Source organism: Ostrea edulis, chromosome 5 (assembly GCF_947568905.1).
Source record: "Ostrea edulis chromosome 5, xbOstEdul1.1, whole genome shotgun sequence".
Classification (NCBI taxonomy): Eukaryota; Metazoa; Mollusca; class Bivalvia; order Ostreida; family Ostreidae; genus Ostrea; species Ostrea edulis.
This window is the reverse complement of record NC_079168.1, coordinates 9,492,370-9,564,458: the sequence shown is the minus strand read 5'-3', so window position 1 is coordinate 9,564,458 and position 72,089 is coordinate 9,492,370. Positions and strand designations below refer to the sequence as shown.

Sequence of the window (72,089 nt, the reverse complement as noted above, 5' to 3'; positions counted from 1 at the left end):
TCGTCATCACCTGGAAACAACATTTCATTAAGATACGAAATTAATCAATATCTTTGTTTGTTGATTCCTTATTCAATGACAGCTATCGTTTATGGAGATATATTTGCAGCTTTCCAATTACTTTAAGATTACGTATCTATACTAGATTCCTAAATTACATAAAAACCCTTACAAACAAAGATACATTGCTGGATGCAGTAAGTGCTCTACCAAGCCCCTATCTTTGCTCCTCACGAAAATATTAACTGCTGTGAAGGAGAAACTTCAAACTTACTGTGCAACTACATATGCCAGAAGTGGTGTTAATCAAATGTGGATTCTAAAAAAAAAAAAAATAAAGAACTTTTAGTAAACTTGAAATCGCAGAATTGTTTCCAAATGAATAGCATTAAAACCTATGACTTTTCAACACTACACACGACCATTCCTTACGATAAACTAAAGATTGGACATTTTGATATCACAGACAGTTGCTTCTTTAACAAAAATGGAAAACGGAAATATTCATAGCTAGTGATCAGTCATTCAAAAACTAATTTGTTAAACACCACTCTGATTCCACGCACAAGTACTCTGAAGTTGAAATAAAATATATGCTAGAGTTCCTCATTGACAATATCTTCGTGGTCTTTGGTGATCAGGTCTTCCAACAGTCTGTTGGAATTCCCATGGGCACGAATTTGTTAGCTGACCTGTTTCTATATTCATATGAAGCAGAATTTATTCAGAAACTTCTACGTGAGAAGAAAACAATCTCTCGCTGTGGCCTTCAATTCGACATTTCGATAACGTTTTGTCTATTAACAATAACAACTTTCATTCATATGTCGAGTTGATATATCCCTGTGAGCTCGAAATAAAGGACACCACAGAGTCGTCCACTTCTGCTTCATACTTAGATATTTTATTGAAATGATTTTGAATATGGATTACTGCGTTTACCTGACCAAATAGAGTGCTCACGGCGGATCTGACCAGTTAACTATTAATACTTATTCCTGGTCACATTATCCTACCTCTGATGTGTCAAAGAGTCCGTGTTTGTCCAACTATTAATCATCGGCCGCCAGGGGGTGGTCGATTACACGATGTGTAAGTTTTGAGAGGTTTCGTGTTGTACTGATATTTTGTTACATGTATATTAAAAATGTTAGAAACATGTGTATTCTTAGTTTAACATTCCGGGAATTTATCCATCGACCATCCAGGTTGTACATTGTAAACATCCGTATTCTAGCCACATGACCTAGTACTATAAATACAGCCGATACAGTTGTTGTCCGTCAATTATTGTTGAAGCCCAGAATGATAAGACGTGATGGACAAAGAGTAACAGTAAGTTGCAAGCAATAAAGTGATTTACCGAGTAACCCGACATTTAATTCCGTATGTTGTAACCATGTTAGAGTGGAGGCAATGGGACTGTCTTTTTAATAGGCCGATCTTAGAAGTAAGAGGCCTGCCACTGTCACGGTCGACCAGATAAAGGCAACTGACATAATTCGTCTGTTCTGTGTACTGGACTACCAGACTGTTGCTCACAGTGCGTGCCTGAATAAGGCTCTGCAGTGTGTGCATGGTTGAAGGGATGTCATTTGTACTCTGTGTCCTGAATAAGACTGCAGTACAAGCGTTTATCCAAGGTCAGCCAGGCCTCATTGTCAAATTATTTTGATATTAAAAAACAGGGGATGCTTACTCCTACTAGGCACCTGATCCCACCTCTGGTGTGTCCAGGTGTCCGTGTTTGCCCAACTATCTATTTTGTATTGCTTGTAGGAGTTATGAGATTGATCACTGTTCGTTATCTTCACCTTGGTAACCTCTGATCTTTGTATGTTAATTGAAATTCCTTGATATCAAAGTAATTATTAACTTGGGTATGGTTAGGCCATATTTGTATATACTTGTATGCCCAATTTCTAATAACATTCCCAATTTTATTTATCAATGAAAGTAGCTATTCGTATTACACCTCAAACCCTTGAATTGACAAAGCACGCACCTTCTAGCGTATAAGGAAATACGTTACAATATTACGTATATTTTAATAATATAATATGTTTCTTAACAAAATTGTATTTTGCTTATTTTTGACAATGGGTTCGTTCGTTCGTTCGGCTAGCGTTCGGTATCATCTAAAACAAGGACAGTCTCAAATGAAACCTTACTTCACAGATATTCATTTTTCATTTTCATGAAATTATGTATTTTTACCCTTTCTTGGGTTTTGTTTTTAAAGGGTTTAATAGAATTTTCATGAAAAACATCATATTACGAAATATAAGCAAACATGTACAAGTCTTGTTTTACATTACGCCAAGATATCTAAGCATTTATGGCTTCCTCGGGTAGTGTAGATTCAAGTTGTTCAAATGATGGCCTCAATGGGGTTAGAGGGGTCATGATTAGGGAGGAAAGATTTTAAGTGAATATATAAGGTATTCTTTAGAAATAATGCCATGATTAATCATATTTATATGCAATCATCCAACATGTAGTGTAGGTTAGTCCTAACCCCGGAGTGTTGGATGGGGCCTCAAAAAGAGATTAAGGTTTTACATTGTAATATATGGAGAAAATCGTCTTCTCAAGACTAGCAGAGCTATGATTAGTCCTATTATTTAGTAAACATCATCACGTAGTGTACATTCATATTTATCCAAATCATGACACTGGAGGGTATGGGGAGGCCACAATATGGGATATAATTTTTGCAAGGCAAAATAAGAAGAAATCAATCTGTATTATTGACAAAGTTTAATTGTATTCAAGCAAAATTAACATTTTTACGGTTGGGGCAGTGAAAAGAAATATATTACATTGCGTCCGATATTTTATAAATCTTCATCACATTTCTGAAATTGATCACTGTTCTTTTTCATCTCTCTCTCTCTCTCTCTCTCTCTCTCTCTCTCTCTCTCTCTCTCTCTCTCTCTCTCTGTCTCTCTCTCTCTGTCTCTCTCTCTCTCTCTGTATGAATACGGGTGAACCCTTTACCATATTATGAGTTATACCTCTACTCTTTTGATCATGTTCCCAACACTACAGCCAAACTTTCCATTTCATTGCAAGCTTAGCTCTCTGTTTACTAGTTTCACATGCTATACTACAGTAGAATGGTTTAAAACACTGTGTACTGGTCTAGTTTTCAAACGTTTTCCATGCATCTTCCGTGTGTAACCGGAACCAGAATAACAGGGGCAGTAATACCGTTACATGTGCCAGAATAATATACTTTTTGACCATCATCTGACATTACCAATCGGTAATGTGAATTTTTTCCCCAGTTTTCTATTATTCTATAATAGTTTAGTTTACCCTTCTACCTTAGACATGATTATTACAGGAATACCTGAAAATTATCTGACTTTCTAGACAGCTAATTATTTGTCTCATGAGTTGGTCAACGTTGTCTAATTGTTATTTGATAATTTTATTTATTTATGAAGTCTTTAAGAAATATTTGTATTTATTTTTATCGTTTTATTTTTCGTTGTGCACGAGAGAATCTCACCGTATGCACTGATTACCATGATTATAGTTAACTCGTACTACATGTACCTGAAATTAATTAATTATACCATTACTACTTTGCGCATTGTGGACCAGCCCATTGATCGAATTAAACATGTCGTACATGTAATTCGACTCCTGTAAAGCATTGATCAGCAAGCCAAACAAAATATTTGCTGTGTAAATACGTTAAATTTAGTGTAGTTTTAGTGTTAGTGGTTTTTCCTTCGATATCTTATAACCATCTTATGTATATGTGCTTTATTCAAGGAAAGGCTTTAATTCGGGGCATATTGTACATCATGGTTTTGGGTCAATTTACGCTTTGTAAATCACAACGCGGATAATAAAAATGAGTAAACTGACCCAAACCAGATTATACTCGTATGATATGCCCCAGAAATAAAGTAATTCCCTATAATTTAATCCAAAAGACAAAGGTACTAACCTTCGATTATCAAAATGTACACAAATTCTGAAAAATGCAAGTCAAATGAACCGCGCAATGATTCACTTAGCCACCACCACGAAACGCCTATAGATATGAAGACAGCAATCTTGGTTGTACGGAGCCCATTTTTTAACATATAGTAAACGTAGTTCTTAAAGGTGAAGTAAGTGTAGTTTATGCATCCAATGCGTATTTCACTGCCCTTTAACGATCGACTTTGAAGTAGCTTAAATCCGGCAGATTCATCGTGTACAAGCCGATGACTGTAGTATATATTACGGTTATCAAAAATGGCAGCTGACCTCATCGGCAAGAATTTTATAATCACTAGTTCGAACGATTGATTATTTATTTGCATCATTTGAGGATAATAATCAAGTATCCAGTAGAGTATTCTTAATGTTAGTCACTGTAATTTCCTTCAAAAGACAGCTTATTTATTGGTAAGCTATATATAATGTGGCCAATATCAACGGAGAATAATAGATAAACAACAAAAACTACATAGTAATACACCTACAAATACACTAAATCTACAAACGTATTTACACCGCGGACTACATGTTGTTCTTTGGGGGGGGGGGGGGGGGGGGTCGGCTTGCTAATCAATGCTAATAAGAGTGTAGTCAATTAGGGAATTTCCTATTGGTGCAAAGAGCTGATCCAAAATGCCATATATGCCGATTGTTAAGTCGTTCTTGGCACACTGATTTTGATTACGGATAACTCCGTTTACCTGATCAAGATAAAGGGCTCACGACGGGTGTGACCAGTTGACAGGGGATTGTTTACTCCTCCTAGGCGCCTGATCCTACCTCTGGTCTATCTAGGAGTCCGTGTTTGCCCAGCTCTCTATTTTGTATTTTGTATGTGTGCGTGTGTGTTTGTTTGTGATCCATACTTCCTTAATACTGCTGATGGCTGTAAATTGAAAGTGAGAGTTAATTCGCTCGTCTTCCTGAATTTAATTGAAATATCTGGTGTATTCAGGGGCCATGCTTGTCCTAGTCTTTATTTTATATGTGTTATGGGGTTCATGAGATTGAGCTTTTATTGATCACAATTCGACAACTTACTTTTCATCACTGGTAATTAGATTTATCAAACTTCAGAAACAACTATTTACATCAAACTTCATTTAATGAATTTGTGCGTTTAAGGCTTAACTTCTTTGGGGAGCCTTACAACATCAAAGGAAAAGGCATCTTCATTTCTCAAGAAAAGAGGAAGTCGGACAAAGAGGAGGTCCACGGAATCTGATGACTTTCATATTGAAGAGGAATGTCATGAAGCAGCTTCTTGTAGTTATGAGGAAGTGAGAGAATGGACTAGTCGCATACATGATCGCAGAAGTGTGGTACATCCGGTTTTGAAATAATAATGTTATATTTTTAGCAGTCCTTATTTTTATAATCAAATAATTTGCAGATCAGTTATGAAACAATTAATGAATATATGTTCTTAACCTAATGTCGAATGGTGTTATTCATATTGAGAACGAGTTAAAAGTTTTACATGGACATTTTAGAACAGTATAAGGAATCTAATTTGACAGTATGAAATACTGCACAAGAATTAGAACGACTTAATGAGAAGGATTGTATGTGTACATTATTGGTTTAGATAATTCAGAACTCATTGAAATTAACAGTGCCAGTGGATGAAAGACAGGCGATGCGGGGAAAAAAGATGTGGATCAGAATACCGCTGTGTGACCAACGGTGATTGTTCTAAGTACAGTCGTTACCAGGCGTGGTGTACAGGTAAGAACACACAGGTCAATGATGGAAAGGTGAAAATAACGAACAGTGATCAATGTTGTAACTCCTATAAAGAATACACAATTAAAAGGTGAGCAAACACGGACGTTTGGTATACATGTACCAGAGGTTGGATCAGATGCCTAGGAGGAGTAAGCACTCCTTGTCGACAGGTCACAATGCTTTTAAAATGTAGTGATTTTTCGTCCAAAGGAAAATATCCTTTTTAATATTATACAATCAGCTTTTTACAAATTTAGATAATCATGATATTGTACAATATTTACAATATTATAATGCAATTTTTGACAGAAATATCTGAATTCTACAACTCCTTATATGAAAGGTGAAGATAACGAACAGTGATCAATCTCTGATATTACAGGAAATGATATGTATTTTTGTACGAACATTTATTTACATATTTTATGTCCGAAAGGGTACCCCGTGTCAAGGATCACAACCCCCTTGGCAGGCATATGATCGTTTCAATGATTTTCGAAAAAGAGTAGGCTCACTGAGAGCCATCAATCCCAAAACTCATTACCGAATGTATTGTAACCACTTAACGGCCGTACAAATTGTCAAAATGGTGTAAAACCATCAACAATCAATCAATAAACCACAAATGCACATGACATGGATCTTCAAAAGGGATTTAAAGAATTACACAAGGATACGTACAAGCAATTCTTGATAAATCTTATCAATAATTGCAAGGGTACACCATGTCAAAATGTCAAATTGATATACAAGTGGCCACATTTAGTGAAGAATAATCTTTCTCATATCATAATCAACGGAGTTAAATCGGAATTGCAAGAGAAATTTAAAGATTTACATGGAAATATGTTTTCTTAAAAATCTTCCAAAGAATGACAAAAAGGGCAGTTTTTCAAGATAATAAACAAGTACCCTTACCTTGTAAAGTTGCCGTAGCTCAGTGTTTTAAGATAATGCTTCGTGACCGGGAGGTCCTAGATTCAAATTCTGTTCCTACCATGACCATGACATTGAGGGATCGTATTTGTCCTGCTCTTAATTTTGTATTCTTTGTGGGATTTAAGGTTTTTGTCGCGGTTCGGTTTTTTTCCGTTTCTGAAATAAAAAAAAAAAACCAAACAAACAACGCAGTTGTCGAAATTGATTTTGGGCTTGTCCTAAAAAAATAACCAGAATAATAAACGTTTTCGACGTTTTATTCAAGATGCCTACACATCGTTCTTACTCTACGTCATCAGTCTTTATTTTAGCGAGAGACAAAATTGGCGATTTCCCTCATCAAAAATGGGAGAAAACATGCACATCCATGTATTTCAACTGCATGGAACGCTCTTTAATTTTGCCATGCAAATGTTGCAGTAGATAAAGGAAAGACAATCGTCATTTTATTGTGTTAACTCTGAAATAATGTGTGTATTGCTTCAATTCATTACAAATCGGCAAAACCGCAGTTAGTTCTTTAGATCAGTAGGACACGGGGTGATTTGTAACTAGTCTTAATCCATTGTGGTCAACAGAAAAGGTGAGGATAACGAACAGCGATCAATCCCAAAACTCTTATAAAAGTTGAGCAAACACGAACTCTTGGATAAATCAGAGGTGGGATCAGGTGCCTTGGAAGAGTTAACACCCCCTATCGACTGGTCACACCCGCCGTGAGCCGTATATCTTGGTGAGGTAAATGGAGTAGTCCGTAGCAAGAATCAGTGTGCCAAAAATGGTCTAACAATTTTTATGAAACACGATAGACAGCATTTGAAAAGTTGTATTGACAAGCTAAATCGCGACTTCATACGAGACTTTTGAAACCCCTGTAACATCAGCTTGATTGATTGGTTCGATTCAAAATCTGATCATGCGCACAACAAGCTATTGCGTATCGAATCAGTCGTGAGATGATAGCGCAGATTAAAAGGATCTAACCTTATCGCCGCGCACGAGGGGAGGGGGGATTTTTCGGCGCGGACTCCCTCGAAAACATTGAATTGAAATTCCAATTTCTAAGTTGATCTTATATTCAACGTTATCTGTAAAAGTTAAACAGTAAGGAATTCAATCTCATCAAAACGATTAGCAATTTGTTAGCAAACCAATTGTTAAGCTTAGAAACGGGTGATAACGGAATGTTGCTACAGAATATTCGACGTTGTCGATGGAGAAGTTGAAATCATCACGTTTGTCAAACGTGATTATTATGCCGTAAATATTTGTTTTCAATAAAATATATAATCGACATATGAATGAAAATGATTATTAATAGATAAAACATCGTCGATATATCTAAATGTCGCGTTGAAGGTCATAGCAAGAAATATTTTGTCATATAAACGGTCTGGGTTAGAATAGGTCCTCAGTGCCCTTTGCTTGTCGTTAAAGGCGAGGCCCCGTGTTACAGCAGGTGTGGCATGATAAAGATCCCTCCCTGGCCATAAGAGCCAAGCATAGGCCTACATTTTGCAGTCCTTCATATTGGTGACGTTTCCATATGAGTGAAAGATTCTCGAGTGAGATGTTAAACAACATACAATCAATCAATATTAACGCTTTTCAATAAATTCTACCTAACGAAGAATATAAAAATAAGCCAGCAAACAAAAAGCACAAATCGTGCCAATGGGAATTACAATAGGCTTTTGGAAAACCTGATCACCAAAGACTGGGGAGATATTGTCAATGAGAAACTCCTGCATATTATCTATAAAATATCCAAATCTTAAGCAGATTTAAATACTTTGTGGAATCGTTTAATTTCACTGGAATATATCGAATTAAATATGAATGACAGTTAGTATATTTATATCACAGCATATTATATTTGTGATCGATAAAACGTCGTAGATATATATCAAATTCTCGACTGGAAGGCTGCATTGAAAGATGTTTCCTTTTTCTTTTAAAAATGTTCTTTCCTGTTTGAATTTTTTCCAGAAGTATCATATTTATTGGATAACCCATTTTAAAGCTGTATGACCCGATGTTCATGTATTATTTTTGTACATGATTACTTTAAAGCAGATTAATTACTTTATAAAGTTATTAACATTCCCTTAATTACATGCTTGAAACCATGTGCATGTAAAAGAAAGCAGTGCGAATATTATTTAGAAAGTAAATATAGTAAGTAGATATATAAATCATCCCATATAGACGTCTATAAATAGACCCACGCGCGTCAGGGGAATCCCAACATGATGTATTAACTCATACGCAACTGTCTTGTTTTAAGGATGGAAGAGCGTAAAATAACAAATTACCAAGAGGTATTTGATATTTTTATTTCTATTAAACTTATGGTACGGTACTGTTATAACAGAATACACAGCTTTACACAGATAAGACCACCGATGATCTGAACGTTTGAACTGGTCACGTGACTGTCACTTGAAATGGCAGAGTGACACGGTTATTTGTAAACATCGATTTAAAATCAAATAATTTGGGTTAAAACAGCTGAAATAATTTATGATGTGTCGTACAGCCTCATAACTACATACGTGCGATGATTTAATAGCGTTTTTACGAGATGGAAAAAAATATTATAATTCGGACCATACAGCTTTAACTGATACATACAATTCAATCATAAGAAGGAGTATGTCAGTGTATACTTTAAAAATTACGAGTCACTCAAAGTTACCACTTTGCGGAAACTAATTTGCTTCTTTGTAGATCACCAATTTCCACAGGAAACATACTAAAACAAATACTAATGATAGAAAAATGTTCATTGTCTTTTATTTTATGAAAAGCAATCATGATTGATAATTTTGATTACATTTATATGAAATATATCATACAAATAAGTAAAGATTATTTAACATAATTGGGCAAAATATGACACAATTGTTCAGTCCTACAGGAGCTGTAAGCTTGCAAACGAGATGACGCGAGATTTAAGTATTTCCCGTGACAAACAAACCTTTACGGTTTGCATGAAATCATACAAGTTGGAAATATCCTGCAATTTTCATCGTTTTTGGTCGATGCAAAGAAGTGGACGTTATGGGGAAATTTGTGCAGGTCAGTATAAATGCATTTTAATACCAGTAGTAAACTTGATTTTCATTAGATTATAAATATCTTGGTTTTGTTTGTTACCAAATCTAGGGCCTTCATACCGATCATCAGTCTTTAGTTACATATACGCTCAAGTAGATCTAAATAGATTTACATTTATTTATTTACAATCCACAAATCAAGATGTACACAGTTATACGTCACATGCAGTTACGCTTGAAATTGTATAAAACAGATGTTTATAGAGGGAGGAGCATGATGTTACGATCTATAGAGATTTTTACAAAAAACATTCCTAGTCACAGCAGTTGTAGCACTACTAAATAGTATAGTACTCTTTACATGACCATATACAACAAAACTTCATCACTGATTTCTTATCGGCGTCGTGCGTGCATGTCCTTGATTAGCTGCAATAATGTATCCCTCTCCTTTAAAAAAAAAGGGAGGGGGTCAAATTAATAAACTCGGATAGGGCTACATTAATGCAGCTAGACCTTGATGAATGTAATATTTACAGAATTTTCAAAAAAGAAGTGATAGTATTTAATATTATACAACAATACATTATTGTTTTTAGAAAGAGGATTCATTGAAATTCGGTTGGTACTTGGTGGGTGGGTGGGTTATAATTTGATAACATACGTGTAATACGTTATGTTTTAAGGTTCGTACAACAGTAATGATTGCTTACTGGGAGTATTATTATTAAACAAACCTTCTCCATCCGCATTGAAATTTTCTATCCTCTCTCCCTAAACCAGTTTTAAATTGTATAAATAGAAAAATATTAGTTTAAGCTAAATTAAAAAATGTGGCAATAACTTCCTTGAGATAAAAAGAAACGTGTGGCATGAGAATGATTTCTATTCCAATTTTTTATTTAGGTTAGATGGATCGATGTCATTGAGACTAATCTCTTGAAATATTCCCGAACACATTGCTACCCCGGTCATGACATACAGTTCCTGTAAGTGCTGACATACCGTCAAAACAGTGACTTGTATAACACCTAATGGTGCAATCACTTATTTTCCAACTTTGAATACAGGATCAACATGTGGTCCACAGCAAAGTTCCCGCAAACCCACGTCTGGAATTAAGCACTCGGTGTTTTTTTTTTTATTTTAATATAATTTTCTTCATTTATTAGTTGTTGCAAAGCCTTAGTTTATGAATAAAATAAAACGTTTGTGTTAATTAGTTTAGTATAAATAAAAGATGTACTACTGATTGTTATTGTTTTACTAAGTATATTGTATCAATACATGTTGAATTGGAATGGAAATATTGAAAGTATAATTCTGTTAATGGTATGTGTCCATTCAGAGTCCTTTATGATCCCAGATAATTATGTAATCAGCTGTTCACCAAATAATCAAGTTGCAGCAATAAAATTCCATCACTTTGCAATGTTCTTTGTCCACTAAGAGTCCTTGATGATCCGGATTATTTTGCTTGCAGTCGGCTTTAGTCCAAACAATCGAAACACAATAATTTATATTGCACAAAAGCTGGCCTTATATCAGTTGATAGTAATGATGGCTGGACTTGAGGGAAAAAATACTCTTCCTGTATTCTAAATATAAGAAAAAGTTTATATATAATGTACAGTGAAGCCTATAGTTAAGACTATAAAAATCCACAGTAGACAGACGTTAATTGTCTACTACATTTTTGGAAGGAGGAACCACTGAAATTACTCTCTCCAGCGTTTGCATTCTACTCTGCCCCCCCCCCCCCCCCCCTGTAATTTCTTGCTAAATATACAACTTGATCAAGCCAGAGATAATCAGGTTATCTTAATATTACTAATTTCTCCAAATTGCTTAAATAATACTAATAAAAACCAGTGAAGTAATAGGTCATAATATAACCATACCACCCTCCCCCCTTCAATTTTAGCCACATCAAAAATTTATCGACTTGAGTTACATATACATTGTACATTTGTATGTCTAATTATTAACAATAGCAGACCTAGTTGTTTGAAGTAAGTTGAATTAAAAGTATAAATGAATTGCGTAATTATTGAATAATCATTCATGAAGTTGAAGATGAACGTATACTTGCAGTCACCTGGTTACATATGTACTTTATACAACTTGTTCTCCGTCGATATTTGAACCACTGCATTGACAATGTACTTCAAATTGTTAAACACAGACATAATAAACGGTTGTGGTACACAGCGTTCTCTGATGTACGCATAAGCGTTGGTTTTTCGGACGCGTAGTTGGCCCAATTCTATACTCGTAATACTGAATCGGATTTGATTGTCACCGGAAACGCTTCACTGGAAATGATAAGAAACGAGACTTACAGCCCCTATTTCGTCAAAAACTTTAATTTAGCACGAATATCTGTTTCAAACTTTTGATAAAATTGCTAATGTAGATTTGATTCATATTTTGAATGAAACAAAATGTATGGGAAAGTGTACATTGGAACAAAGAATTCAACATTTTGTGTCCCCATTCCCTTCTTACATTGACATATATTCAAAACAATAACAATATATGATTTGTTATCAATGCATATTTTTCCATTAATGTTTACAAATATTATATATTTATTTCATCATTTGATACATAGTCAGAAAATATATAAATTTTCTATGCATATTTGAAAATGGGAACCTCAGATAATTTATTCTAAAAGGTCTTAAGTACAGAGAACCTCGGTCTCTCAATTGGCGACAGAACTTCATCTCTATTATGAATTTTGTCGAAGATTATGTCAGACGATGAAATGAACATGAAAACGAGAACTTGATACCTTGTCAGAATTGATTAAAAATGTAAGAGGGATATCAAAATCCCGCATTAGACACATCAAGGCAAAAGTACGTACCATGAAAGGTGAACAAAACGAACAGTGATCAATCGCATAACTCTGATAAGCAATGCAAAAACACGGACCCCTGGATATACCAGAGGTGGAACCAGGTACCTAGGAGGAGTAAGCATCCGATATGTGTATGAAACCAGAATTGATAAAAGAACTAGATATATTACATGAGGAATATGGTTCAGCTGACAAAGTTTGTAATAACATTGTCTTTGTAAGGCTCATTAATTCAACTGTATTTAAAACGAACTTGGTATTGATTCCACGTTTGACAATCGTCCTTATATTCCAACTGGCCTTTCAAAAGAAAAGATGAAATTCTTCAAAACCATGTTTCAGTTTTAGACACACTTAATATTCCAGTCAATGGGGTGAATGAATGAGTTACCGTACCTATACTGAATTCCTAAACTTCATAAAAACCGTAACAAAGATACATTGCTGGATCCAGTGCATGAAAGGTGCAGATAACGAACAGTGATCAGTCTCATAACTCCTATAAGCAATACAATATAGCTAGTTGGACAAACACGGAACCCTGGACACACTAGACGTTGCATCATGTGCCTAAGAGGAGTAAGCATCCCCTGTAGACCGGTCACACCCGCAGTGAGCCCTATATCCTGATCATTCAAACGGAATTATCCGTAGTCAAAATCAGTGTGCCAAGAACGGCTTAACAATCGGTATGAAACACGTCAGACAGCATTTGACCCAATGATAGGTTGTATTGACGAACTAGATCATTATAACGAATATAAAATTTGAGAAATGCTTACTTCGATCGAGGCTGTTGAAACCCTTGTGCCATCAATTTGTTTGTCAGTAGCTTACCTCAATTTAAACACTGAACATACACAGAACAACTTCTTGTGTATCGAATCAGTTTAGAGATACAAACATCATATGCAGGTGATAATGGAATATTGCCGCATGAATATGGGAAGATGACGATGGAGAAGATGAAATCATCCCGTTTGTCATGCAGTTGAGTTATCAGTTTGTCATTAATGTTTACTTTTAACAAAATATCTTAAGTATGAAACAGAAGGGACGACTCTGCGGTGTCTTTTATTTCGAGCTCACAGGGATATATCGAGTCGACATATGAATGAAAATTACTATTGTTAATAGACAAAACGTCGTCGATATATCTAAATGTCGTATTGAATGCCACAGTAAGAATTGTTTTCTTCTCACGTAGAAGTTTTTGAATAAATTCTGCTTCATATGTTTTACAAAGCCCCTTATCTTTGCTTCTTGTGAAACTATTAACAGCTGTGAAGGAGAAAATTGAAACAAACTTTACGACTACATATTCTAGAAGTGGTGTTAATGAAATATGGATTTAAAAAAATCCAAAGAAAAATTAGTAAATTTGAAATTGCAAAGCTTTTCTCAAATAAACAACATTAAAAACCATGGATTTTCAGAACTTTACACGACCATTCCTCACTCTAAATCAAGGACTATACTTTTAGACACCATAGCTAGTTGCTTCATCAACAAAAATGGAAATTGGAAATATTCATATCTAGTGATCAGTCATTTAAAAACTTACTTTGTTAAATACCACTCTGATTCCACGCACAAGTACTCTGAAGTTGAAATAAAAATATGCTAGAGTTCCTTCTTGAAAATATCTTCGAGGTCTTTGGTGATCAAGTTTTCCAACAGTCTGTTAGTTGTGTTCGTTATCTTTACTTTTCATACATACAAAAGAATGTATTACTACAGGATGTGTAAAAGATAAACCCACACATCAGCAATTTCAAATTTTCACACACTGTGACCTTGACCTGACCTGCAGATTAATAGGAATTTTTACTTATTTGTACTGATCCATGAGAGGTGAAGATAACAAACAGTAATCAATCTCATAACTCCTACAAGCAATACCAAAAAGAGAGTTAGGCAAACAAGGAGCCTGGATACACCTGAGGAATGTCCGTAATTAGTTTGAATACAATTGAATTTTTCAGAACTGATCAGAAATAAATTATCAATCTAGTAGCGCAAGAGAAACATATCTACACATGTATATAATCAACACAATTATAATATCTTTTGTTTAAGTTAATTTGTACAAGAATGACGCATCCTAATTCTCTAACTAGGAAAACCCTTTTCCCTTTGGATTCTTTTTAATGAATTAAATTCACTGCTTACGTTGACGATTTTCAAAAACAGTGATATAGATTATACTTTTTATTAAAAATGATGCTTCGATAATAATACTTTGAACTTTAAGTTTAGGATTTGCTCAAGGTGACCAACTTGGCAGGAAGATCAGATTGGGTATAGATCTACTTAGTTTGTAGATTTTATTTTCATAGAAAATGTCTTTCATATTGAAAAACAATACTATATCAGCAACCTCTGGTTTGGGTAATACGTTGCTAACATTCTCCCATTACCCCTTTCGTTGGACTATTGTGTCACCATTGTTAACGGCACGCTAACAACTCCACTTGATGACAAACGGGATGATTTCAACTTCTCCATCGTCAACTTCCATATCTATATAGCAATATTCCATTATCACCTGCATATGGTGTTTATATCGCTCAACTGATTCGATAAGCAAGATACTGAAATTACTACTAGAATGACATGTGAAGAAAATTTTCAAAGAAAACTCATAAACATCAGTGCAAAGTGTAAAACACTGAGATGGTTTCATGTTTAGAGGTTTGATAATCATTTTGTACTGACAGAGGTACGATTCTAGCTGTACTTTGGGAGTTTTTCCGTTATAATAATTAGATCAATATATACACCCGGGAGTGGTGTTATGCTTATTTCGTTAATATCAAAGTGATATATATTCATAGGGTGCAGGACTTTTCGGCACCAAGACGTTTCGACACTTTATTATTAAGACGTTTCGGCACCAAGATGTTTCGGTACCACGACGTTTCGGCACTTACTTTAAGATGTTTCGGCACCAACAATTATTTTTTATTTGGCACTGATTTATAATTGATTTAATAATACATTATTTTATTTTAATCTGAATTTTATATTATACATTTATTTGCTATTATATACAAACTTTGAATAATTGAAAATCTTTTGGGGGTGTGTGTATAACAAAGCAATTTAAATGGGCCCTCCATTGAATGTGTAAATTGTAAAAACAACAACATCCATATCCTTCTCCCTATTCTGTGACTAGGTGCTAATTAGGAAGAGATAATGAAGAGCCCCTGGTACACAATGAGGGCTTCACATCTCCCCTGGTACACAATGAGGGCTTCACATCTCATTTCTGAAGAGATTCTTGAAGAGAAAACCAACGATGTCAGGTCAGTATGAATTGAATTATATATATATATATATATATATATATATATATATATATATATATATATATATATATATATATTAAATTAGATAAAAAGGATATAGTATATCTTATCTTTATGTCCCACTCAATGGTTGGATTGTTATAGATGATACCAGCTTTGTTTTAAGCATTTTAACTAACGAACATTGACAAAAAAATATGGGTAATTCGTCATTAATTTCAATTTCAGATCAATTTTGTTGTACAGTGTATATTTAGTTGTATGTCACATGTGAACATACATGCACCACATTGTTCCTTATTGCTAAAATATTCTAAAATATATTTTAAATCTTTAGATCTCTTAGTTTTTTTAATTGTGTTAATTTTTGGTAAAAAAAAAAACCCAAACATTTTCTCTGATCTATAGACATCATTCCATAACTTAATTGTTGATGGTAAAAAGATATGGCCTGCAACTGTTCTAGTGATTTATATATGAAACACACCCATTCTCTGTCATCCATAATAAGTGCATTCCATGTTTTTATTTTCTGAAAGAATATAGTAGTCTAATGTTACCCTTCTTTCATATAGATAAATAATCCTAAATAACAGAAAAATAGAGGTGACATAGTTACTATAGCAAAAGGCATTTCAAAACGAAAATTCATATGCCGCAATTTAAAGACCGAGGAAATAAGCACCGCCTTCAACTTTGAAAACATGAATGGAAACAGAGTCTTGGGGTATATATTCCATGTAGCTGGAAAACTACTCCTTGGACGGAGAAAAAATATTTCTGGCATGACATTCTATTGTTACGCTATTGTTACGCTTAAATGTCATATATCAAATATTAATATTGACTACGTTTTCTACATTTGTAATAATAATAGCAATTCTGATATATTTTTTTTCAATAAGTAATTGAAATATATCTCTATTTGCATTATAATATGCCCATTGTTTAACAAAAGGGGGCAGCTCCCACCCCCACTCCTCGATTCTACATGCTTGATATTTTATAGAGTCGCAAATAAAAAGTAACAAGTTCTCCCAGAATTGCATCTTACGTTAATTGCAGATGCTATGTACGTTACCAACATAAATATGTAATTCTTCTATTCAAATTATCTATTATAAATAAAAATGTTATTACATCTTATAGAACCACATGTACTGGTTCTGAGCAACGTCGTATCGAATTGGAAAACCGCTATAAAACATTTCATATTCCTTATGTTATGCGTTATTTTGATATCACTGATACTGAAATAAAAAAAATATATATACATGTTTTGGCGACAGTACTTTTCATTTTCGTGCATAATCAGAGTCCTAACCATATGCAGTTTACATGTAAATGGGTAAATATATTTTAATTTCTTTTTAAAAGGTACTTACAATGTAGCTTTATAGAAAAATAATAATATTGTATCAAATATTATAAATAGTTGATGTAGATGTCGGGATTTCACGTGCATACAATAAAATTATCGGCTAGTTAAAATGTAAGTTATTATTACAATTATTTGTGCATTTATTTTATTTTTTTATTCTCACAGACAAATGCATTGCATGCAATAAGATTGTTCGCCCCAGACAAGAGGCCATACAGTGTGATGGATGTGAACTATGGCAACACAGAACATGTAATACTGGTATGATTTTATTCTTTTACTTAATGAAAAATAAGAATGGAAAGCAGATGTATAATGATGATTAAAAAATTCCATCAAATGAACAATGTAAAAGAACACAAATTTTAATAATATGACAGGAATCAGCCGTGACCAGTATAGACGAATAGGGAAACAGCAAGAAGACCTCCAGTGGGTTTGCGCCCGGTGCTTGGAAACTCCTACTGATACAGAAGAGGTACTGGTATACGTTATATTTACGTGAATGCAAATTAACATTAAGAACATTTGTATTAAACATCTTGAAATAATTAAGAACATATAATTGGAAATTAGTAACGAAATATCCTTGGCATTTGCTTCCACATAGGACAATTAAGGTTTAAAAATGGATGAATTAATTCTTCATGTCAGGAACACTCAGTAGATGAATCCCTACTAGACACTTCTATAAAAATATATTATATTCTTTCAGTTTGTAGCTGCAGCTGATGCCACATTTCACGTGTCAATAGCCTCCCTTGGTTCATCAGTTGCTGAACCCGATGATGAAGATGAACAGGAGGATGAATCTACAGTAAGATTTTAAATATTATACAAAATGTAATATTATAATTAGCATACTTGATTCTGAAAAATCAGGCCGACTCGAACTTTACCTGGGTATACCCGGCGACGTGCTGACAATCAAATGACCCGGCTACAGTACAGTAATGAAAATGACGTTTCATACAACTTTCAAAAATATACCACCGAGTGGATACAGTTTCTGAAATTGTAAAAATAGCGCCATGGATGCTTAAGGGACCACGTACTTCATTGATGAACACATAGAACATCAAACCCGATAAAAGCCATTCGATTTTTAATCACTTCTCGCATTGATGAAACGAACATTTGAATAACGAAAATTGTTGCCACATTCTTTTTTGCTATGTGTTTCAAATGTTTTGTATTTTGATTTTTTGATTCATATTCAGTTTGAAGTTCATTCCTTAAACCGTTTTAAAATATATTCACAATCGAGAGATTAGAAGATACCAGCAATTATAGTAACGAACATTTCACTTTAATCTAATTAATGATAAGATGTAGTATTAACTTCGGAATTACTAGAATAAACTGTAATTCATGAATAAATGTTATACTTTATACACATGTAGGATAGTTTTACGTTTATTTGACACACAAGGAAGTTGTATAGACGTCGCGCACGGTACTGGTGTCACTTTACGTTACGCTTATAACGTCATAAATTGTGGCAAAATAATCACGAAAGCAACGTCACATTTTAAACGAATTCATTATCTCCAAGCTGTAACATCATAATTAAAGCACATGCATGATTTATCGTCAAAATAAATCTTTGTACGTGTATAGTGTACATTCATAAAAATTATGAATACTTAGAAATACTCCAAAGTATAGTACTGTATTTATTTCATCGTGCCCACAACAGCAGGCATGTCGTATGAAACAAGGGTCCCAGTTTCGATAGGTTTCGTTTCGCTAATCTTGACATCTATATGCGAAAATTTTGATTTATATGCGAGGAATCTTAATATTCATATGCGAAAAATTGTATTTTACTCTATTATATATAGAGAGAGGCTTCCTCTACTCTTCTGGAGTACCAACACATGTGGGACGCGGGACAAAATGAAATGTATATTCTATATAATAAATTTTATGTACTTTCTGTAAGTTACATTCATTAAAATATTCGCGTTGGAATAATGCTTAGAAATAAGACATAAAAATATGGTAGAAATGTTTTTAAAAGGCGCTTTTGTAGAATAAGGACATTTCACTGGACACCGATAAAATCAATCTACTTCATGAATATACTCAGAATTATATAATACTGGCATACACTGTGCTCCACGATATATGTACGTTATAAATGTAACAAGTATAGTCAACTTATATATATTCTTTCAGCCTGTAGCTGCAGCTGATGCCACATTTCACGTGTCTATAGCCTCCCTTGGTTCATCGGTTGCTGAACCCGATGATGAAGATGAACAGGAGGATGAATCTATGGTAAGATTTCAACATATGATATTATGAATATGAGATGAAACAACTGAAGAACAATTTGTTCGTGTTTTAACTCTGGTCTAATGACCAGTTACTGGTTCTATGGTAATGATAATGTAGTTAAACATAATATGTAAATTTTATCTCTCTCTCTCTCTCTCTCTCTCTCTCTCTCTCTCTCTCTCTCTCTCTCTCTCTCTCTCTCTCTATATATATATATATATATAATAACAATAATAATAATAGTTACTTTTCACAATGATCGGTAAAAGTATAGGTAAAAGATACACGAAGACGTTTAGTAAAGCTTTAGCGCTTTCATTTCAAATTTTCTGAAGATTTGAAATGAAAGCCCTAAAGCTTTACTAAACCTCTTCGTGTATCTTTTTTATTTTTTACCTATATATATATATATATATATATATATATATATATATATATATATATATAATTATGAATTATAATTATATACTCATATCATATATTTATTCCAGTCTGCACCTGATGATCAGTCATTTAATGCTGATGGCTCTTATGCAATACCAGACCCAGTTCAGGAAATGTCCATCCAAGAAGATGCCATTGAGGATATACCTCAGCAAACTGAAGATCCTCGGCCGGAGTACCAGATGATTGACTGTGGTACCAAACGAGGGAAGCAGAAACTTATAGACAAAAGGGGATTCCAGTACACATTGAGGGTAACAACTTATGTCTTTTTACTGTATAATTAATTGAAATCAAATGCTTAATAAATAATTATTTAGTTAATGATATCATTAATGGTGAAGAGATTTAAAAATATACAAGTTTATTAATTAATTTCAGAGGACAAAAGGAGATAACTATGCATACTGGAGGTGCAACAAGAGAGGGAAGACTCAACCCTGTCCAGCCACAGTAATTCAGCGGGGAGATGACTTCAATGAGGGAGGGAAGAAACACAACCATCCGGCAGAGCCAGGAATTCATCTAGCTGTGCAAATAACAAGCAAGGTAGGTACATTTTCAAATGCCTGTGTGTAGGATTTTAGAAATGTGCAGCAATAATGTCAACCAAATGATATTTTATAGGTAAAGCAGAGTGCATCTATGAATATCTTCACTCAGTCAGCCCCAAGGATTGTAGAGGAGGCGATGGCAGAGACAGGTGATATTGATGCTCCTCCTGCCAGCAGACCAAAACCATCCAACCTGATCAGGATTGTAAACAGAGCAAGACTCAACATGAGACCCAAGGATCCAAGAGATTTGAATTTTGAGGTATGTTTATCTATGAAAATAATTAATGCAATAGAATATTAGAAGATACCTTGAAAAAATCTCCAAAAATATTTAACACAAACAGAAGACCTACAACATCATAAGAAATTTAATTCTATATTTTCAATTCAATAAAACCAACATCTATTTTAATTGTGTCAAAATAACTTAATTTCAGCTTGATCGAGACTTTTTGGAAAGTCAGATGCAAGCCTTCCAAACCTTGGATGTCTATGCATCTGGATATCGCCACCTCCTGATGTATACCCAACATCAATTGGACCTCTTATCACAAGCCAGGACATGGTACATGGATGCAACGTTCCATGTGGTCAATAATCCTTGGACTCAACTGTTTACCATTCACAGCTTCATCAGGAGTGGGCAACACATGAAGCAAGTGCCTTTGGTATTTTGCTTCATGTCAAGAAAGAGGAAGGAGGATTATTATGAAGTATATATGTACATTTAGCTTTATTTTGTTCAATATTGATTATTGACAACAAGTGTGGAAACAATGAATTAATTGATTTCAAATATTTGTAGATTCTCCGGGCCATTGACCGACTCCTTCCTCGACAGATTTCCCTGCAGGGGTTTGTTGTGGATTTTGAATCAGCCATGTGGCGGGCCATCCAGGATCGATTTCCATGGGCTGTGATACAAGGATGTGTCTTCCATTGGACACAGGCCTTGTATCGCAAAGTCCAAGAGTTAGGACTACAGGTATATCTATTTACATAACTCGTTCCAGAAATGGCACAAATATTTTTACTGCTATTCATTTTGATAATTTTTATTAAAAAAAGCTTTTAAATAAGGGTTTCTAATTACAAAAATTTCATGTTTTAGAGAGCTTACAACGAAAAAGGAGATGTACATCGTTTTGTGAGGCAGGTCATGGCCCTACCATTCCTGCCTCCAGAACACATTGAGCCAGTCTTTCATCAGCTGGATCAACGAGTTAGAACTGACACCATGGATGAATTCATGGGATATGTTTGGAGGCAGTGGTTTAATAATTCAATATTTCATGTGAAGAACTGGAGTGTATTTATGGCCTCTGTGAGAACAAACAACGATCTAGAAGGTTGGCACAACCGAATCAACTCCAGAATGAACTCCAGAGGACGAGTCCCATTTTACCTCCTATTACAAGAACTGTGCAAGGAGGCCACTGCCATCCCCATGCAGGCCAGGCTGCTGACAGAAGGAAAGATGGAGAGACTACACAGGAAACATTCCTCCAGACTCAATGGCAAACTCTTCAAACTTTGGGAGGAATACAATTGCAGACAGATCAGCACCACCCAGCTGCTGAGAAAGTGCTCATACTTATATGGACCTGTTGACATTTGATGTGTTGTGTTAAGTGTTAATTCAGCGGTGTTGGGGAAAATGTTATTTATTTGATTGATTGAAACTGTATAATGGTAAACGTTTGTTTGACATAAGTAATGCTAAATAAACCACATTTAAAAATGCTTCATTTGATTTTTACTTTACTGATAATCAATTTGCATAGCAAGCAAAGCACTACATAGATAAGAAAAGTAAGCAATTAAAGCACTACACTTATTGATGCTCATCACAGGGGCATGGGCATGATTTGAGCTGAACATTTTCAAATTTTATTTTTTCATTTTTATTGTGAATTGTGAGCTTGACCACTGATATTCAAATTTTTGCCATCAATTAGAAATACCTAATCTAAGCATTCTAAACATTAAAAATGGAAAGATAAACTTTGAATTTTTTTGGCTCAAATTGTGTTCATGTCCCTATACTAAGGTCAATATGACAGATTAATAAATATTCCACTATAGTCTTATAATTGGAGAGAAACTGATAATGATTCTCGTTGACAATATCATAACATTGAAATATGTTCAAATGAAATCAGTGATTTTTCTCATATAATGTTATATGCAACAAAACATTATTTCCATTTTGCTCTTTTCGAATAAACAACAAATAAACGACTTTTCATACAACATTAATGGTAACATTTGTTGGGACAAATTTTGTAAAAAAAAAAAAAAATTATATACAACTTGAATGTGATTTATCTTTGTATTGATGATATGTATATATTTTCAATGAACATAAACAAATCGCATCCTGTCTAAATTTCCTGCAGTTTTATCCGCCCGACAATGAGTCAACAACCCTCAGATTACAAACGTATATTGTCAGGATTTTTTTCCCCCTCTATTATTTTTTCTTGAAGTTTTATTTAAAGTTGGCATCGTGTACAAGCATAAAACAAATATTATTAGCTCTACAGAGCTCTTAACCCGACTATCACAGACAAAATAGAATACAAATATCACAAAGGACAATTTGAGAAGTTAAGAATTAAATACAAAATAAACAAATGCCTTTCACTGTAAAATTTAAGCACTGAATCTAAACCACACCAGTGAATTGTTAAGAAGCACCATAACTGTTATAAATAAAAATTAGGAAAAAATATAATAATAAAATAAATAATATATAGCAGTCTACAAAAGCTAAAATAATGGGTAGTAATGCAAATGAAAGGATTTTGAAAATAATTTTAAAATATGAAGCATTTATATACAAATATATTTATAACAGACTATTATAAACAATCACAGGTCTTTCGTTTTAGGTACAGTACTGTGAACTTATTGTACACCCATACTGGTATCTGTTGTTTGTCTACTAAACTGCAAATTGTCCAATATTCCATTTTTAAACATAAAACAAAGTTTAACAAGTATCTAGTCATTGTCTAACAAAATTATTATGAAGTCCCGAAACGTGTTACCTGAAGTCCCGAAACAAGTTAATCGAAGTCCCGAAACGTGTTGTCTAGTCCCGAAACATCCGGGTCCCGAAACGTCGGGCTCCCGAAACGTCCGTAATTCTATTCATACATGACCGTTTGACAGGGGGATGCTTACTCTTCAAATGCTCCTGATCCGACATCTGGCATATCCATGGGTCCGTGTTTGCGTAACTCTATATTTTGTATTGCTTTTAGGAGTTATGAAATTGATCACTGTTCATTACCTCCACCTTTCATATGGTTAGGAAATTAAATATGGGGTCCTTATGCTTTGATCAATAATGAGAGAGAAATCACTGGCATACGTTTTTATACAATTCTCCAGCGTATCACTCAAGTCATTTGTCAAGGTGGCAGAATTTATTATCAAAAGGTGGTTCTTAGTTTTCTAACATTCTGATTGTAGAGGTTTGCATGAATTAGCTTGAAATTTTGTGTTTAAAATATGTTCTGGTTTGGTTGATGCAGGTTCATTACGGCAGGTTATATTCCATTAATTCAAGCAAATTGCACAATGTTGAAAATAAAAAAGTGAAGATAAAGAGCAGTGATCGATCTCATAACTCCTATAATGAATACAACATGAAGAACAGGGTAAAACACGAAGGATTGGACATACCAGAGAAGAGACAAGGTGCCTCGAAGTAGTAAACATCCCTGTCGAGTTGTCACATCCGCCGTAAGCCATATATCTGTCCTAAACAAAGGAAGGAGCTACTAACCTTTCAAACATTTTTGGTGCTTATATGAGGACATTTTGCATCACAACAACAGAACATATATGCGTTTCGACATGATTACACGTATTACATGTACGAATATATCACCTTACTATCAATGGAATAAGTATAACACCACTCCAGTGTTTCAATATTGATCTAACTAACTATTTTAACGGACAAACTCCCAAAGTACAACTAGAATCCTACCGCTTTCAGTACAAAATGATGATTAAACTTCAAACATGAAAGTGTTTTACACTTTATACTGATGTTTATGAGTTTTCTTTGAAAATTGTCTTCACAGCTGACCTTTCTAGTGGTAATGTATGTGTACTTTTTGTTCACAGCTGACCTTTCTAGTGGTAATGTATGTGTACTTTTTGTTCACAGCTGACCTTTCTAGTGGTAATGTATGTGTACTTTTTGTTCACAGCTGACCTTTCTAGTGGTAATGTATGTGTACTTTTTGTTCACAGCTGACCTTTCTAGTGGTAATGTATGTGTACTTTTTGTTCACAGCTGACCTTTCTAGTGGTAATGTATGTGTACTTTTTGTTCACAGCTGACCTTTCTAGTGGTAATGTATGTGTACTTTCTAGTGGTAATGTATGTGTACTTTCTAGTGGTAATGTATGTGTACTCTTTTGTTTACTCATGTATTAAAATGCTCTAGTGTAGGCTTCTGAATGATATATTGTATGAGAGATGAACTCGTAATTGAAAGGTACATTGCATGTTTCAGCATGTACCAAGCCACCTCATTGTCAACATAGTCACTGTACAAATGCAAATGATTATATTTGCACCAAGTGTGAAGACCAGGGAAACGACCCGCAACATTCCATATATTATGTGTCTCAAAACAGGAAATTGTGTGAAGGTATAGTTTATTAAGCTAATGAAATAGGACAAATGAGATTATGACTTTGTATCATAAGTGTTAAATATTACTGTTGAGGATGTATATATATATATATAGATATATATATATATATATATATATAGAAAATCAGAATGACACATTCCATAAAAAACAATCATTTACTGCTAGCACTGTCTATATGTCTACATGGTTCATCAGGCAGTTCTAATATATAAAAACTTTGTTCAGCAACATGTTTGTTATGACGTCATAATAACGTTGACTGGTAGCGTTTGGTAATTATCTATAATACCCATATATTTTGTAGAAATATTATGCTAAATTATAGAATATTTGAAGAGAAAATAAAACGAAATAGAAAAGCAAACTAACATTAAAACTAAATTACAAAAGCTGATAAGAAACAAGATGTCTAGATATTGAAACTATCGATATTGACATGAGGCAAGTCTGTTTTAATCGAGCGTCACGACCGGTCTTTGTGTGTGTATGTGTGTGGATATTACATGCATGTTCTGTTATATATTTACAATAGCTACTTGTTCTTGGAAACAAAACTGGTGTTGGCCGGGCACGTGTGATGGGCATCTCGCCAAGAACTGTGTTTGTAGTGATGGATTCTCTCTCTCATCCAGCGATTCCCACAAGATTTGTAATTGTATGTATTTTGTGTTCTTAATCGTTCTATTTGCAGAATAGAAAATACAATTGCATGTACCATGGTAGCATTTGTAATATTTAGGGCAATATGGATCTCATTAGCTCAGTGATTAGAGCACTTAGCAATGAAAGGGTTCTGGGTTCCATTCCGGGTCCTACTATCCATTTGCTCATTTCCAATATTACACGTTAGCTGATCATTAATGTTTCTATTTATCAATCCCGTTTAGTATATTTTACAGGATGTTTACGATTGATCTTTTCATGTTTCGTTTTAGTAAACATTGCACCAGATTTAGATACATGCAGACTTGGAGTACAAAACAGCGGTGGTGAAGTCCGAAATTCAACATCGCTGGGACCATGTCTACAAGAGAGAGCAAATTATATGAAGTTTCAGCCAGCTAATTTATCTTTCGAGTTTACGTTTTCAAGCACAGTACACGTATCGACTTCTAAACCAAACCATATAGCAGAATTTCAATTTGGACTTGTCAATTCATCAATACTTCTTTTTAAGAGAAATGTCACTGGTAATTATACTATTGCTAGGTTGTACAACTATTTGTTGTTTATTCAAAACGTAGATTACAACTGATCAGTACTGTACCACTATAACTTAAGTATGAGATGTATTCTGATGATTTAGTATGTCTGTCATTTTGTGAAGGATATGAAGAACATCTGGAATCCTTAGATCTCAAGCAGTCAAAGAGTTGTACATTAAACAATTATACAGACATAAACCCCCTTTCGACGATGATAACATGCAAAATGTCAATAGGGACAGAGTGGAGTTTACAAGATGGCGAACAGTAAGTGTAGAATTCAATTACACTTATCATACCACACGTTGTATTTGCGTACACTGGGAGATTGAACAATAATTCTGTTCCAATATGTAAAAATGTCTGATATTAAACTTACAATCAATAAATGATTTGTCTTTGATGTTGGGTTTCGGATTAACAAGTTTCGCATTCACAAATTAGCATACTATAACTGTATCTCATTTTGTCTATTATTTATTTGACAGACTTTGTGTGGAGTTCATAGCGTATACAGGAGGATACCTAAAAACGTTAGATTACAATAGACGCATATCAAACCCGCATATCTATCGTTCTACAAATTCGTCTCACGAGGTATGCATGAAACGAGACTCCTCTGCGCCCAAACATTGCCTAGAAGACAATTCATGCAGAAACAATGAACGTATTCTGTTTGAAAATCGATTAACTAAAACTGCCGATATTCGTGTAACACTAAGGGGCTGGTTTGACCCCTTTCTTTTCACCCCTGATCAGGCATCTAGAATAAAAAGTTATACAATAACCATTCATGATATGAAAGAAAAAGACGCATCGACACTAACGATGGATGAAAGCTCCTTGTTAACTCTGAACGTTACTAGTGACACCCAGTCAATCAAATTACCTGACGAGCAACCTGCGTTATATGGAGTTTCCCTAGAACTCCTTGACAATGCTGGTAATTTTAAACAAGCGAGAAGATTCGTTTTGTTCGATAATTCGTCAGAAATCATGATCGATCCCACGAATACCCTTAAAGTTAGTACAGGAAATCCAGCTACTAACTACACATGGCAGACAAATCATGGGGCCATTTGTGTTAATTGGAGAAAACGGTACTATAATTCTTTCAATGTTAATTACAATTTGTTGAGGAAAATCCAACCTGATTATCACAATCTTTACAACGGAGTTTATGAACAACACACTGGACAACTTCCTGTCAACGGAACTCTGAATGTAGATGGCATAGTTGACTTTCGATACGCAGTGACATTGAACGATGTTCAACTAGAAAATATGTCGGTTTCAAATCTTATGAATCAATCGATTTGCAGACATTACAATATAAGAGACGGAGAAACATATATGATTTCCATTATTCCTGTAGATATAATGAACAATACCATGAAAGAAATAATAGCAATACATATAGATGCAAGTGTTCCGGACATCAATGACATGTATCTGATTAAAGACGGGGTTCGTCAGCTGTTCGTTCATAACTCTACTGATCTTTCGAAAATGACGATTTCCTTTGAAGCTTTAGATGAACACAGCGGTCTCTATTCCATTGAATGGATGCTTGGTACAACCTTAGGTGGAAAAGAGTTAGGCATAGGTACCCTTGCGGTGAATCACCTTCAACTTGGAGTAAGTATGATATTTACGGAGTCGACATAGTTTTCAAATATATAACTGTAGTGTTATTGCATTCATATTTCAATCAATTGCATTGATTCTTCCTTAGGAATCCTGCAATAAAACAGAACAATGCTACTGTCCGAAAGTCGGAGTTTGTGAAAAATCTTTGTATGATGTGAAGTTTAATAGCTTGATTAAGAACAATACACAGAAAGGACACCACAACAGAGAATATTTCTTCACGGTGAAAGTAATGAACAATGCTATGCTGGTAAGTATTTCTAGGACGGAAATACTAGCAGATGAGTCTCCTCCTGAAACTGGGTTTGCTATGGAAGGAGAGATAGGGTCCCCTGAAGTTGACTATACATCCACAAACGAATCGTTTTTGAAATGGAGCGGTTTCATCGATCATGAGAGTGGCATTAAAAAATACCGCATTGGGTTCAGTAAAAAATGCTTGTTAAAAGAGGAGTTACTACACACCAGTCATGATGCGCTGCCAGGCTTTATACAAGAAACGGTTAACGATTATACCAAAGTACAGATTCCATCTCCAGGCCTCTATTTTACCAGTGTGATTGCTTACAATTATGCTCTCCAACCCTCAGACGTAGCGTGTTCTAATGGTATCGTATACGACGTTTCTCCGCCAAAATTGCACAACGTAGTATTAGAACAAGCCAAAACAAGAGAATTCGTTGGCTGCTACCATAATTCCGCATGGCTTATACTTCAAAATTTATCAACGATAAGCTTGCATTGGACCAAGGCTTGCGAGGATATATGCAACAGTATTGACAATGAATTTACACTTGTGGGTAATCTCTTTCATCTGAATGAAGAGAAATTTAACGATTCATCTTATGCAGATTCGATTTGTCAGAAGGTGGAGGCCTATCATACAGAGGAAGTTACGTATATTCCGTCCGACACAATTTCTCTCTCTTGGAATGTGACAGATCCAGAATCGCAAATTCATGATATGCAGATCGGATTAGCATCGACTAAATCTCAATTTATAGCTCCAGATATTTTGCCGTATAGACCAACAAAACGGATGCAGAGCGATAAACGATTCCATTCTACCCTTGGCTCAGGAATCCCTTTCTTCATAATGATAAAAGCAACAAGTAAAGCGGGCTTAGAAACATCTGTCATGATTGGACCCGTGGTAATTGATGACACACCTCCTCTGTATAAAGGCAGTGTGAAGGTTATTGTTGACCAAGAGTTCGTATTCGTTGTATGGAATAATGATACATTTGTTGATGACGAACAAAGTCAGCCTGTCTCCACGGTTTTATTCAAAATAGGTAAATTGTCAATTCGACGTTGATACCTTTAAGTACGCAGTTAGGTTTTGTAATGTTTCACTAATAGTTGATTAATTATTTTTTTTTTGTGACAGGTCATGGCTCTACCTTTACAACCCCAATACTACAAGGTTACCTATCGAACTACTGTCCCATGTTTGATAGAAAACACACTTGTCTTAAGTATCCCGTAGACAGAGTGCAGAAATTAAACGAAGACGAGACACCATTTTATTTCGAATTGTATTTCTACAATATTGTCGGTCATGCCACAACTGTTCGGACGGAGGAGTTCAGAGTACCTTCTAGATATCCCCCAACAACTGGAACGGTTCTTGACATTAGCAAGCAGTTCTCGCTGTCAGAGGATTTGGATTATATTGCAAGCGATGACACTGTCTATGTGGCTCTATCTGGATTTAAGCACCATGAAACTGTTACTTTTGAAGTTGCATTCGGTTCAAATAACACGGATGATTTGATGAACTTTCGTTCTCTTCCGAGCGATAAATGCCTTCATAACGTTAGTTTACCTGAGAATACCAGAATATACACTTTGATCAGAGCAACATCTTCAGGAGGAAGTAGTTTATCAACTTCTGATGGGTTCTTTGTCATTGATAAATTAAAAGCAGCGGACTCAGTTAATGTATACGATGGGATACCATGTGACTCTATTAGTCCCGAATTCCGGAGTACGGTCATGCTCACCAGTCAAAATGTAGAGATCATGGTAACAAATAAAAGCTTAACAACTGAGAAGGCCTTCACTCTTCAGATATCTGGAATTGGACCAGATTTGTACTCTATCACATCTGAAGATATTATTTGGACAGGGCGCCCATCAATATTGGGGAATGTTATGAGAAAATCCTTCCTACCTATAATAGAAAATCCAAAGTTTTACATCAATACTATGAAGTTGTTTAACACAAGTTTTAGTTTTGAAATTATCGCCTGCAATGAAAACTTGCATTGCCAAATTGATCCCAAATCCTACATGGCGTACTGGACAATTAGAAGTCCCTACAAATATTTGGTAACACATTATAGAGCTGGGTTACTTCTGCAAAGAGGAATGGCAGAAAACCAAATAGTTCCACTTAGAATCATGCATAACCGTGAAAACATAACTTTCATAGATATACATTTATTAGATGGTTTACACTATAAGGCTGTTGTACAACCATGCTTTGAAAAAATATGTACAAAATCATTGAAATCAATTGGATCTAGAGTAGAATTCAAAGTACCTTCACCGAACAAAGTCCAGTCTTTACTAAAGAAGTCCACATCCGACTGTTTTGATCTATGGTTAAACTTCAGGGGATTTCAATGCAGCGACTCATCCGACGCGGTTAGGTACACACTAGCAATGCAAAACAAAAATGCAGCTGAAATAACTGAGTGGATGACGGCCAATTTCATTACCGTGAACACCTCTATTGTTTCAGTAAGTATTTGAATGTTGAACACATTAGTGCTTATTTTATAATTTTTATGTAACAGTTTATGAAATGAAATTAGGTTTGTTTGTTTTTTACACATGTAGACTAAATGGTCTGGTATCAATTGCAAGGAATTCATATTTCTTCCTACAGATTCATCAACGAAATATATCCCTGCCTGAGTATTCTCAACACCAACTGTCGGTATGTGTAAGAGGATTTTGCTTGTCAGGAAAATCTACAATATCGTGTCAACTGATTAACGACAAGGAAAGTACGGGTAACTCTGAACTAAACATCGTCTATGAAGTTAACGCCAATACTCTAGATATTACAGAAATAAAAGCTTTTGTTCACAGTCGTTACCTGGGAGAGAAAATAAATGTGTTACATAATTATGAGGTCAATTTTATCAGACCGGATTGGAAAATAAATGGCGTCGTATTGGACACATTTGGTCGTAAGATCAATTGGTACATCATGAAAGAGAAACGTCTTCCACAAAAGACATGTGCTGATGATTCTGCCTGTATACAAGATACTTTCTCAGAAGGAGGGATTGGATATTTCAAACGAATACGGTTTACAAAAAACCAAAAATATTATGTTTGTGCTTTTGCAAATAAAACAATAATCAAGTATGAAAAAACTTTTGAAGAGAAAAGTCAGATTGCTTTATGTGGTAATGGATTTGTTGTTGACGATACACCACCTTTTCCCGGGAGAGTACAGATTACAGCTGACTTTGGATATTTTGTGAACAGCAACAGATCATTATCACTTGCATGGGAAGACTTTACGGATATAGAAAAGGAAATGGTGATAGAATACCCATCTGGAATAGAAGAATATTCCTACAGCATTGGTAATCACTTATTCTAATCGTTTAATCAATTCATATACCTCTTACGTATATACTGTACTGTGTGTACATGCATGTAACTGATTTAGTCTAAGTATTCACATTTCTTTCTACCAGGAACATACCCTGGAGGAGAGGACGTGGCGTCATTTACTGACGCAGGAAAATTAACATATGCAACTATCAGCAATGTATTGTTAAAACCCGACATAGTGTACTATGCAACAGTTAGAGGTATGTTGAAATTTCCGTTTCACCCAACTATAAAATGTAGTCACGTGTGTTTAAAATGTCTTTGTATTATTTAAGCTATTGACCGAGTTGGACTATTCACTGAAGTATCATCAGATGGAGTCATGTTCGACAATACTCCACCACTACCTGGCAGTATAGTATTTGGCGGAACAGGATTCGATAAATACGTATCAAGTTACAAAGACATTTTTGTCAATTGGTACGATTTTAACGACCCAGAAAGTGGGATAAAGTCATTCGAAATCGGAATTGGTTCATCAGCTGTCTCTGCTGATGTATTTCCAATGACTGAAGTCGAAGGAACTTCATGGAAACTGGAAGACGCCAATGGAAAATTCGTTGATGGTTACGAATATTATGTATTATTACTGGTAAGCAGAAGTGTCAGCTTTTTCTATTTTATAAACACCTTTTTCACCTCATATAAATACGCATAATATTATTTCATATTCGTTCTGTCATTGCATGTCGTCGTCTCAGCATAGATCCCGTATACGAATGTGCATTTCCTGATTAAAAAATGTAAAAGAATCTAGTAACCACATTTTATCGGCAGTGTTACATGTACATGTGCTGATTATGTAATTTCCCGGATATTGAAAATACTTGAAGATTTGAAAAAATATTCCAAATTGATAATTTCAATAAATAGTGCTCTATCAAATAATAATGTTTGAATAACTTGTATGGAAAGGTGAATATAGCGAACAGTGATCAATCTCGTAACTCATATTTTAGAATACAAAATTAAGAGTTAGGCAAACACGGACCCTTGGATATACCAGAAATGACATCAGGTGTGTAGGAGGAGTAAGCATCCCCTGTTGAGCCGCCACACATACTGTTGGCTGCTTGTTTACGTAGTGGCGAGGTTTACTGATTTGAATGATGATGAATACATACTATTATTAGACGAAACGCAGAACAGGAACACGAAACATGTAATTATTGATAGGATATTTGGTACTTTTTTTAAAACTAGTAGATACGTTGATAAATATGCGCAATCACAATGCCCTGTTAAAGTTTCATAGTCGACAAGTAATGGGCATTTAGTAAAAACAACCTAAAAATGAAGGTGTATAACAAAAGAGTTGTAGAATGTGTCGTCGGACAACAGGTGTTTTGTTTGAGCCTCGAAAGGATGTGTTACACTCTGCTTACAGCTTCGGGCATGCGTTCTCGGGTCAAACACAGCACTTGTCTTCGGACCCAATCAATATCTGAATGATATCTACCTAAATCGAAAGAGGAATTTTAGTTGAATCAAGTACATTTTTGAAGCAACTTTACCAAAATGATGAATTACGGGGTTATGTGTTCAATGATATTTGGGATATTACATGTGGCATCTGGTTTTCGGATATTATTTGTCGAAATGCGCATCATTGGTACCGTATAAGTTTTTACATGAAGAATTTGAAATTATCATTATTTATATGTTTTAATGCTGGCTTTTCACTATCTAATATATATGATAAGCCGAAAAATAGCAAATTAATCGTGCTGTAGTATTTTGTCCCACATGCACATAATAGTAGTAGAGGCGAGATGTGTACGTTTTGATGATGTAACGGTTTGTGCAGGAAAACAAACATTTCTGTTTAATTGATTTCAGGTCATTAACAACGCTGGTTTAACGATCTTGGAAAACTCTGAACCCTTTATCATTGACAGCAGTCCGCCGATTACAGGTTTCGTCTTGGACGGAAATGAAAATGGGGTATAACATCATGTATATTTTTAATGTGGGAGTTTCTTAAACATGTTATTCCTTCAAATAGTTCAAAAATACGTAACACATTACAATATTTGTTAGATTGAGGTGGATTTCCAGCGCAATATAACCCACATATGTTCAAGATGGTATGGATTCCATGATCCACATACAGAGTTAGCATATTATGAAATAGGCATCGGCACAATGAGGGAGGCCTCTGACGTATTCCCAGCTACGCCTGCTGGATTAATCAAAGGTGAAGGGAATTTCCCACATAATGTTGTTAAATAGTTAAAAAGATTAAAACGGTTGATAATACTATAGTGGTACTTTCCCTCTTTGTCTATGAACAGAGTACTGCTGGACAAGCGAGTTTATTCCTGGAACGAAGTACTACACCAATGTAAAGGCTTGCAACCAAGCGAGATTGTGTACCTCCAAATCCTCTGATGGTATTATACTGGATAACTCTCCACCAATAGTTGGACTTGTTCATGTTGGAATGAGTGATCGTCATCAACATTACATCAGTCACAAGTACGTATACACCGATCCGACTATCACACGCATTTACGCAATTGGTAATTGTTTCCGTATCAAATGGAAAACAATTGAAAAGAGATTATTTTTAAAATAAACGATAGAAAGTTTATTTTTCTGTAACCTTAAATACTTTCTTGTTAAAACAGAAATTCCCTGACGGCACAGTGGATAGGATTTCAAGATCCTCATTCGGACCTCGACCATTTTGAATGGTGTATAAGCACGAGCAATGGCATATGTGATATCACCGTCTTTGAAAATGTTCTTCTTACGGAGCGAATGACTAAAACAGCAGTAAATTTGCCAGAAAATAGAAATTTATACGTTATAGTGAGGGCGTACAACCAAGTAGGACAATACAGTCAACGATCATCGGAAAAATTCCGGGTAGATACAACACCACCAGCAGAAGAGATTGTACCATTCATTGATTCTTCTCAGTTTTCACATCGACTAGGCACACAATATGACAATTCCGTATTGATTGCGAGATGGAAATTTACAGAAAAGCAAAGCTTCATCATATCCAATGAAGTTATTCTGAAGTCGCACAATAATGGAAAAACTATAAAAGATATTTACACCCAGGGGAATGAAAATAATATAACAATTAAACTTGAAGATAAAGATGTTTTCAAAAGTGGTGACTCGTATTCGGTGCATGTATCGAGTTGCAATGCAGCTGGGTTATGCACACATGGAATATCGAATTCAGTCCTCATTGACTCTTCTCCTCCACAGCTTGGCGGTTTCAAAAACACGATGAAATGGAGAACATTTGATAAGACTACAGAACTTGCGCTGCTTTGGTATGGGTTTACGGATATCCATACTGGAATAGAGAAGTATGGAATTTCTGTCAGCAATTCTTATACTGGTTCGGAATTATCCGATGGAATAGTATACACAGACCATGTTGACAGCGAAACTCAAACATTATCTTTAAATCTAACTCGTAAATTATCAGAAACAGAAGAAATAATTCTGTCGGTCTTTGCGCTGAACAAAGCGGGCTTAAGAAGTAAAATTTCGAAAACTACTGTTTCAATAGTTGCGGATGATATCACGCATGATAGGGGGTTTCTAAAGATTCAACGATATTTATGTCGAACACATACATGTAATAACGATTGCACATGTTCTGTAATAGGACACAAATGTAATTCTGCTTTGAGGTCTAATGCGTGTACAAAAAGAGAAAATGAAACCGAAATAACTTCTGTTAGCTTTGGATATGCGAAATCTCCAGGAAGCGTGAGCTTATCATCAGCATGCGTGTTTGCTCAGTGGACGGTGAGGGATATGACGAAGATTCAACGTTTTGAATGGAGCATCGGTGTTTATCATGAATATCCAGGAGCCGGTGTGTTTGACAGAAAGACAGAAAATGTTTGGAAAGAAAACGAACATCTAACAAACACAACATTTTGCACGAAAAATGGGAAACAATTTTTGCATGGGGAATCCTACGTATTTTATGTACGAGGTTGGCTATCAGTAAATACGTATATAGACAAACAATCAAGTCCCCTACTTATCGACACAACAGCGCCAACTATTCGAAGAGGAAAATCTATTAAAGAGACAGCTTTCAAATGCAGTGAAAATGATATTGATATTCTTAATTCAACATCCGATTTTCTTGTGTGTTGGGATGGCGTGTTTTCAGAAAGTGGAGGACAAATTGAGAAATATGCAATATCTGCAGGCTCGTCTCCGTTTGGTATGCCAAATGATTTTCATAAGTTTTACCATTTCAAATAAACGTTCTTTTGAATCTATATCATTCTTTGTGAGGGTGTAAATGTATCTGATTTATATTTTCTTCTTCTTCAGGAAACGACCTGTTTGATTCTCTCAACGTTGGACTCTCAACCTCGTTTCCCGTGGAAGGCAATATAATAGCACCAGGTGTCAGATTTTACTTCACAATTACAGCTACAAACACTATTGGAATGAAGTCGTCTTTTGTTTCTGATGGAATTCTTCTTGACTTAGATAATCCAGTTGGAGGGGTCGTGTACAATACTGAATTCCACAGAAACGCTATATACCAATCGTCAACAAATGAAGTAGCTTTATCATGGCATGGATTTGACGATCACCATTCCTTCATTAAGGATTATAAAGTAATTCTGACAGAAAAAGACAGCAATGATACCATAGATATCTATATCGATGCGAAGATAAGGAATACATACAAATATCACGGGTTATCTTTAAAACATGATAGGACATACAGAGTCGCCCTGGTTGCCTTTGACGCTGCTGGACATTGGATTGGTCCAATTTATGCAAAAGATATACAAATCGATACCACACCACCTAATGGTTTACGGTGTACACAGCTGGGGGTTACCCCAATAGACATAGTGAAGAAAACCCATTCTGTTTTACACAAGAAGACACGGATTGAATATCAAGGATCTACACATTTAAAAGCTGAACAGTTTTATCGATTGACTATCATGTCAGATGCCCGCATACCATCACGTGATGTTCATGTGCATATTGGAAACATGAAAACAACACTTTATCTGTTTCATCTTGCAAATGGATCAGCGCAAACTGAGCACATGTTTGTATCTAAACATTCTGGTTTTGCTAACATTACAATAACTTTCACGTCCAGGGATTTACCAGATTTGTTTACCATAAAACTTTATCAATGCCTTACGTATGAAACAGCAACGGAACCCATCACGCTTTCCCAGCTATCGCCGAGCTCTATAAGGGTCTGCATGCACATTCAAGACATTGAAAGTGGAATAAAGTCTATACACGTCGGAGCTGGAACAACGAAAAGTGGGTACCAAGTAAGGTCACTGCTTCCTTTCACTACTGGATTCCAGGAGATAATGAATATAGAAGTTCCACATAACAGTAGTGTTTACGTCACTGTTGTTGCTACAAATAATGCAGGTTTGAAATCCACGTATCATTCCTCAGCCATGGTAATTGACCATACAGAACCAGATATTTCTAATGTGAACGTTAACATTATATATGAAGATCTTTCAATATCAAACAAGAATAGTAGTGGTCAACATGATAACACATCGGAAGTGACAGGAAATAAAATTCTCACAACATTTACAGTCACATGGAAAATCATGGATAACGAAAGTGGAATACGCGAATGTGAATGTGGAGCTGGTAAGTTTACCGAGTAAAATTTTATTATTGATTAAATAATTTTTTCACATTTACGATAATCATCCGTTTTCTTTCAGGACATTTTCCACTCTCAACATCCCTAATCCCTTGGGGAAAGAGTATTACGACCACGTCCTGTGTCTTCTCTAATATCCATCTCCAGCACGGAACAAAATTATACATCGCTATACGATGCACAAATGGTGTTGAACTTCGAGGAACGAAATCGCACGGTCCCATTACTATATCATTCAAATCTCCAGAAACTCGGGCAACAAAAATAGATTTTTTACCAAGCAATGCAATTTCTGTCAAACATAGTTCTCCTATTATTACAACCCAGTCCAATAAATCACGTTTGACCTTTTCGTGGAATGGGTTTACGGACAGTTCTGGTATCCATGAATATGAAACACGATTGTGGAGGGAAGATAAAGTAATTTCACCTTGGAGAAAAGTCGGACTAAAAACATACGCCTCTATCGACATACACGGCTCAGACGGCGATATTTACACAGTGGAGGTGAAAGCAATAAATGATGGCGGAGTTTCGAGCAAACCAACAAATAGCAGCATAATGACAGATGCTAGAAGTCCACAACTAACAGGTAAAATTGCTGTTTTAACTAGCAGACCGTGTTAAATGATTTGTTGCAGAATAATTTCATCAGATCTCTTGCGTTCCATTCTCGTCCGTCATTATGCAATGTTCGTGATGTATTCTTGAGAACTTTTAAAACATTTTCAAAAGTTTCTCTACAAATATTACTGAACAAATTATTACATTTTTGGATGTCAAATAAGATTTTCACTTTCAATCGGTCTCTAATGGCATCACAGTCAAACTTGGTACACACATCCCTCATGTTAAGTGGAGCGCGCTTTTGTCCTTCAAAGTCGGTGGTAAAAGTTAGAAGTATCACTGAGTAAGAAAACCTTGTAGACAGGATATAGACCGCACCGTTAGGTACACATGCACCTGATGCATATTGATTCTTAAGGTCAAAAGTCAATGTCATATAGAATATCACTTAATAGGAAAAATAGCCCTTGTTTTCGTTATGGATACATATATTGCCGAGATTGTCATAAGGTTCCTCTCTGGGGAATACATGAGTTTAGTTTGTATTTCAGCTGGATTGGAGATCATGGCATACTTTTGGGGTAAAAGTAGGTCAAACAGTTTTCCAGATTTTTATTCGGAATTGACACGGGTATTGCCCTGAAATTTTGTCTAAAACCTCTTTCTCAGACAATTACATAATAAGTTCACATTTCAACCTGATCAAGATATAGGGCGGATGCTTACATCTCCTAGGCACCTGATCCCACCTCTTGTATATCCAGGAATCGATGTTTGTCCAACTCTATTTTGTATTCCGTCTTCTTTTTCATAGGTAATAGCTTGAGAGTGAAGAAATCATCTACAGGCGGATTTATGATTGACTGGTCGAATGTGTTCCAAGACACCATGAAGGGACCCACATCATTTGTCGTGTCCATTGGGAGCAACAGAGGATATTCGGACATACGGTCTCCATTCTACACTCTTGATCATTCCATCCCCATCGACATAAACAATGCCGCGGTTATATTTATAGATATCAATGCTATTTGTCCGACAGGAGAATCGCGTGCATATCACGGAGTGTACAACATATAGTAGTTACAAGTTAGCTTTTGCTGCCATACACTGCGTAAGGATAATTAAAAATGCACTTACAGTTCAGAATTGGTGTGAGGCAATGTGTAAATTTTAAATCTAATGTGAAATTTAGAAACGAAGTATGCTGATGTCTCTTCTCAATATTCAAATGGACATTAATTGCTGAAAAAGTGTAGATAATATCAAAATTTATGTGTGATATTTCAAATATCCGTCCAGCAAAATGATTGCGTCTAAATGACTTTAAAAAGATACGCTTTTTTACTTGGTTTTTGAAGTCATTAGATTACTTATGTTCTGAAGCTTGTAGTCTTTCTTTGTTACTTAGAAGTTACATTTAGTTCATTTGAGTCATGCAGTGGAAGGCACTTTCCTGATCAAAATGTCTGCATGTTTGTAGATAAATATCCCTTGCTAATTTATACACATTTTCCTTTTTACTCCAGAATCACATCATCAAAGTTTACTTCATTAATTGAAAAGTGTCCTTGAAAACAGAACTCAAGTTTGTAGAAATGTAGGATCACGTTTTAGTTCACCTGAGCCAAAGGCTCAAGTGAGTTTTTCTGATCAAAAATTCTCCGTTGTCTGTCGTCGGTGTCATCGTAAACTTTTCACATTTTCAACTTCTTCTCAAGAACTACTGGGCCAATTTTAACCAAACTTGCCACACAACATCCTTGGGTGAAGGGCTTTTAAGTTTATTCATGAAGGGTCATGTCCCTTTCAAAGGGGAGATAATCACAAAAGGCAAAATAGGGTAGGGTCATTTAAAAATCTTCTCAAGAATTACTGGGCCAGAAAATCTGAAAATTACATGAAGGCTTCCTGACATGGTGCAGATTCAGTTTGTGCAAATCATGGCCCCCGGGGGTTGGATGGGGCCACAATAGGGTTCAAAGAGTATCACGACATTTGTCAAAATCGCAGTGTATAAATTACTGACTGTCTGGATGGGTAAACCAAACTCTCAGGTAAGATTATGCAGAAATCAAGAACCATTCTGAAAAAATGTTTTTAAGATCAAAACGCAACGTTTACTTTTTGTCCTCATGCAGTCGTTTCTTTCAGCAGATGATCCTCCGAATCTAGATAAGAATGGGATCACAATTAAGTCAATATATGCTTTAAATTTCAATGCTCATACAATTTTGAAGTCTGTAAGACAAATAATTAATAAACCTTGTCGGAGCAGAATGGTCTTATTATTCAAATATGTCCTGTCTTATTTTTTTCCAGAATACTTTCAATAGAAACAAAATGATTATTGTTTTGGTAAAACTTCCCGAGGCATGTTCAATGTTGTATGGAAGGTCTTGGGTCATTGTTAGTCCATAAGGCGGCTCGGGTGAGCATTGTAGCCCAAGTGCATTCTCTTTGTGCACATAACAAAGCTTTATTCTCACTATATCCTCATTCATATATTCAAATTTGTACTCGGAATGTATTCAATATTTCCATTTATATTAATTTCTCTCATTGGTTTATTAATTATTTGTAAATAAAATTGGTGATGAAGAAGACATGATTTTGGTTTTTTTCCATCTTTTTATCATATATCAGTTATTATGTAGATGAATAGTACCACTGTTTATGATTGATAGAAAGAAAACATTAACAAGAAATGTTTGTAAAGCACGATGCCCCCATGGTGCAAAATTTAAAAGGGTGATAAACATGCATCATGTAATTGTTAGTAGTGCCAAACCATTTCAAAATATTGAACAAATGATATCTTCCTATGTTCAGAGTGGATTTACAATGTGACCTAAAAATCAATAGTGGTCATCTACTCCTTATGTTGTACCAGTGTTCCACTTTTGGTGTTAATCAAGCAACTGATTCTTAAAATATAGGAGACAATATACTTCTATGTCCAGTTTAAACATTGACCTTTGAGCAGGTGACTTCAAAATCAATAGGGTCATCTACCCCTTACGATGCACCAATGTACCAAGTTTGGTGTCTGTCAAACAAAGGGTTCTCAAGATATTGAGCGGACGGTATACCTTTGACCATGTGACCTCAAAATAAATAGGGGTCATCATTGTCTGACGATGTACCAGTGTACCAAGTTTGATGTCTGTCAAAGAAAGGGTTATCAAGATATTTAGCGGAGAGTACATCCCTGTGTCCAGTGTGACCTTTGACCATGTCAACTTAACATCAATAGGGGTTATCTTTACCTGAAGATGTACCAGTGCACCAAGTTTGATGTCTGTTAAGCAAAGGGTTCTCAAGATATTTAGCGGACAGTTTATTCCTATGTTCAGTTTGGCCCTTGATCATGTAACCTCAAAATAAATAAGGATCATCTACTTTTAAGGATGTACCAGTGCATCAAGTTTGATGTCTGTCAAGCAAATGGTTCTCAAGACATTGAGCGGACAGTATATTCCTATGTCTTGTTTGACCCTTGACCATGTGACCTTAAAATCAATAGGGTCATCTTCTCGTGAAGATGTACTTGTGTATCAAGTTTGATATCTCATGCAAAGGGTTCTCAAGACATTGAGCGGACAGTATATTCCTGTGTCCAGTTTGATCCTTGACAATGTGACCTCAAAATCAATAGGGGCCATCTTCTCTTAAAGATGTACCAGTGTACCAAGGCTCATGTCTGTCAAGCAAACGGTTCTCAAGACATTGAATGGACAGTGTATCCCTGTGTCCAGTTTGACCCTTGAACATGTGACCTCAAAATCAAAAGCGGTAATCTTCTCCTGAAGATGTACCAGTGCACCAAGTTTGATGTCTGTCAACCAAAGAGTTCTCAAGGCATTGATCGGTCAGTATATTCCTATATCTAGTTTGACCCTTGACCTCAATACAAATAGGGGTCATCTACGTTTTAGGATGTACCAATGTACCACTTTGATGTTTGTCATACAACGGGTTCTTAAGATAATGAGCGGAAAGCGTCTTCCTGTGTCCAGAGTGGATTGACATTTGAGCTGAAAATCGATAGGGGTGCTCGACCACACATAATCAATCCTAAATCGTAACTACTCAGCTATTTCCGTAACCGCAAATGAACCGCGTATGTGGATCGACGACGCCATCAGTCTGTTGCCATGTGTACACAAATGCAACTACATGTATGACGGCACTGCCGTACGATACAATATGAAACGCGAGCTTTCAAATGTATCCATAGCCCCGTTCACATGCCCTTATTTACTCGCGGGATGCAAATTCTGCATACAAATGTATATGCAAAATCTGCCCATGGTTGTAAATTTGAGCATGTGAACGCAATTGCATATATACAAAAGTAAATATACATATGTGCAAATATACACCCGGGTGTAAATCTGCACCTACTCAGATAAGATGCAAATTTACTTATTTGCATATGTGTATATTTACTCCTAGTGTATTTTTCGTCATGTGAACGCACACGCCGTATACAACGTCCCACTCGAGGAATCGTCACTGTGGATCACGAGGGCTCGGCTCCGAAGAGGAACAAACTCAGTATCGCCAAGTATGAAATCGGTTTTCTCATAAAATACACTTTATTTCTGCAAACATCATATTGCATAGAGTGTCGTAGACCTATCTTGATCAATCAAATTTGTCACCGAAGACTACACAGTAAGGGAAAATTCTCCTATTCAATCGAAAATAATCCGCCATCTTTATCAAACTTCGAGATTCATTGCCATTACACCCTAATTTGTTAAGTACCATGTGAACGATTAGCAAATATACTTTTACAAACGGGTGCAAGTTTTGCATATATGCAAAATTTGCACCCCGTGAGTAAATCAGCGCATGTGAACGGGTCTTGATAAGATATTATACAAATCTAAGGTATCCTACTTTTCCACTTACATGTTTATGTATTAAGAGAATATGACGTTAATGATACCAAAACTGAATCCGACAGGTGCAAAGCAAGGTGAAGATAACGAACAGTGATCAATCTCATAACTCCTGTAAGCAATACAAAATAGATAGTTAGGCAAACACGGACCCCTGGACACACCAGAGGTGGGGTTAGGTGCCTAGGAGGAGTAAGCATTCCCTGTTGACCGGTCACACCCGCCGTGAGCCCTATATCCTGATCAGGTAATCGGAGTTATCCGCAGTCAAAATCGGTGTGCCAAGATGTCCTTCTTTGAAGGGGGCATACTATTGGTATCTACGTATATTTACAATGTTGAAAACAAGATAACGGGCAGTGCCCAATTTCATAATTCATGCAACGAATACCAAATTAAGAGTAGGGTAAACACAGAGCTCTTGACACACCTGAGGTGGAATCAGGTGTTTAGGAGGAGTAAGCATCCTACATCCGCCGTGACCCCTATAACTTGATGAGGTAAACAGAGTAATCCTTAGACAAAATTAGTATACAATTTGTATGAAACATGTCAGACAGCATTTGAACTAGTGACAGGTTGTATTTGAAATGAACTAAACTTGTGGCAATTGAAATTACAGCAAAAAGGAAACTTAACTCGATTGGGGATAAATAAAAAAATCATAGGTGTTCTATAAAAATAAATTTTCTAAGATAAGATATTTCATTACTACAATTTTACATACAGCTTATTACTTTTATTTTGTAATTCATACAAAGTAGCATGGTGTAGAGATTAATTTTGATTAATCTGATTGGTGAAGAGTCAAACTACTTGACAAGTACAATACTTTCCTTCAGTAAATATGACTAAGTAAGCATCTTAGAATATTACCTTTTAACAGTGAGGAGCGATACGTTTTGTTGAATTTTACTCGCCTCGTGACCGTAGGGTCGTGTCTTCCAGCCTCGCTCATGTCATGGACGAGTGAAACCTATGACATACACATAGGTAGTGATTGCGACTCTGAGCGTTAAGCATAGGTAAAAATTGAACTACAACTGTTGAAGTCTAAATATGAATGAACAGTTCGCGAATGGACGTACAACAAACCCATTGCATCATCCACAATGTGACGTCAACCATCTTAGAAAAGTTTAATAGTCTTTGTAGTTGGCAATATAAAACATTCAGAGCCCCGTTGTTGCAGCATTTAATCGAAATTTTAGTTATGGCATATATTTATTGTCACAATCGCTTTTGAGGTTATTTTGTTTCGATGCAATCACCCGTATTGACCCTCATTTCTATTATCCTTTGAGGCACCTCAATCTCATGGTCAGGGTTGATTTGGTTGGAATAACGAGTTGGTATATAAAGCGATGCCCAGTCTTACTCGGAGAGCACACATTTATCCTGCAACCGGTGTTCCACAGTGGTATGAAGGGGTAGATTAGGTTTTCGTGATAACTGAATCTCCAGTCAGGGTAAAGAAGTAGGTACGGGTTTGACCAAATTCTGCCCGGCTTTTATGGAGGAAAATTATTTTGCGTTGCAGATATTTTCCTGTTAAATTTCTAAAAGAGTAACTCATAGTAACTCTATAAAACATATGGAAATCAACTTATCTATGCGCATGCGTAATACTTAGTCAAATAAATAAGGGCGTTGAGCCTATTTGTGGTGTTTTCATGGTTTTTATATAGATAAACCAGTGAAATTGAACACCTCTTCCCTCGTCGCCCGGAACAATTTTGATGTGGTTTAAAATTTTACTAAACCACTTACAATTCTTCTTAGTTTCATTCCGGGTGACGATGGAAGAGGGGTTAAAATATCAGTTGAAAGATACTAACAAATTCGCCATCGTGACGCAATTTGCGTTGATCGTGGCAGTTGAAGAGGAAACGAGAATCTTTTGGGTAGCAACTATACATGTATTTTCAAATAATATATGCTCATATGGTTATTTATTTAAACAGTTTGACATTCATTGAAATCATAATAATAATAAAAATCCGGATAAATTTAAGCCTATCTTACAGACCGGATGCCATTTTTTTGCTGTTATGGCTATGGTAAACAGAACGGTGTATACTTAACACCAACCAACGATTCGTGAGAAGTCATGTTACATACCAGGTAAACTACATTTGAATAGTTTATAGAACGATGGGTGATTCTTTTATTAAACAATATATTCCTTGAAGATTCAATCATTATTTTTTTTTACCATTCACATTCATTTGATTAACCACTTATGTGCCACAGGGCTCATTTGCAAACTACATTGAGTGCCACCGGTCCGATTGAAGTACAAACTATTAAATAAATGTGGATTGTTTTGTGCTATACATGTATATATATTCGAGTTTATGGTCAAGATTTCTCAGCTTTGTTTTCAAAGTTGTCAATTTAATAACGTCACAATAATCGTAATGATGTCATGACGTCATATGGCCAAGACAAAAATGGCTGGAATATGGATAAGAGCTTTGCCACCAGAGCCACTTAACAAAATACAATATTGGACTTTGTTCCTGATAGAAAAAGTAAAGTAAAAAGTCGGCACTATATACATTCAACAATATCAAACACAAGCTCTGTAGAGTTTTTTAACCGACTCTCACATTCATGTATATCAAGGACAAAGACACATATCATGCATGTACACATATACACAGACATATCACAGATTAACAAAAGAATACAAAATAAAAGAAAACTTTCATGCAAGAATATACAGATACGAAAACATAAGACTAAGAGGAAGAAATAAAATACAAGTAAGATAATAGAATAGAATATATATTCAACCAATTTGGGCCCACAGAGGAGCATAATGATGTACATTGACAACGTCCAAAATCACAGAAGCACATGACAAAGGAAAACAAAGACAATTGTCTATAATATATGTATATAAAAATCATCATTAAATTTCAAGCCAATTAGGTATGTGTGTTGCTAATATTGCGACAAGTGTAAGCTGTTTCAAGTAAAAGCTGGATATATAGTATAAGATTTTTTGACAAAATTTAATATAATTAAAATCAATAATAGTAGGAAATTAATCGTATAAATATTTAAAATTTGATTGCTGATGGAATTAACTAAACAATAAATAATAAACTAGAAAAGAAAGGTCTATTGAGCCATGCAAACACACATAAACGCTGCATAGATAAAAAGAGCAGAGGAAACATATAAAGCTATGTACACTGGACCTAAGATCTGCATGATTTACACTTACATGTGGGGTCAGACCAAGTGGAAATAGCCCCAGCAGTGGAAAATGCAATGCATTATATCTCAGACCAAAATTCGCTCCTAAGGGGAATGTATGGTATGACAACTTCCCTGCCGGGGTACATCAACTGCAACAGATTGTGGCCAAAATGTGTAGAGAGGCAGGATTTGATGGGTTATTTTTTTTTTTAACAAATCACTCTCTTCGGGCTACTGCCGCCACAGGCCTATATGCTGCGGGTGTTGACGAGCAACTTATAGCGGGGAAAAACTGGTCACAGGTCATCTGCGATTCGCAACTACAAAAGCACCTCCGAAGAACAATTACAGAGGGTAAAGTGATTTGATTCAGAAACCGCCCAGTTTTTCCGCCGATGCCGAAGAAAGTGAGCTCAATGAAAGTGTTTCCTTTGCATCGGGAAAAAAATTAAACATCACTGCCAGGGATGTAACAGTGAAGTTGCGCTTTAATGTGCATGTGTTTAAATGAATGATTGTGACATGGATTTATAACTGTGGTGCTTAAACGATTTCATATACAGTAAAATCGGATTATACACGAAACACTCATTTCGTATAATTTACTGGAATATTTCACGTCTTGAATATTGTATTTGATAGATAATAAATATGTTTTCTCGCACAACGAAGAATGGTCTTTATTCCTGGTTTTTACTGTCAGTCCATTATTTTTCATAATATTGGCCTGCTCTTAATAATACTGGACTATGTTCAGTACAGTATTAAAAATAAAGTACTGTCAAGACAAAGAACTGACGCCACAACAATATTTTAAGATAGGGATTAATATACATTTCCTGCAAGGCACTTTTTACTTGCAGTCCGGGGGAGGGGGTTTACACAAAGCGAATACACCACGTATTCATAGATACAAATACACAAATATAATATCGAGACTTGCAGTACTGAGCATTTCGTCAAAATTTTATTTTTCTCCATTCAAGATGAATATACTATATGTATGTATATTGATTGAATATTGTTTAACGTCCCTTTCGATAATATTTCACTCATATGGAGACCACTGCCGGTGAAGGGCTGCAAAATTTAGGCCTATGTTCGGCGCTTACGGCATTTGAGGGATCTTTTTCGTGCCACACCTGTTGTGACACGGGACCTCGGTTTTTGCGGTCTCATCCGAAGGATCACCTTATTTAGTTGCCTCTTACGACAAGCAAGGGGTATACTAAAGACCTATTTCTAACCCGGATCCCCACGTATATATATGTATATACTTGCAAAAGGAGAAAATGCTATATTTGAATAGTTTTATTTTTTTCATGGGGGCATGTTTTAAGTTTTATTTCTCTTGTATAAACTATCGAATGATATTTGTATTTTACAACTTTTAAGAGGGTTTCTTTGCGCAAAAGTAGCTACAATGACACTGAATAGCCTCAACCAAGTGTTGGGGTGTACATGCTTCTTGTGGCTCAGTCGTACAGTCCTGAACGCATTGATGTTTTTTGTGTGGAGAAATCTGAGCATAATAGTGCTGAGTGAGAGTTTTTTTGAGGCATGACACACACACACACACACACACACACACACACACACACACACACACACACACACACACACACACGCATATATATATATATACAAACAAAAAGAATCAAAAAGAATAAACATATATACACTACCCTTAAAGTATGTAATATATAAGGGGCAGATAACGGCATGGTGTCTGACAGTTAGGGAGGCGATATCTGTAACTGAGCAAGAGCTCTCTTGTAATGTGCAGCTGCGCTTCAAAGAAGATTGAAGTTCAGTAAGCGGAAGGTGTGATTATTGGTTTCGTGTATTGTATACCGCACCAGAAGAACAAGACACATATCATTTTTCCTCAATCCACATAACTCTGTACATTTGGGTATGTCGAAACAGTTTGAGGACATGCGCAAGAGGAATGTTGAAACACATTAGAGAAAGACCTTCCACAAAGAGAGCAATTTTCGAATTGGTCCACTGAGCGCGTATTGGTACACAGTTTGCATATGAATTTGCAGAGTTCAATTTTCTTGTAGTTTTTTGCTAAAAACCAGATAGACGACGGTTTTGAGTCCAAGAAAATTTGTATAAAAGAAAGAAATTCACGGTCGTGCAACAGTGCCACAAATAAAAACTGGGCGCCACCATATAAGTGAAAAAATGCTGAGTGTGGCGGTAAACAGCAAAACAAACAATCAATCATACTTATATACTTGTGAAAGGTGAAGATAACGAACAGTGATCAATCTCATAACTCCTACAAGCAATACAAAATAGATAATTGGGCAAACACGGACCCCTGGACACACCAGAGGTGAGATCAGGTGCCTAGTTGGAGTAAGCATCCCCTGTCGACCGATGTGACACCCGCCGTGAGACCTATATCTTGATCAGGTAAACGGAGTTATCCGTAGTCAAAATCAGTGTGCCAAGAACGGCCTAATAATCGGTATGAAACACGTCAGACAGCATTTGACTCAATTATAGGTTGTATTGACGAATTAGATCGTTATAACGACCATAGAAATTGCGAAATCCTTACTTCAATCGAGACTATTGAAACCCCTGTACATGAACTTGTTTGTCAGTAGCTTGCCTCGATTTGACTATACGCAGAAGAAGCTCTGACGTCTCGAATCAGTTGAGATATATAAACACCATATACAGGTGATGATGGAATATTGTTATATGAATATGGAAAGTTGACGATGGAGAAGCTGAAATCACCCTCTTTGTCATACAGTTGAGTTGTCAGTTTGCCGTCAATGTTTCCTTTGAATGTAAAACTTATACGGTACCAATTTTGATGCACCAGATGCGCATGTCGACAAATAATATTTCTTCCGTGATGCTCAACCAAAATGTTTGAAATCCGAAATAACTATGAAGTTTTAGAGCTAAATATAGCCAAAAAAAAAACAGCGTGCCAAAAAAGTGGAGCCAAATTCGTCCAAGGATAAGAGCTTTGCATGAGGGAGATAATCCTTATTTTTGAAATGAATTTCTAAATTTTATAACAGCAATTAAATATACATCCGTATTTTCAAGCTAGTAACGAAGTACTTAGCTACTGGGCTGTAGAGACCCTCGGGAACTAACAGTCCACCAGCAGAGGCCTCGACCCAGGGGTTATAATGTAAAACTTATACAGTACCAATTTTGATGCACCAGATGCACATTTTGACAAATAATGTCTTTTCAGTGATGATCAGCCGAAATGTTTGAAATCCGAAATAACTATGAAGTTTTAGAGCTAAATATAGCCAAAAACAGCGTGCCATAAATATCTAAGTATAAAATAAGAATAAAATATCTAAGTATGAAGCAGAAGTGGACGACTTTGTGGTGTCTTTTATTTCACTTTTTTTAATACATTCTGCTTCATATGAATACAGAAACAGGTTAGTCAACAAAGGAACACAATTCGTGCCCATAGGGATTTCAACATATTGTTGGAGGACCTGATCACCAAAGACCATGAAGATGTTGTCAATGAGGAATTCTAGCATATATATTTTTTCAACTTGAGAGTACTTGTACGTGGAATCAGAGTGGTGTTTAACAAAGTATTTTTTGGATGACTAATCACTAGATATGAATATTTCCTTATCCATTTTTGTTAAAGCAATTGTCTATGATGTTAAAAAGTCTAGTCTTTAATTTATCGTGAGGAATGGTCGTGTAAAGTGTTGAAAAGTTTAGGTGTTGATGTTATTGATTTGGTAAAAGTTTTGCGTCTTCAAGTTAATTAAAATTTCTTTATTTTTTTTTTAAATTCCACACTTGATTAACACCACTTCCGGCATATATAGTCGCACAGTAAGTATGACGTTTCTCCTTCAAAACTGCTAATATTTTCGTGTGGAGCAAAGATACGGGCTTGGTAGAGCACTTGCTGGATCCAGCAATGTACCTTTGTTTGTACGACTATTAGCACATATGATACGGTACGTGTTTGCCCAACTCTCTATTTTGTATTGCTTATGGAAGTTATGAGATTGATCACTGTACATTATCTTCACAATTCATTCAGGAACAACGATTAGATTCGAACATCACAGGGTCGACAGAAATTGATTTTTACTTTTATTGGCATTTAAACTTCGTTTCCAAATTATTGGGATGCAACTCCTTCACAAATTTTCATACGCCCGTCGTAAAACAAAAACGTTCCATTTGTTTATTCCGAATGGTACATAAGTATTCAATTTTTTATTCTATGAATTTTCTCTAATACGACGATAAATGTATTCTGTGACGTTTTTCAATTCCTATTATAGAATAATCGTCAATACTATGAGAATCTTTACAGAAAGTATTAGCAACAGTGTCATCAGTTTCTCGTCTAATAAATGACAAATTCAAAACGTACGTTTGGTATAAAGTTATCCCAGTTTCTTCCACATATATTGTTGTCTTGCATGTTTGCAAAATACTCCATAAACTACTTTGCTGGATTTACAATTGATATAATTTTTGATATGATATATGCTACCGTTACAGTCCTCAAATTGATTAGTTTTAATGACATGTTGACATAAAATACACGTTTTAGCACCACACCGCTCCCATAAATTTTCTTTTCTAAACACATACATTACTTACTTACTTAATCCTCTTCGTGCTTGTCAGCACATAAGGCCGTCACCAGAGACTTCCATGTTGGTCTGTCTTTCGCCCATTTCTGGACCTGTCCCCAACTCCAGTTGTTATCTTTCATTTCTTTCTCCACCGATCTTCTCCAGGTCTCTCTTGGTCTTCCTCTCTTTCTCTTGACAGTTGGTGACCATTTCAAAGCAACCCTTGGGATGGAATTTGGGTACATTCTGCATACATGTCCTATCCACAGCAATTTTCTCTTTCCGATCGTCTGGGATAGAGGAGTGGTGTTTGTCCTGTTGTACAATTCGTCATTTGAGATGGTGTTAGGCCAGAAGATGAGCAATATTCCACGGAGACATCGGGTCTGAAATATATCAAGCTTGTTGGAAATTGACTTTGTTAGTTTCCAAGATTCAGCACCATGTAGTAGGACCCCAAGCACGTTGCTCTTGAAGATCTTAATTTTGGTGTTGGTGCTAAACTTTGTTGACCTCCAGATGTTCCGCAGAGCAGCATACGCTCCTGTTGCTTTAGACATGCGAGCTTGTACATCTGCCTCTGAATCCCCATCAGTGGTGATCTTACTTCCTAGGTATGGGAAGTTGGTGACATCTTCTATGTTTGTGCCATTTAAAGAGATAGGTTCCTCTGATATGGTATTGACCTTCATGATCTTAGTTTTGGAGGTGTTTATATGAAGGCCAATCGTTTCAGTTGTTTTTGCGAGCTGGGTGGTTTTTTCTTGCATGTCTCGATGACGGTGAGATAACAGTGCAATATCGTCCGCAAAATCAAGGTCTTCAAGTACTTCTGTCATACCCCAAGTAATCCCTGTTCGTTTGCTTCTAGTTGTTTTTCGCATAATCCAGTCGATGCAGAAGGTAAAGAGAAGAGGAGAGAGCAGACATCCCTGTTTCACTCGTCAATTTAAACTCCTCTGATAGGCTTGATCCACAGATAACTCTGACATTAAGTTCAGTGTATTGCATCTTGATGATGGAGATGATTTTATCTGGGATTCCATAATGACGAAGGATTCTTTCTAGGGCTAGGCGATTAACACTATCAAAAGCTTTGATGAAGTCAATGAAATTGATGTATAATGGGGAGTTCCATTCATTGCTTTGTTCTAGAATTTGTCTGAGAGCAAATATCTGATCAACGCACGACTTCCCTTTCCTGAAGCCTGCTTGTTTTTGACGCATTAAGGGATCTGTTACTTCTGCAATTCTGTCCAGTATCACTCTGCTTAGAACCTTCATGGTAACGGAAAGCAACATTATTCCTCGATAATTGTTACAATTTGAGATGTCTCCTTTCTTTGGTAATTTAACTATAAGGCCGGTTTTCCAGAAGGATGGTGTTTCTTCTGATTCCCAGATCTTCTGTAGGATACACGTACATTATTGTCCTTGTTATGTTCCACAATGTCTTTTAAATTTTTGTCTCATCTAAAAGCCACAATGGGCATATTCTTAAAATCATTTTTGAGGCGGTCAGAAATTTTTGACGGTTTTTAAAAATTTAATTTTTACCTTTGGTATATCTCTGGTATATCCAGGGGTCCGTGTTTGCCCAACTCTGTATTTTGTATTGCTTATAGGAGTTATTGAAAGTTGATATAACTCATCAAAACGTGATGGGTTACTGTCCAGAGCTATCTACTCGCGGCCCGCCAATATCAGAATCTCCCGCGCACCAAAGAGTTCCAATTCCGCTTCCTGCGGATACAACTAATAACCAAAACGAACTTATATACAGCGATGAACCACAACGGCCAATAATGTCAAATAGAAGGAACTTATCAAAGTCCCCTTCTTTCTTTTTAAAGTAAAATAGTGTCATTCAAAATATACTGTACATATCTACACGGTTCCTTTTTCTCTGTTTACATTTTCAAGCACTGATCCCGCCAAGCACCTGTCTCTAGTGCTTTAAGCAGGTTCAAGGGTGAGGCTCCCTTTTTAGTTAAGCAATCTGCAAGTTGGCTTTTTGTTTCAATCCATTTGACGGCCACAATTTGGCAGTTGTTTATCAGTTCCTTGATGTCACTTATTTCAAGCCTCAATCGTTTTTCATTTGTTTGTTTGGTGGACATAATAGCATCTAATAAAGAATGACAGTCAGTAATGCAAATAATTTGTAGGCTGATCGGATTTGCTTTTTCGGTCATAAGTTCAGTGTATAAAGATGCCAGATAAATTGCATTATCAATTCCATCTACCATTGCAAGTGTTTCTGCCGCTAAAGTACTACGCACTATTCTTCTTGTTCTTTTTGATGTCCATGTGAGTGGTGAAATAATACCATTTTCGCCGACAAGTGCTATAAAGTGACCTCCTTGGGTCCCACCATCAAGCAAATTTCCCAGAGACGAGTCACTGAACATCAAAAGTTTTACATTGTCATTTGGTCCTAAATATTGAAATTTAAGTGACACATTTTCTGACTTTAAGTTTTTGATTACTTTGTTAGCATCAATCAGTGTTTGTACAGTTGCAGTTTTTAAATTAGAAGCTAGATATGATGCTTCAAATATTACATCTGGACGAGATTGTCTTGCCATCCACAATATTTGTCCTACTTTTGACTGAAGTTGTTCCTTCTCAATAGTATTAATTGGTGCTTACTTATCAGCTTGTCTACATTTCTCAATAGGAATTGACTGCATATTGTTTTGAGACGACTTTTGTTGTAAGATGATGTTCTTTCCACACTTTGAAATTTCGATTCCAACAAACGGAAATGAACCATTTTCTTCTTGGTCCTCTCTTCCAACATAAAAAAGTTGAACGAATTTTGTTTATTACTTCCCTCTCAAATTCTAGAGTTCCGCCCCATAAAAAGTCGTCCACGTCACAAGCAAGCACCCCATCTACTAATCCAGTTTTATTTCTCCAAAAGAATACAGCTGGGTCAACCTTTCATACATGTGCATTACATTGTTCAAGTACTTCTTTTACTCTATTGTACCAGCTAAGGGAGGCATCTGACAAACCATACACACATTTACGAAGCTTCCAAAACAACGTCTTTACAATTAGCCTCAGGAGGTGGCTTTACAAAAATTTCTCTTTCTATCTCAGCCTCTTGTAAAAATGCAGTTTTTATGTCCATTGTATGTGTTTGCCATTGTCTCTGAGCCAAGACTGCTAGCACAAGTCTGAGAGAGTCTGAACAACATGTTGGTGAATCTTTCGGCATATTTTCTTTGTCAATTTCCTCAAATCCTCGAGCCACCAATCTTGCCTTGTGCATTGTACCATCAGGTGTGTCCTTAAGATTACATATCCATCTTGTCGAAATACATTTCTCCCCAATGTTTTTATGTTCAACATATACACCATTTCTCTTCCATGACTCAAGCTCTTTCATTTTTGCATCCTTGAAGGAAATATTCTCCAATACTAAGGCAGTATCATTATCATGATCTGATTTTGAATTGTCATTTATGTTTTCAAGCGGTTCAACTTTGCTCAAATCAACTGAAATTTCTGCTCCTTTTAGACTTTCTGGTTCCATATATTCCAGATTAAACCAGTGCTTGTTATTACCTGTCAATTTTCCTGCACGACCAGTGACTTTAGCAACACAATGTTCTCCATTTTCCACATTATGATATCCTAATGTCTGGCCTACTTTAACGTCCTTAAGTTTAAACCTTTCAGGCTCATCATTTCCAGTTGCCTCTTCGTTGATATTTTCATTATCATTGTCCCTATTGTCTATCGGTTCAGTCTCTGAATCACTATCATATATGTAAGTAGGGTCTTTTTCACTACATGTAATTGTATTTGTATTCGCCGCTAACTTGTTATTGTTGGTAACTTTGACAATTTTATCTTCCATTTGCGACGTCTTTTTCAGTCTACATTGATGAACTCTAACTAATATTCCTCCATGTCTATTAAAAATAACAGCTCCATCTTGACCAATAATCACCCCAGGGCCTTTCCATTCATTACTTTCATTCCTCTTGTAGTATACCATGTCTCCTGTATGATATCTTGTGCCACTTGGGCGTGTTTGTTTTCTCAAAGCTCTCTTGATCCTTTCTGAGCACTCACTCTTAGTGAAAGCAGAACGAGCAGAGTGTAATGCCTCAATATGTCGTCCAACAACAGCAGTCATTGTTGTCCCCTCTAACGCAGGAGGTTTGCTTGTTAGTATACTCGGAAGATTAGGGTTTCTGCCATAAACCAACTGATATGAACTGTATTCATGAACATTGTCCAAAGCATTCTTGGCCATTAAAGCCCAGTTTAATGCAGTTTTCCAGTCACATCGGTTATCTGCTTTAATCTTCATCAAAATTTCAGTGAGTGTTTGGTTATGCCGTTCAAGTAAACCATTGCTCCATGGGCTATATCCTGCTGTCGTTTTTACTTCTATATCAAAATTTTCAGCCATATCACACACTTCATCATTGTTAAATTCCCCACCATTATCGCTATACAGTCTCTTGGGGGCTCCATGAACTGCAATCCATGATTCTAAGAACTTTTTTTTACAAACTCAGAAGAACGCTTTGACCTCATAATGCTTCCTGCACTGAATCTAGTAAACTCATCGATAATGTGGAGGTAATAAATGCCATGTTCAAGTTCATGTAAATCAACGGCTACAGTTTCATTAAATTGAGTGGCTAATGACAGTCCTACAGCTGGTCTCGGTACTGGTTTCTTATTGACAATACATATTTCACATTTTTCGCACACTGAACGCAATAGCTCAATAGTTTCTTGATCACTTGTTCCTGCATTTATCAAAAGTTTGCTCAGACGATCAACAGACGCATGTCCGAATTGCTTGTGTAGCTTGTCAAGAGCTTTCATCTTCTCCTTTTGTATCATTTCAGTAAACTCAAGTACTTCCTCAAGTTCATTTTCACAAGTTTTGTCATTGGCTTTGAGAATATTTACACAATAATGACCGCTTGACGTGCATTCTAAGCCTACTGGGCTGCCAAACATTGTAACTTTATCGTTTTTTAAGTCCAAGACAGTACCTGCTTTCTTAAGCGAAGATTTACTCAGCAAAAGGGGAATGTCAGCTTTTACCACTTCTATCTCTATTTTGCACAGTGTTTTTCCAAATTCAGCAGGAATGATCGCTGTACAAAATGAGTTGACAACTTTTCTATCTCCAAACTTGAAGGCCCGGTTACTAGGGAAAGTTTGAATGTCATTATCATTTGCTACCTTTACAAAGTGTTTAAACCATTTCTCTCCGCACACGGTTCTTGTACATGCTGTGTCTATAATCGCAGATCCTGCAGATTCTAGTACGAAGATTTCATTAGCTGAAGGTTGCTCTTTCGTGAAAAGTGTTACATTGCAGTTTTCAATGATATCTGACTCACTTTCAGTGATTTTTGCTGAACTGGTTTTATCAGGACAGTATTTCGCCCAGTGGAAAACACTTTGACAAACAGCACACTTGGTTCTTTTACCAAATTTGTTGATGGGGTTGGTGCCTGTTAGTATAGTGTCGGGTTTACGGTTGAAGCGCCTTTGCTGTGTATAAAACACTGGTTCTTGTTTGATGGCAATGCTCGGTGTGTCAGTGGCACAAGCACTGGGACTTTCTCCAAATATGCGTTGCAGGGCAGATTTCATGGCGGCATTTAAAACACTTGATGCTGTAAAAGCCAACTGTTTGTCCTTAGTTGATAGTCTAGTAGTGTCTAACAATTTAAACGCCAACACAGCATCAGGCAGTGTCATCTCATATTTCTTAGCTTTGTTGTAACGTTTGTCAAACTCCAATATATAATCTGACATAGACATTTCATCAGGTTTGTGATATGAGTCAAAGTTTTTGTAAGCTTCATATGCCTTATCTTTATCATCTCCTTTGAAAACTTTATCCAAACTTGCTATCAATCTTTCCATTTCCGTTTCTTTTGCAAGATCGGCGGCCGTGATTTCCATGGCGACATATCTTGCATTTCCTTTCAACGACAAAGAAATGGCGAGGGCGTGCTTATTAGCATCAAGATCTGTTACCAGTTTCCAAACTTCAATTTCATTTTTCCACGTTTCATACGTCATTAATTTCGGGTCGAATGACGGCGGATTCTTAAAACTATTACTTGCCATTTTCCTTTCGGCTTGTCCGTGGGTCTGCTACCATGAAAGTTGATATAACTCACCAAAACGTGATGGGTTACTGTCCAGAGCTATCTACTCGCGGCCCGCCAATATCAGAATATCACGCGCACCAAAGAGTTCCAATTCCGCTTCCTGCTGATACAACTAATAACCAAAACGAACTTATATACAGCGATGAACCACAACGGCCAATAATGTCAAATAGAAGGAACTTAACAGTTATGAGATTGATCACTGTTCATTATCTTCACTTTTCATTAATATTGGAAAGTCCTATTACACCCCAAATCGTCGCCCGTCCTCGAGAAACACTCACCCTTCCTCATGATTTCTCAATATGTTTGCTTGTTTAACTTGTTGCGCTGTCTCTCGAAATAAGTAAATGAACAAACAAGCAAACAAACGTATAAATGAAACCTATGTACTTATATCCATATAACTTACATACAACAGTTTAGCTCAATCGGTTCACAAACACCGGGGTGACAGTCGAAAATAGTTCGCTATGATTACAGCTCGTAGTGCTTTGAGCTCGCAATCAAGAGATTTCATGTGGTTCATAAACACCAGAGATATTTCAGAGCTGCTGATGATTGTGCCCATTCCAGAATTCTCATTTTTGGGGATGCATGTCAGAGGATCACTTGTAATCTACATACAAAACGTTTCATATGTACAAATAAATGTAGTATCAATTACTCGGCAAGACGAGTTTTAAGATGCAACAGATTAACCTGAACTTTTGCACCGTTTACAACAATTAAAATATTTCTAGAAACTAGTCAAATATAAAACGAACCTCGGATCCTGATTAAAGGGAGTTAGCTCCTTCTGAAAACATGATCTAGACGCGGGCAATTCAACCGCGCAAAACCTACATTTAGTGAACTAACAACATTTATCACTTGATATGTATGCATAATTAAAAAACACATTTTCTCTCTTTAATTTCAGGCTGTATCTAATATATTGGTAACAATTTGAAAAGGAAATCAATCACACGTTCATCATTTTCCATCGTTGGAATCCACGCTAACCCTCTCCTCCTCCCCCCCCCCCCACCTTATTTCGAAGCTTCTTAAAGTGAAACAAATGAGTAAAAGGACATACTTTTCCCGATATCTACTACAAGAAAGACTGGTGTGGAATTTGAAATATTTTTTTAAATTTTCATATTCCAAGTTTGTATCAATAAAGAATATAAAAAACAACACGAAGACTTTCTCATTCATTAAAAATACAATGTGATATACACAACTTTCACCAAACTTACATCAACACAATAGTTCGTTTTTATAAGATATCGTAAATCAAATACCCCCCCCCCCCCCCCCATTAGACTTCTATTTGATGAGGAACAAATAATCATGTGCTGAATATTACATGTATGCAAGGTGAAGATAACGAACAGTGATCAATCTCATAACTCCTATATAGGCCTTACACCGTATTGTATACTCAAAAAACAAAAAAGCAAATTTTTATATTTGTTACTTTTATGGAATTGATATAGAAATAAAAATGTATGCAAACATATTGCTTACACAAACTATTCCAGAAATGTATATAAATGTAGGCCTACTAGGCCTAGCTTTCATCATACGGCAATTAAGTAGGGAATGTTTAAAATATATATTCCTATAATAAAAATAAGGCAACCTATTAATCTAAATAGTATCTCAAATACTTTGCATGTAAAAAGTGAATATTTTGCAATAGAATTTTCACACAAAATTTTCATGTCTAAAAAGGAAATTAGGCCTAGTTTGGAGAGTATAACTACGGTATACGATATGGAGGTTGACCTAGAAATATATGCAGATTAATTCAAGTGCACATGTAAGTAATATATTAACAACAATGAATTTCTGCAATTTTGCCAAAGTTATCATTGGTCACAACAGCAAAGTCCCTTCTTCTATTAATTGGTGGTCATCTAAAGAAACTTCAACCTCAGGAACACAATCAACAAACTATTCTGCATCATTTCGTGTCAATTTTTACCATAATGTCATGCACAAATATCCAAAAATGGCTCTGCCTCATGATAAATTTGTTCGACAACTGCCTCGTCTCCAAAACTATTTAGTTAATCCAAAATACTGGAAAAACAACAACAAAAATGAAGAGAAAAAAACTTTTCTTGGAAAACTTGTCATAAAGAAGTTGGGAATCACTTTCTCTAAAAGACAAAGCATCACATTCCATTCTTGAATGCAAGTCTTGTGAAAGCAGTTCTCTTGTTAACGCATCTGTTTTGAATGCATCTGCAACAACAACTGTAAATAACTTGGTTCAAATGTCGACTGACATGGTAGATGAAGCTGGTAAGAGAAACGAAGGAGCTGAGTTATTGAGAAAAAAATTTAAAATTAGTATGAAAGATGCAGTTATTGTCAAATATAACTTGCAAGAGAAAATCTCAAGTGAACAGAAAAGGCAAGAAAAAAGAAGGGTGATGCAGGAAAACTCAAACAAAATTAGTAACATCATAAGTTACTCAGAACAAGAACTCCAAACATTTCTATCATCTGGGAAATCGTACAGCCAGTTTGATAGGGATAGGTTGAATATCTTTTTCGAAGGAAAAATGAAGCAAGGGGGAGAACTGTCAAACAGACCAAGAAATTTAAGGAAGGTACAATAAAAGCAAAGAAGCATGTAGGGAAAATTGAAAATTACAGCTTTGATAGGGAAGCATTCCTGAATTACGCAAAAACATTACACCCTGGGGCAACTGTAATTTGGCAGTATTTAGCTGTGAAATTTCAAGTAAAAAATAAGAATGGGCTTATTCCAAAAAATGCTGGACAGGTGCTTCAAATATATGCAAAGCTTAATGGGGTGGATGTGCACAAATTCAATTCCTATCAACGAGTAAGTGGGAAAGATTTCGTTCAGAGAGTAAGACGAGCAATGCGGAAGCTACAGAAAACATCCATACCAACACCAAGAACCGCAAAAGCTCTCAGGGAAGAGATATTGAGAAAAGTGGGCAATAAAGAAATATATATTGGTGAAAGGATTGCTCCCAAAGTATATTCAGTGAACAGAATTGCAGAATATGGACACTTGAACACTAGAGAGGTCAAAATGTATGGGATAATGATTCCAATTAAAAAAATCAAGGATCAGATGATGGAAGATCATAAAGAGCTGCAGCGAAACACAGACAGAGATGCAACAGATGAAGAATTAATGAATATTTTTGACAAAATACAAGAAGTCATTCCGGAATGTACAGTGAAAGCTCGAGATCAACTGAGAAAAATGGAGAGCACAAAATACTTCAAAATATGGCACGACCACTCTGACATTCTTAATCATACATATTACACCATCATGATCAGTACCATCTATGACGCCTCCTCTTTTATCACAGATGAAGAATATCTAGACAAGTTTCCAGAAGGCCCTCCAGCAAGTGTTCAGGCATTGGTCGAGAAAGCTTATCTCTATGTCCTCAGCCAATCTTCCTGTAGCGAAATTGACCAGCTGTCCTATGTAACAACAAGAATTGAGGACCTGAAATATCTCAACAGACATGAAGACCAGGTCAAATTCATCCCTTGCTTCTTTTCAGGTGACGGACCAGCTCGGCAATTTGAGGAAGGACACCAGAGGGGAGGACACTACAATTGTTTGTGTGGCATTCAATCTGGAAATCACATGAACCTGGAGTGTGCCTTTAGTACTAAAGTTCCTTCTTTACATGAGAGATTGGTAAGATTCAAGGGAGGACAACTCTGGAAGAGATTTTCTCAGGTGGCACCATCACCTTTCACCAATCTGAAAAGAATGGACCTGGAAAGGGAATTAAGGGCAAGAGGTTGCACCATTGCAAATAAGGGTAGAGGGAAGTTACAAGAAGATCTGTCAATGCTATTACGAGGAGTTCAAAGACCATCAGCCCTCTTAACCACAGAAACAGACATCCCCCCACATCTAAGCTGTTATGAAATTCCCCCTTGTGAAGCATTGCACGACATTACAAACATTGTGCAAAACATAATTACGGAACTCCCACGTCACATGCCAGAATCCAAATTACAGAAAGACTTTCAGGTATTTTCTGAGACGACAATTGTGGATAAAAATTAACTGAAGGGATCAGATGCACGTCTGGTTGCAGTGAAATTAGCTATGGTCTGACAATTTTTTGGGGGAAAAGATCGAATTAGCAATGATATCCTTGATCTAAGTATGTCTCTTGTTGAAATCATCTCCATTTGCTACAGTCCTCATGAGAAAAGAAATCCAAAGAAAGTTCTCCCTCTTTACAACTTCTGCTTTAAGTTTGCAATTCTGCTAAAGACCGCTATTGGAATTCCAAAGAAGATGACCACCAGAAAATTTTATGGAAGCCATTTCCATTCTCTAACTGTTCATGCCCCAGTAACATTCCGTCTGGTGTCTCTCAGGTCCCTGGTTCCAGTGCAAGAGGAAAGAACATTTGGTGATCTTAGAAAAACATCTTTAAACACAGCAAACAGACAGTGTGGCAAGATTATTGACAACGTTGTGCTAAGACACACTGCTCAACAACGCGATCAAAACAGGACAGATTATTCGAGACAACAATACTCTGTAACCAGTCGCCAAGCAAAACTACTTCCAAAGATGGGCAACACCACCTTCACTTATAAAGAACTAAGATCACGACCCACATTGTTTCAGGCCCACTTTCAGAGGATTGCAGACTACATGTGCTATGGGAAAGATATTTGGTGGTCTCTTTCTCCACATGGTATCATCCATGATGGTCCAGAGGAAGTTGCTCTGCCAGAAAGGCCGAATCTCGCCCACTTTTGGTCAACAACAGCAGACGAACAGCAGAAAATACTGAAAGAAACATGGAACAACAGTGTGGCAGAATGTGAAGCCTTGAAGTTATTAAAACCACTCTACAAAATAAGGATTCATGAAGAGGATCAACTTTCCAAAATCTTTAGAAATGAAGGCAATAATATCAAAATACTCTTAAAGGAACTGAACATTATGCAATACGAAATACAATTATATTCAAGACATCTAGCAATTATTGGTTGATTCAAAATGTATGTTCTTGATGGCAAAATGTCATAACTATATGTTTATGTTAATTCTTGTAAGCATTTAACAAGCGAGAAAAAACTGTTTTAGTCTTACAAACCTAATGTATGAGTCCAACTGCGATCACAAATTAGAATCCTTTTTAAAATCATTTCAGAGTTCATCAGAGAGGCAATGTTACAGCAACAGAGTCAACAGTCCCAGAGTCCAGGTATAGATCTGTAATAATACAATCAGAACAATATGACTGCATAAACCAAACACAGGCATTCTAATTTCTTATTTTCCATTTCACACATCTCTATACTTATTTTAAAAACCTAAAAATATATCTCTATTCTCAAGAATGAGCAGCGAGGACCCACAATTTGCCAGGAAGATGCTATAATTGCTAATCCTGATGGTATGTGTCTGTTAAAACAGGTATTTCAATCTAAACTTTTGTTATGAGTGATGTTTAACAGTTTGTGAGTAAACTTCTCCCTATTTGCAGAACCCGCCACCTTCCTGAGGGTATCACGAAGACCCACAACTTGCAAGGAGAATGCTATCAGTGCTAATCCTGATGGTATGTGTCTGTCGAAGCAAGTGTGTCAATGCAAGGTGAAGATAACGAACAGTGATCAATCTCATAACTCCTACAAGCAATACAAAATAGATAGTTGGGCAAACAGGGACCCCTGGACACACCAGAGGTGGGATCAGGTGCCTAGGAGGAGTAAGCATCCCCTGTTGACCGGTCACACCCGTCGTGCGTCCCATATCCTGATCAGGTAAACGGAGTTATCCGCAGTCAAATCAGTGTGCCAAGAACGGCTTAACAATCGGTATGAAACACGTCAGACAGCATTTGACCCAATGATAGGTTGTATTGACGAACTAGATCGTTATAACGACCATAGAATTTGCGAAATGCTCACTTCAATCGAGACTGTTGAAATCCCTGTACCATCAACTTGTTTGTCAGTAGCTTACCTCGATTTAAAAACTGACTATACCCAGAACAAGCTCTTGCATATCGAATCAGTCGAAATATATAAACACCAATGCAGGTGATAATGGAATATTGCTACATAAATGTGGGAAGTTGACGATGGAGAAGCTGAAATCATCCCGTTTGTCATACAGTTGAGTTGTCAGTTTGCCGTTAATGTCTACTTTCAATAAAATATCTAAGTATGAAGCAGAAGTGGACGACTCTGTGGTGTCCTTTATTTCGAGCTCACAGGGATATATCAAATCGACATATGAATGAAAGCTATCATTGTTAATAGACAAAACGTCATCGATATATCTAAAAGTTGAATTGAAGGTCACAGCGATAGATTTTTTCTTCTCACGTAGAAGTTTTTGAATAAATTCTGCTTCATATGAATATAAAAACAGGTCAGCTAATAAAGGAGCACAATTCGTGCCCATGGGAATTCCAACAGACTGTTGGAAGACCTGATCACCAAAGACCACGAAGATATTGTCAATGAGGAACTCTAGCATATTTTTTATTTCAACTTCAGAGTACTTGTGCGTGGAATCAGAGTAGTGTTTAACAAAGTAAGTTTTTGAATGACTGATCACTAGATATGAATATTTCCGGTTTCCATTTTTGTTGAAGAAGCAAGTGTGTATGATGTCAAAAAGTCTAGTCTTTAATTTATCGTGAGGAATGGTCGTGTATAGTGTTGAAAAGTCATAGGTTTTAATGCTATTGATTTGGGGAAATTTCTGTGATTTCAAGTTTACTAAAAGTTCTTTAGAATTTTTTAGAATCCACATTTGATTAACACCACTTCTGGCATATGTAGTCGCACAGTAAGTTTGAAGTTTCTCCTTCACAGCTGTTAACATTTTCGTGAGGAGCAAAGATAGGGGCTTGGTAGAGCACTTACTAGATCCAGCAATGTATCTTTGTTTGTAAGGGTTTTTATGTAGTTTAGGAATCCAGTATAGGTACGGTAACTCATATTCATTCGACCCATTAACTAGAATATTAAATGTGTCTAAAACTGAAGCATGGTTTTGAAGAATTTCGTCTTTTGAAAGGGCAGTTGGAGTATAAGTATGATTACCAAAGGTAGAATTAATGCCGAGTTCGTTTAAAATACAGTTGTAATAATGAGCCTTACAAACAAAGACAATGTTGTTACTAGCTTTGTCAACTGGAACCAAAACATATTCCTCATGTAACCTATCTAATTCTTTTATCACTTCTGGTTTACTAAACACAGAAGGATAGATGGTACGTACGTTTGTTTTCATGTGTCTAATGCGGGATTTTAATATCCCTCTTATGCTTTTAACCCATTCTGACAGTGTATCAAGTTCTTCTTTTTCATATTTAGTCCATCGTCTGGCATAATCTTCGACAGAACTCATAATAGAGATGAAGTTCTGTCGCCAATTAAAAGACCGAGGTTCTCTGTATTTAGGACCTTTAAGAATAAGTGATTTGAGGTCCTCATTTTCAACTATATCAACATCACCAGTAATGACATGTCCAGCTGGACTGTAGTTGAAAGAAGATGAAGAACAAGAACATGTTGGTGAATTACGTATAAGATGGTCTATATCTAAGCACTGCAAAGTTTGTTTATAATTAAAAAGTTTGGATGCAATAGTAGAAGTATAGCTGTAGGAAATACAGGGTGTAGACTTGAACTTGAAATAAGTAGGAAACTTAGTTATGAGTGATGTTTAACAATTTGTGAGTAAACTTCTCCCTATTTTCAGAACCTGACACCTCCCAGAGGGTATCACGAAGACCCACAACTTGCCAGGAGAATGCTATCAGCGCTAATCCTGATGGTATGTGTCTGTCGAGTCAAGATAAAACTGAGTTATGAGTGATGTTTAACAGTTTGTGAGTAAACCTCTCCCTATTTTCAGAACCTGACACCTCCCAGAGGGTATCACAAAGACCCACAACTTGCCAGGACAATGCTATCAGTGCTAATCCTGATAGTATGTGTCTGTCAAGTCAATCTAAAACTTAGTTATGAGTGATGTTGAACAGTTTGTGAGTAAACTTATCCCTATTTTCAGAACCTGCCACCTCCCTGAGGGTATCACGAAGACCCACAACTTGCCAGGAGAATACTATCATTGCTTTTCCTGATGGTATGTGTTTGTCAAAACAAGTGTGCCATAGTATACTTATATTTTGAGTAATGCTTGCATTACTTTGAGTAAAGTTGATCTCTACCTGCAGAATCTCTCACTTGCATGGATATGTTGAGAGATCCTACACATAGGTCGTCCTAGGATAATACATTCTGTTTAAATCCTGGTTGCAATCATCTGTAATATTGAAAATTATATCAATAATGACTTTCAGTTGAACAAGAGGTCCACGGGCTTTATTGGTCACCTGAATACTAGTGAAAAAGTATCTCTACTCCAAATGGGCTATGAAATCTAGAATAAAATTCCTGTTACAAATATCAAAGCTAAATTCTAATGTTCAGTAACAGTATAAAACAAGATGTGATCTTAAAAGAACAACAGCCACGAATACCCAAATATGGCCCTGTAATTTTGAGTAAAATAAAGTATCTTCATTCCAAAATTTCATCATGGTATGAAATAGCTTAGACCTTCGTCTTTATAAATCCAATGTGTTTTTTTCCCGCAAAAATTCACGCATATAGAAATTATAACATGTAGAACCCATAACAGTTGTGTTATTTTTGTATAACTTGATAATATCCAACAATATGCACCAAAAATTTGTATAACCCCAGGCCTGGATACAATAGATATTAATGAATTGTAAATTAGTATATTACATACTGTATAGAAGTTAAGAGTTTTTTTTGGATCGAGGCCTCGGGGATAAGTGAATTTTTACTTTTTATGTTCTACAAATAACCGGAATTTCACATTCAATGCACGAAATCCGAATACTTTTCCAAACTATAGGTTTCGTACAAATCGTAATATGTAAATATTATAGTTGGGGACTGTTCCATTGTCTTTTTACGAAACCAGTAATTATTCAAAGTTAATAAAATATAATTATTTCAAACAATATTGTTGAAATAAAACCGGATCCGCGCCATCGTCGGAATCGGACTTCGTTCATCAATCGATTTTGCCCCCAAAACTTCAAATAGATTATATGCTCAATTTATGAACTTGAATGCATATGTAACCATGTTAGGGATAGTTACAAAAACCTTATACTAGTTAACAGTTTTAGTTATTTGATCAAACAATTACAAAGCTAAGTCCTCCAATCCACTCCAGATACAATCGAGATCCACCAATTGTCTGCGCCACGCCTTTACTTCCACACATTTTCTTTATACGTTATCACACTATACATATTTTATTTACCTGAAGACCGTTGAATTTAATAAATATCTGGCTTCACATGTTTCATCTCCGTGCATTTAGTTTTCTTGGCACTGATGAACATGTTGAAATCACTGTCGCAGTACATAAAAAGACTTGTAGGGCCGAGGGGTGCCCAACTCGATAGGCTACTTAGATGCGAAGATATATTGGCCTATCCCGTATTGTTTAATGATTTCTAAAGTTATAATACAATAAATGGGTACCAGACAAAAATTAGGTATCCACATAACAATACAAAGGATAGACTGTATGCTACAAGTCTCTGAGGTATAGATCTACAACATTCGTTCGGTTGTTTACGTGTGAACTGATTTGGACATACGTCATCAGGTACCGTTATATTTCGAGACACAGCTATTCCGGTCCATTGCATATTTCATCCCCCAGAAATCAATATATATAAATACACACAAATATGAATACGAAAACTATATCTAGCAATATGGATCTTGTTTTGCTTTCAAATGAAATTCATTGACAAACAGAATTACATTTGATCTAATTACCAAAAAATACAAGGCAATTAATAAAAAGGGATAATGAATAATTCGAAAATGAAAAAAAAAAATCATGTAAAAAGAATGTTAACGAAAATAGTGTATATTTCATTGTTTTAATTATAGTAGCTAAGTACTTCGTTACTAGCTTGAAAATACGGATGTATATTTAATTGTTGTTATAAAATTTAGAAATTCATTTCAAAATTAAGGATTATCTCCCTCATGCATAGCTCTTTTCCTTGGACGAATTTGGCTCCACTTTTTTGGCACGCTGTTTTTGGCTATATTTAGCTCTAAAACTTCATAGTTATTTCGGATTTCAAACATTTCGGTTGAGCATCACTGAAGAGACATTATTTGTCGAAATGCGCATCTGGTGCATCAAAATTGGTACCGTATAAGTTTTACATTATGACCCTTGGGTCGAGGCCTCTGCTGGTGGACTGTTAGTCCCCGAAGGTCTGTACAGCCCAGTAGCTAAGTACTTCGTTACTAGCTTGAAAATACGAATGTATATTTAATTGTTGTTATAAAATTTAGAAATTCATTTCAAAATTAAGGATTATCTCCCTCATGCATAGCTCTTATCTTTGGACGAATTTGGCTCCACTTTTTTGGCACGCTGTTTTTGGCTATATTTAGCTCTAAAACTTCATAGTTATTTCGGATTTCAAACATTTCGGTTGAGCATCACTGAAGAGACGTTATTTGTCAAAATGCGCATCTGATACATCAAAATTGGTACCGTATAAGTTTTACATATCATTGAAAATTAAGTCTCAACAGCAAATATTCAAAACCACAAATGATAACAAAATAAAAAAGACGAATGAAAAAAGAAGATATCATTAATACTGATTAAAATAGAGGTGAACATATGAATCACACTCGTTTCTGAAGTAAAAGTTGATGTATTTATTTATTAGATATATTATCCTACATAATTAAGTAAAATATTACTAAGCATTATAGAAGGAAGAACTGAACATATTATTAAACCACACTGTCTTACTTAATTTAGTTTGAATGTTTGTAGCATGGAGGAAGTGTTTGATAACAGAAAAAGCTTTCCCTCATGTATCTTATGTAAGATAACTAAACCTAATGACAAGAAGAAATGTGAAAATGTTAAAATAAGCACATTTTATGGTAGATGCCAGACTACAGATGTGTTAATTCACCATGATTGATAAAATTCTTGTTTCTATTTATGTGAAAATAACATCCGCTTAATCTTTGTTTGCACACTAACGGTCAGTGTGCAAACAAAATTAAGCGGATGTTATTCTCACATAAATAGAAACACATAAGGATTATCTCCCTCATGCATAGCTCTTATCTTTGGGCGAATTTGGCTCCGCTTTTTTGGCACGCTGTTTTTGGCTATATTTAGCTCCAAAACTTCATAGTTATTTCGGATTTCAAACATTTCGGTTGAGCATCACTTAAGAGACATTATTTGTCGAAATGCGCATCTGGTGCATCAAAATTGGTACCGTATAAGTTTTACATAATAGAACCAAACTCCCTCGCATATATTTGGTTTAATAAACCAAATATATGCGAGGAGGGAGTTTGGTTCTATTATATGTAGCAGTATTAGAATAAGATTTTTTAATTAATGAATTCGTTTCATAGATGTTATGGAGTTAATGATAATAATTAAGGAATTTTGAAATACACACTGGTCTACATATTATTGTAATAAATGATCCGGATAGGAAACTAATGAAATTAGATAAATGGAACATATTTTACCTGATGATTAGTTCACGTGAACATTTTCTTAGCCTAATGTAAAGAAATTATATCCATATGGCTAAACTACATGTTGATGTGTTATTCTGTACATGTACAGCTACTTTTGTAAGAGTTTCCCTACCCCCCCCCCCCCCCCCCCACACACACACACACATCTTATACGTAGCTCCCTATATAGAAGACACAAATAAAAGTATGAAACATAGGATTAAAGTGTTTACTCACTGTCCAAATTTGTACATGTGGCAAAGTGCGTCTAAAATAACGCCGCTGTCCAAAGTCTGGCTATTACTGTTTTCGGCGTGTTTACATATACATGCGGGATAATAATACACCGCCCAAACAAATAATAGATATAAAACATACATGGGTCAATATATCTTATTCGTAAGTCAACGGTTGGATCCACCGTGTTTTCGTGTACATTTTAAAATGCTTCCCCCGCCAAAAAAAAACAAAACAAACAAAACAACTATCGGTATCTGCAATAAATGGTTATACAGTTGAAATATTGGGATTGTGTTTATCTTCATGCAAGGTGAAGATAACGAACATTGATCAATCTCATAACTCCTACAAGCAATACAAAATAGATAGTTGGGCAAAGACGGACCCCTGGACACACCAGAGGTGGGATCAGGTGCCTAGGAGGAGTAAGCATCCCCTGTTGACCAGTCACACCCGCCGTGAGCCCCATATCCTGATCAGGTAAACGGAGTTATCCGCAGTCAAATCAGTGTGCCAAGAACGGCTTAACAATCGGTATGAAACACGTCAGACAGCATTTGACGCAATGCGAGGTTGTATTGACGAACTAGATCGTTATAACGACCATAGAATTTGCGAAATGCTCACTTCAATCGAGAATGTTGAAATCCCTGTACCATCAACTTGTTTGTCAGTAGCTTACCTCGATTTAAAAACTGACTATACCCAGAACAAGCTCTTGCATATCGAATCAGTCGAAATATATAAACACCATATGCAGGTGATAATGGAATATTGCTACATAAATGTGGAAAGTTGACGATGGAGAAGATGAAATCATCCCGTTTGTCATACAGATGAGTTGTCAGTTTGCCGATAATGTCTACTTTCAAAAAAATGTCTAAGTATGAAAGAGAAGTGGACGACTCTGTGGTGTCCTTTATTTCGAGCTCACAGGGATATATCAAATCGACATATGAATGAAAGCTATCATTGTTAATAGACAAAACATCATCGATATATCTAAATGTCGAATTGAAGGTCACAGCGATAGATTTTTTCTTCTCACGTAGAAATTTTTGATTAAATTCTGCTTCATATGAATATAAAAACAGGTCACCTAACAAATGAGCACAATTCGTGCCCATGGGAATTCCAACAGACTGTTGGAAGACATGATCACCAAAGACCACGAAAATATTGTCAATGAGGAACTCTAGCATATTTTTTATTTCAACTTCAGAGTACTTGTGCGTGGAATCAGAGTGATGTTTAACGAAGCAAGTTTTTGAATGACTGATCACTAGATATGAATATTTCCGTTTTCTGTTTTTGTTGAAAAAGCAACTGTGTATGATGTCAAAAAGTCTAGTCTTTAATTTATCGTGAGGAATGGTCGTGTATAGTGTTGAAAAGTCATAGGTTTTAATGCTATTGATTTGGGAAAAATTCTGTGATTTCAAGTTTACTAAAAGTTCTTTAGAATTTTTTTATAGAATCCACATTTGATTAACACCACTTCTGGCATATGTAGTCGCACAGTAAGTTTGAAGTTTCTCCTTCACAGCTGTTAACATTTTCGTGAGGAGCAACGATAGGGGCTTGGTAGAGCACTTACTGGATCCAGCAATGTATCTTTGTTTGTAAGGGTTTTTATGTAGTTTGGGAATCCAGTATAGGTACGGTAGCTCATATTCATTCGACCCATTGACAGGAATATTAAATGTGTCTAAAACTGAAGCATGGTTTTGAAGAATTTCGTCTTTTGAAAGGGCAGTTGGAGTATGAGTATGATTACCAAAAGTGGAATTAATGCCAAGTTCGTTTAAAATACAGTTGTAATAATGAGTCTTACAAACAAAGACAATGTTGTTACTAGCTTTGTCAACTGGAACCAAAACATATTCCTCATGTAACCTATCTAATTCTTTTATCACTTCTGGTTTACTAAATACAGAAGGATAGATGGTACGTACTTTTGTTTTCATGTGTCTAATGCGGGATTTTAATATCCCTCTTATGCTTCTAACCCATTCTGACAACGTATCAAGTTCTTCTTTTTCATATTTAGCCCATCGTCTGGCATAATCTTCGACAGAACTCATAATAGAGATGAAGTTCTGTCGCCAATTAAAAGACCGAGGTTTTCTGTATTTAAGACCTTTAAGAATAAGTGATTTGAGGTCCTCATTTTCAACTATATCAACATCACTAGTAATGATATTTCCAGTTGGACTATAGTTGAAAGAAGATGGAGAACAAGAACATGTTGGTGGATTACGTATAAGATGGTCTATATCTAAGCACTGCAAAGTTTGTTTATAATTAAAAAGTTTGGATGCAATAGTAGAAGTATAGCTGTAGGAAATACAGGGTGTAGACTTGAACTTGAAATAAGTTGGAATACACGACTGAACCCTTTTATGACGAAGAATGTTGCTTATGTTGACGGCATCTATTCCTTTGTTTGTAAATTTGAGCTTAAGGAACTGACCGCATGATTTGGAAGGAATATCATCCATGGTCTGTGCTGGTTTATAGAGCCTGTGGTAGGCAACATCCATAATCATAGAGTTCAGTCTATATTCAGGTGTTGAAAAATCCAAGTATAGACTAGCCATAGCTTCTTCAAATAACGTATGTAAAACCCTCAATGGAATAGAGTAAAGTTTTGTACGAATATGATGTGGGCCCAATTGTCTGTTGACGTGAGGCAAAAGTGAACCAAACGTGACATCATTTATACTTGTCTTTTATATGAATGATGTCCGTGACTGCGTTTTCGTCTTTGGGTATTGGGAAAGAGTCCCATCACATTGACGTTATTTCCTTGTGGACTAGTCAAATTTCCCACATCATATACATTATCATTGCATTCATAAGGAAATGCAGTGCCTAGGGGCCTGATCCAGTGATCTTCTCGTTGTCTACGAAAAGGGGTGCTTAATGTAGGATTGTTTGTGTGATGGTAAATTTTTTCTAAAATCCTTACCCTCATGGACAGGATGGAATGGTCCGGTGCATTAAAATGCTTGTAAAGAAGTTGGTTACCACCATTATTAATTTGAAATCTGTGCCCCGATATCCTTTTATGAAGTGAACCCTTGGTTTCTCCCACATAAATTAAGCCACACAGGTTACACTCAATGGCGTAGACAACGTTAGAAGATTTACAAGTCAGATTATCAAACGTTTTGGTACAGAAACTACGTCCAGTTAGATTACTATTAAATGAATTTTTAGTGATCAGTATATCACAAGTTTTGCAATTTTTTGCAGAACATTTTGAGGTTGAACACATGAGGTCTGAAAAGGAATTATCAAATATATCTCTTAAAGGAACATAACAGTCTTTAATTTGGGTATAAGAATTTTG

The 72,089-nt window shown here is 35.9% G+C and overlaps 3 protein-coding genes and 1 long non-coding RNA gene across 4 annotated transcripts in view; 2 read left to right on the top strand and 2 right to left on the bottom strand.

Moving 5' to 3' along the window:
• The first annotated feature begins 15,775 nt into the window (after nt 1–15,775).
• LOC130055242 (uncharacterized) lies at nt 15,776–22,316 on the top strand. The gene is made up of 11 exons (XM_056167195.1): nt 15,776–15,905; nt 17,455–17,550; nt 17,670–17,767; nt 18,005–18,106; nt 19,471–19,572; nt 20,064–20,270; nt 20,398–20,565; nt 20,644–20,832; nt 21,011–21,286; nt 21,379–21,558; nt 21,685–22,316. The coding sequence occupies exons 1-11, from the start codon at nt 15,899–15,901 to the stop codon at nt 22,189–22,191; spliced, it is 1,932 nt and encodes a 643-aa protein (XP_056023170.1). The 5' UTR covers nt 15,776–15,898; the 3' UTR covers nt 22,192–22,316.
• A 5,382-nt stretch (nt 22,317–27,698) lies between these two features.
• Nucleotides 27,699–40,580, top strand: LOC125651662 (uncharacterized). Its single transcript, XM_048880361.2, has 13 exons — nt 27,699–28,098; nt 28,196–29,405; nt 29,501–30,858; nt 31,007–31,718; nt 31,833–31,949; nt 32,025–32,341; nt 33,589–33,693; nt 33,790–33,946; nt 34,044–34,227; nt 34,380–35,956; nt 36,070–37,389; nt 37,467–37,997; nt 38,787–40,580. Exons 1-13 carry the CDS (start codon nt 27,745–27,747, stop codon nt 39,050–39,052), a joined length of 8,208 nt encoding a protein of 2,735 aa, XP_048736318.2. The 5' UTR covers nt 27,699–27,744; the 3' UTR covers nt 39,053–40,580.
• A 10,992-nt stretch (nt 40,581–51,572) lies between these two features.
• Nucleotides 51,573–51,989, bottom strand: LOC130054522 (uncharacterized). Its single transcript, XM_056164489.1, has one exon. It carries the CDS (start codon nt 51,987–51,989, stop codon nt 51,573–51,575), a length of 417 nt encoding a protein of 138 aa, XP_056020464.1.
• A 10,009-nt stretch (nt 51,990–61,998) lies between these two features.
• Nucleotides 61,999–72,089, bottom strand: part of LOC125651676 (uncharacterized) — a 16,898-nt gene continuing 6,807 nt past the window's right edge. The window contains exon 3 of the long non-coding RNA XR_007361318.2: nt 61,999–62,111. This is a non-coding gene — a long non-coding RNA (uncharacterized LOC125651676). The remainder of the gene's footprint in view (nt 62,112–72,089) is intronic.

Excerpts from the sequence above, each read along its gene's own strand:
- LOC130055242 (XM_056167195.1), top strand. Across the intron at positions 17,551-17,669 it reads ACACAGAACATGTAATACTG|GAATCAGCCGTGACCAGTAT; the intron begins GTATGATTTTAT and ends ATAATATGACAG. Across the intron at positions 21,559-21,684 it reads TCCAAGAGTTAGGACTACAG|AGAGCTTACAACGAAAAAGG; the intron begins GTATATCTATTT and ends TTCATGTTTTAG.
- LOC125651662 (XM_048880361.2), top strand. The coding sequence starts at position 27,745 with ATGTCGGTTTCAAATCTTATGAATCAATCGATTTGCAGACATTACAAT. Across the intron at positions 33,694-33,789 it reads TGGACGGAAATGAAAATGGG|ATTGAGGTGGATTTCCAGCG; the intron begins GTATAACATCAT and ends AATATTTGTTAG. Across the intron at positions 37,998-38,786 it reads TAGAAGTCCACAACTAACAG|GTAATAGCTTGAGAGTGAAG; the intron begins GTAAAATTGCTG and ends TCTTTTTCATAG.
- LOC130054522 (XM_056164489.1), bottom strand. The coding sequence starts at position 51,989 with ATGAAGGTTCTAAGCAGAGTGATACTGGACAGAATTGCAGAAGTAACA.